The sequence below is a fragment of the Schistocerca serialis genome, chromosome 1, assembly GCF_023864345.2.
Source record: "Schistocerca serialis cubense isolate TAMUIC-IGC-003099 chromosome 1, iqSchSeri2.2, whole genome shotgun sequence".
NCBI lineage: Eukaryota > Metazoa > Arthropoda > Insecta > Orthoptera > Acrididae > Schistocerca > Schistocerca serialis.
The window spans coordinates 1,034,964,813-1,035,036,901 of NC_064638.1; positions in this window are offsets into that span (position 1 = coordinate 1,034,964,813).

The following is a 72,089-nucleotide window of genomic DNA, read 5'->3' on the forward strand; positions in this document are numbered from 1 at the left end:
AACTACAAGTGAGTACTAACTTAATAAACTGGAAATAACTCCACTTTATAAACGTGAGGTCAGTGATGGTACCTTATCTACTCATACAAGAGAAGTGGGTAGGAAATGCTGGTGAGGTATAATCTCTCCAGAAATTGGATTCACCAACGTCAATCAAAATTAAGCTTAAAACATTATTGCGCAAGTGCGTGCGACGCCGTCAATACCGGCCATCAGTAGGCGAAGCCGCCGCCTACAGAGAGCACCGCCAAAACATAACGTACTTGCGTCCGTGCGCCACGTGACAGGGTAATAGTTTCCACAGTATTCCACCGCAGGCAATTATATAGAGGGGCGTTTGAAAAGTTCGTGCAAAGTCCGAAAGATGGCACCACCAGCGCGTATCGAGGTCATGTTTAGTTAGTAGCATATTTGGAAAGAACGCACACCAAGTTCCAGCCATATTGGTCTATTTCTTTGTGTTTGGCATTCGAGAGAATCAAGGAACGAGTGATTGTCAGAAAATGGACGAAAAAGAATTTCGTGTGGTGATTAAACATTACTTTACGAAAGGCAAAACGCTTCAGGAGACTAAGGAAAAGCTTGATAAACATTACGGTGACTCTGCACCTTCGATTAGAACAATTTATAAGCGGCTTCAAAATTTTCGGAGTGGCCATACGGGCACAAGTGATGCTGAACGTTCTGGACGCCCTGTGGAGGTTTCGACTCCAGAAATCATTGATAAAATCCATGATATGGTGATGGAAGACAGAAGAGTTCAGGTGCATGAGATTGCTAGTGCTGTGGGCATCTCAAATGAACGGGTACATAATATTTTGCATACACATTTAGACATGAGAAAGCTATCTGCAAGATGAGTTTCGCAATTGCTCACGCTTGACCAAAAACGGAATCGTGTGAAGTGTTGCAAGGATGGTTTACAGCTGTTCAGGAAGAATCCGCAGGACTTTAGGTGTCGTTTCGTCACTGTGGATGAAACATGGATACCTTAATATACTCCTGAGACGAAACACCGTTACCAAGGGAGAATCAGCACCAAAAAAGGCGAAGACCATTCCTTCGGCCGGAAAGGTTATGGCGACTGTCTCTTGGGATTCGCAAGGGATAAACCTCATCGACTATCTGGAAAAGGGTAAAACTATTACAGGTGCATATTATTCATCGTTATTGGACCGTTTGAAAACCGAGTTGTTAGAAAAACGCCGGCGATTGAAGCGCAAAAAAGTCCTTTTCCATTACTACAATGCAGCAGCACACACGTCAGCAGTTGTGGTCGCAAAATTATTGGAAATAGGATTCCAACTCGTTTCACATCCCCCCTATTCTCCAGACTTGGCTCTCTCGGACTACTATTTGTGTCCCAATTGGAGCAAATGGCTGGCGGAACAAAGATTTTATTCAAAAGAGGAGGTGATTGCAGTAGCTAATAGCTATTTTGCAGACTTGGACAATTCCTATTATTCGGAAGGGATCAACAAATTGGAACAGCGTTGGACGAAGTGTACAAGTCTAAAAGGAAAATATGTCGAAAAATAAAAAAGGTTTACCCGAAACACGGAAGTAGTTTTTATTTTTGCGCGGACTTTTCAAACGCTCGTAAGTCGGCGACAGGACAGCACGAAGCTGTCACGGTTTGAAAGCCTTCCTTGGTCCAAGCAACGGGTGCTGCTCACCCCCATCAAAAAGGATTGCTATCGAAGTCCATCGTTAAGGACAACCCCAGCTGCCAGAAGTCATCGTCGGTTTTTCTCCCGGTCTCTCATGCCGGCTGATATTCAGAAACATTAGCTTCTTCAGCAGCACAGTGTGGTCATCATTAGTAATGTTAATCTGAATACGACGTTACGGCTTTTCCAGGCCAAGCTATAAGTGCTACCTTATTGAACCTAAACACGGACAGTTGTCTCGGAATCAGACTTACTGGCCACGAACGTATCCGACCACCGAGCTAGGTGGCGCTGTGGTTATCATACTGGACTCGCACTCGGGGGGATGACGGTTCAAATCCGCGTCTGGCCACGCTGATGAGGTTTTCCGTGATTTCCCTAAATCGCTTCAGGCAAATGCCGGAATGGTTCCTTCAAAAGGGTAAGGACGACTGCCTTCCTCGTGTTTCCCTAAACTGATGGGGCCGATCATCTCACTGTTTGGTACCCTCCCCCAAATCAGTCAACCAACCAAGCATCCAGCTTGGTGACCATTGCCGAAGTTACCGTCCAGCAAGTGTTCACTCTCGACTTGGCTTCAGGCAGTATTTCTCCCCGTGAACTTAGGTTCCGGCCAGTGCCCTCTCTTCTCAGTGCCACTCTGGCCTTACCTACTGCGTTACGCCTGTTACTGTGTTCTTGGCTTCTCATTCCCTACCGTCGTGGCAGACGGTTTTTGTTTTCAATAAACTTTTTATATCTCGGACAGCGTTTTTCTTGAGTGGCGAAGCACGACGCTGCACATTGGAGGATCCAAAGTGCGAGGAGCTTTCAATAAGTAATGCAACAAATATTTATCCTCGGATAATTTCAGATGTAAAAATATGGAATTTGTTGTAGGACAGTATTCAGAGAGGCGTCTGTAACGGAAGTGAGTTCCAAGCAGAGAGTTTCTTTTGCCCGAAAAGCAGAGCATCGTAGATACTCACAGGCGCATGAAGAATGTCTACGGAGACCTGACAATGAACAAAAGTACACTGAGTCGTTGGGGGAGGCGTCTGTCATCATCGCAACAAGGTTGCCAAAACTGTGCGATCTCCCACTCGCCGGCCGGCCGCAAACAGCTGTGACTCCTGCGGTGTTGAAACGTGCGGACAGTCTCATTCGAGGTGACAGACGGACCACAATCAAACACCTCGCTGCAGTACTGGACATCTCTGTCGACAGTGCTGACACACTCGTCCTCAAGTTGGGGTACTCAAAGGCGTGTGTGTGTCTGCTGTGCTCCTCGCCACCAAACGGATGACCATGAAGAGCAACGAAGGACCATCTGTGAGGAATGTCTTGTGCGGTGTGAGCGTGATCGAGACAATCTTTTGTCGAATATCGTCACAGGCGATGAAACATGGCTTCATCACTTCGAGCCGGAAGCATAATGGCAATCCACGGAGTGGCACAATTCTATATCTGCTCCGAAGAAAAAGTTCAAAGCCTCACCCTCTGCCGGTAAAGTCACGGCGACGGTCTTCTGATAATCTGAAGAGATTGTTCTGTTTAATGTCCTCCACCAGTGTGCATCGAATCGATCAACTCTGAAGTGTATTATGCTACAATCAAGGATCTGAAGAAACGACTTCAGCGGTTTCGCCTACCACAAAAATTCAAACGAACTTCTCCTTCTCCATGACAACGCAAGGTCTCGCACAAATCTGCACACACGAGAGGAATTCACAAAGCTTCATTGGACTGCTCTTCATAATGCATCCTACACCACTGATTTCACACCTTTCGACCTTCATCTGTTTGGCCCATTGAAGGATGCAATGTCTAGTAACACTATCACAGCTACAGCGCAGACAAATATACACCACTGGCCATTAAAATTGCTACAACACGAAGATGACGTGCTACAGACGCGAAATGTAACCGAAAGGAAGAAGATGCTGTGATATGCAAATGATTAGCTTTCAGAGCATTCACACAAGGTTGGTGCCGGTGACGACACCTACAACGTGCTGACATAAGAAAAGTTTCCAACCGACTTATCATACACAAACAGCAGTTGACCGGCATTGCCTGGTGGAACGTTGTTGTGATGCCTCGTGTAAGGAGGAGAAATGCGTGCCATCACGTTTCCGACTTTGATAAAGGTCGGATTGTAGCCTATCGCGACTACGGTTTATCGTATCACGACGCTGCTGCTCGCGTTGGTCGAGATCCAATGACTGTTAGCAGAATATGGAATCGATGGGTTCAGGAGGGTAATACAGAACGCCGTGCTGGATCCCAACGACCTCGTATCACTAGCAGCCGAGATGACAGGCATCTTATCCGCATGGCTGTAACGGATCGTGCAGCCACGTCTCGACCCCCGATTCAACAGATGGGGACGTTTGCAAGACAACAACCATCTACACGAACAGTTCGACGACGTTTGCAGCAGTATGGACTATCAGCTCGGAGACCATGGCTGCCATTACCCCTGACGCTGCATCACAGACAGCGCCTGCAATGGTGTACTCAACGACGAACTTGGGTGCACGAATGCAAAACGCCATTTTGTCGGATCAATCCAGGTTCTGTTTACAGCATCATGATGGTCGCATCCGTGTTTGGCGAGATTGCGGTGAACGCGCATTGGAAGCATGTATTCGTCATCGCCATACTGGCGTATCACCCGGCGTGAGGATACGGGGTGCCATTGGTTACACGTCCCGGTCACCTCTTGTTCGCATTGACGGCACTTTGAACAGTGGACGTTACATTTCAAATGTGTTAGGACCCGTGGCTCTACCTTTCATTCGATCCCTGCGAAACCCTACATTTCAACAGGATAATGCACGACCGCATGTTGCAGGTCCTGTACGGGACGTTCTGGATACAGAAAATGTTCGACTGCTGCCGTGGCCAGCACATTCTCCAGATGTCTCACCAATTGAAAATATTTGGTCATTGGCGGCCGAGCAACTGGCTCGTCACAATACGCCAGTCACTACTCTTGATGAAGTGTGGTATCGTGTTGAAGCTGCATTGGCAGCTGTACCTGTACACGCCATCCAAGCTCTGTTTAACTCAATGCCCAGGCGTATCAAGGCCGTTATTACGGCCTGAGGTGGTTGTTCTCCGTACTGATTTCTCAGGATCTATGCACCCAGACTGCGTGAAAATGTAATCACATGTCAGTTCTAGTATAATATGTTTGTCCAATGGATACCCGTTTATTATCTGCATTTATTCTTGGTTTAGCAATTTTAATGGCTAGTAGTGTACTAAAACGGCTAACAGAAAAAGATGCAGTCCAAATTTCGTTTTGAAAAAGCACCAAAGATGTCCCTCGTTACCGGAAGCCATGGATCGTAAATTAGAAATAGGTGACAGCTTTAAATATTCTGGGGATATCATAAAACTAATGAAAGCTATACGCAGAACACATGCTTTAAATATGAGAAAAAACAATTTCAAGGAGAGATAACTAAAACACCATATCACTGTCATTAAAATCGGGAGACTGTATGGTAGTGAATGTCAGAGAATAATTAATCGAGTCAGTTAGAAAAAAGAAGAATAAAATTTTGCGGACATTTGTTTAGAACGGTGAAGAACTAGCAAACAAAACAAAGTTTTAACATTCTTGGAAGCACACGTAATGTTTTCCTTGAAAGTTTCAAGTAGATGAGAAAGGATATAGAACAGGCTGGAATAAACCAAGGAGACTCGTCAGGCCAGACGAGTTGCAGGTCAGTGACAGGCAGGCCTTCCTGATAAAATACACTGCCGGAAAGAGAAATTAGGACGCCTGGAAAGAGGATGTCGATTTGACCCAACGACAGCATAATCCAACCTTGGGGGATAGTAGATGTGCTGATAATGCTTTCAAAGTCGTCCACAATCATATCAAGGGCTTATTTCAATAGTGGTACAAGTCCATTTTTGTTCATTTTGAGATACAGAGTCCTTAAGTTAAGTGAGCGCTGAAAAATCTGCAGTTGAGATACCAGAAATATTCAAGCATATGGCTTTTTGCTAGAGATGAACCTTTCTGCCTGTTTGTTTGGATCATTAATTTCAGAAGCATTATAGGCAGAAAAGTGGAGGTAATGGACTTTTACCACTATTGAAATAAGCCCTTAATATAGCGCAGTGGCGTAGCTACCAGAGCGCTATCTGTGTCTACCCTTTAATAGGACAGCCAGAAGGCCCAGTGTGGTGCAGATGTGCGAAGCAAGAAGGTAACCATGCCACGGTGACACACTCGTGCTTCCTACAGACAACTGAGCGAGTTTGAAAGGAGTCAAACTGTGGCCATTCGAATAGCAAGATGGGCCTTTAGGAGAACTGCCACAGAATTTGGACGTGCTGCTTCAGGTGTGCAACGATGCTGGTGTCAGAGGTCACGGGGACATTCCCACACCTGTAGACGAGGTTCTGGACGTCGACGCTGCACGGACCGGCCAGGATCGTCATATTGTAATGGCACGAGGTCTACGAGAAAGACAGGCCGCGGCGTGTACGTCACGAAGGTAGTCCTGAACTCGCTCGCCCGCTCAGCTCAGCAGACAAAATGCATTTCTAAGCCTGTTGACTCGCAGCTGGGTGTGTAAATACTAACGAGAATTGCATCTTCCAGTGGAATCTGCTCTTATGAAGTCTTACTGATTAACAGTACTACAGCGAAATTTAATTTAAGATCAGTACTCGATATAAATGGTATAAAGGCTTGTTTATAGCAATTAGTCTCTTCTGCTTAACAGTATTCATTACACGCTGGAAGTGGTGCCTTATGCAACTGATAGTCATTTTAGCATGATTTTATTTTACTTTACGCCAGTACAGCCGTAGCAAGTTATAAGTAGGCCTATGGACTTCCCATCATTATAGGACTAATAACAGTAAGATTCCATAATAGCTGATTCCAGTAGACGATTCAGTTTTAGTTTGTTCGGACATCCCTAGTCCGAGTTAACAGGTGTAGAAACGTAGTTTGTCTGCTGATTTGAACGAGCGAGTGAGCGCAGGACTACCTTCGCGACATACGCGCCGCGGCCTATCTTTCTCGTAGGCCTCGGTAATGGCAGCAGTGGCAAATCGTATAGGTACCACAGCACAGATAACAGGGCTTGTGAGCCCAGACGTGTCAACGCGAAGTGTGCGAACCGGCTGTTAGCAGCGAGACTACGGGCACAGACACCTCTGGCCCGTCTTCCACTCACTCTACAGCATCGACTTGCACGGCTCGACTGGTGCCATCTGAGGATCACTTGGAATGGCGCGCCGTGGTCTTCAGAGATGAAAGCAGATTCTGCCTGCACGCAAGTGACGGTCGTTTGCTCGTTCGACGTAGACCTGGTGAGCACTGTCTCGTACAGTGCATTCGTCCAAGGCAGCCTGTTCCAACACCAGGCCTTACGGTCTGGGGTGCGTTAAGCTACCACTCTGATTTACCGTTGGTGTTAATGGAGGGGACGCTAACCAGCACTCGGTATATGCATAATGTTGTTATACCCGTTCTTTTGCCTTTCTTGCAACAGGAAGGTGATGAGTTATTCCAACAGGATAATGCGCGTCCACACACTTCCCGTGATACTCAACGTGCTCTGCAGGACGTGCAGCAATTTCCTTGGGCAGCACGATCTCCGGACTTGTGTCCAGTGGAGCATGTGTGGGATGTAATCGGACGAGACGTGACTCGCGCCACTCGTCAACCAACGAATCTTACAGAGCTACGAGAACAGATCAAGCAGACGTGGGATTACGTGTCCCAGGACAGTATTCGCCATATATACGATCGACTGGATGCCAGAGTCAGCGCCTGTATTGCTGCAAGTGGAGGCTATATTACGTACTAATACGGGTACTTCTGCACGGGTGGACACCTGGTATCTCAGAACCACTTGTGCTATTGTGTGTAAATGTAATCATCTCATGTACTCTACAACTACATCTACGTGAGGAAATACGAGTAATAAAAGGGGTGGAAAAGTCCACAATGATGAGAATTTTTAAACTCCTAAAACAACTTAGTTCAGGTACGTACCCACTTAGAATCATTGCAAGCCTTGGGGAGAGACAAATCAGTTAGCTGATATATTTTGCAAATTTTCATTCGATAATGTCATACAGAATAACGTGTTTGGGTAACTCAACATTAAGAAAGAGAGTCTTAATTCCTTAAAAACGTGCTGGTGCTCACCCGCGATCATCTTGTAGACGTCTGTTTAAGGAGTTCGGCATTCCGCCTACTGCTTTACAATATATTTGTCCCCTCATGGAGTTTGTTGTAAGTAATCCATTACAGTTCAAAAGGAACAATGATGCACATAATTACAATACCAGAAGGAAAAATGACGTTCATTACATCTACATCTATGTGATTACTCTGCTATTCACAATAAAGTGCCTGGCAGGGGGTTCAATGAACCACCTTCATACTGTCTCTCTACCGTTCCACTCTCGAACGGCAGACGGGGAAAAACGAGCACTTAAATTCTTCTGTGCGAGCCCTGATTTCTCTTATTTTATCGTGATGAGCATTTCTCCCTATGTAGGTGGGTGCCAACAGAATGTTTTCGCAATCGGAGGAGAAAACTGGTGATTGAAATTTCATGAGAAGATCCCGTCGCAACAAAAAACGCCTTTGTTTTAATGATTGCCACTCCAATTCACGTATCATGTCTGTGACACAATCTCCTCTATTTGGCGATAATACAAAACGAGCTGCCCTTCTTTGTACTTTTTCGATGTCATCCGTCAGTCCCACCTGATGCGGATCCCACACTGCACAGCAACACTCCAGAATAGGGCGGACGTGCGTGGTGTAAGTAGTCTCTTTAGTAGACCTGTTGCACCTTCTAAGTGTTCTGCCAATGAGTCGCAGTCTTTGGTTTGCTCTACCTACAATATTATCTATGTGATCGTTCCAATCTAGGTTATTTGTAATTGTAATCCCTAAGTATTTAGTTGAATTTACAGCCCTCATACTTGTGTGACTTATCGCGTAATCAAAATTTAGCTGAGTTCTTTTAGTACTCATGTGAATAACTTCACACTTCTCTTTATTCAGGATCAACTGATACTTTTCGCACCATACAGATATCTTATCTAAATCATTTTGAAATTCGTTTTGGTCATCTGATGACTTTACAAGGCGGTAAATGACAGCATCATCTGCAAACAATCTAAGACCGCTATTCAGATTGTCTCCTATGTCGTTAATATAGATCAGGAACAATAGAGGACCTATAACACTTCCTTGGGGAACGCCGGATATTACTTCTGTTTTACTCGATGACCTTCCGTCTATTACTACGAAACTGTGACCTTTCTGACAGGAAATCACGATTTCAGCCGCACAACTGAGGCGATACTCCGTAGGCACGCAGTTTGGTTAGAAGACGCTTGTGAGGAACGGTGTCGAGAGCTTCTGTAAATCTAAAAATATGGAATCAATTTGACATCCCCTGTCGACAGCACTTATTACTTCATGAGTATAAAGAGCTAGTTGTGTTTCACAAGAACGATATTTTCTGAATCCAAGCTGACTATACGTCAATAAATCGTTTTCTTCGAGGTACTTCATAATGTTCGAATGCAGTATATGTTCTAAAACCCTGCTCCATATGCAGTGTTGCAACGCTGAGTGAACTAGAAACCTCTAAAAGAGTCTACTAATTTTTTTTCCCCAGCAATATGGAAACTGAGCAAGGAAGGGGAAGACGGAAAACAGGAAGGCTGCCAGAAAAAGAATACAAAGGTTTTTAGTTGCGAATAAAGCTTCCGATGATGTGTCATTGTCATCTAACGTTGTCTTTAACCATCGTTATCAAGTAAAAAAAATGCAGATGCAATAATGTATGAGGAATTGCAGTGATATCGCAATGTGTTATTGATTTTCTCATTAAATTATTGTCAAACGGGAGTAATGGCATCTATATACAGGGTTCTTCAAAACGATCTAGACACGTACAAGTGATGGTAAAAAATGTTTCTATTGACTAAACCACTGGCTCGATTTCAGCCAGACTTCGAACACATAGCACTTACTGTATGGAAAGCGGCACTGTGGGAGTAATAACCATCTACCTCCCACAGAGGTGAGGATGGCGATGAGAAAGGGGTGACAGAAGCATAAATCAGGAACTTCTACTGGAATGTCAACAGAATTTTATATGTACCTAATTCATTATTTGTATGTTTTGCATAATTACGAGGTCGTACTGAAACGTAACGTCTCGTAATATTTATGTGAAAACTTTCACAGCTTTTCGATATAAAACAACGTTATTAACATTATACATCTTTATTCTTCATGTCTGCATATCTGCAGCTTGCAGAGAGATCCGAATTGTAGCTTGTAACATAGCGGCATGCAAAGTAATTATACCGATGCGTGAGAAACAGCATGCTGTAATCGAGTTTTGAATTCCAAGAGTTCGTCCACAAATGGACCACTCTCCTACAGCATGACGATGCTAGACCACACATGAGCGCTGCGCCACTGGCAATAATCGGACGGCTTTGGTTCATTGTCATTGACCATTCTCCGTGCAATCCCGACTTGACCCCATTCGATTCTCGTCTGTTTCCACAACTTAAAGAACACCTTGGAGGATTTAACTTTGATAGTGATGAAGCGGTACAAGTAGAGAACGTTCGACATTTGTTTTATTTTAAAAGCTTCAAGAATATCCACATAGAAAATATGGAGGCATTACTTTTCAGCACACTCTCGTGTTTGTACAAAAATACTAGTTTGCCTGGGAGTGCGAAGCTGTGATATGTAAAACTGTTACACTACTGGCCATTAAAATTGCTACACCACGAAGATGACGTGCTACATACGCGAAATTTAACCGACGAGAAGAAGATGCTGTGATATGGAAATGATTAGCTTTTCAGAACATTCACACAAAGTTGGCGCCGGTGGCGACACCTATAACGTGCTGACATGAGGAAAGTATCCAACCGATTTCTCATACACAAAGAGCAGTTGACCGGCTTTGCCTGGTGAAACGTTGTTGTGATACCTTGTGTAATGAGGAGAAATGCGTACCATCACGTTTCCGACTTTGATAAAGGTAGGATTGTACCCTATCGCGATTGCGGTGTATCGTATCGCGACATTGCTGCTCGCGTTGGTCGAGATCCAATAACTGTCAACAGAATATGGAATCGGTGGGTTCAGAAAGGTAATACGGAACGCCGTGCTGGATCCCAACGGCCTCGTATCACTAGCAGTCGAGATGACAGGCATCTTATCCGCATGGCTGTAACGGATCGTGCAGCCACGTCTCGATCCCTGAGTCAACAGATGGGGACGTTTGCAAGACAACAACCATGTGCACGAACAGTTCGACGACGTTTGCAGCAGCGTGGACTATCAGCTCGGAGACCATGGCTGCGGTTACCCTTGACGCTGCATCACAGACAGGAGCAACTGCGATGGTGTATCAACGACAAACCTGGGTGCACGAATGGCAAAATGTTATTTTTTCGGATGAATCCAGGTTCTGTTTACAGCATCATGATGGTCACATCCGTGTTTGGCGACATCGCGGTGAACGCACATTGGAATCGTGTATTCGTCATCACCATACTGGCGTATCACCCAGCGTGATGGTATGGGGGGCCATTGGTTACCCATCCCGGTCACCTCTTGTTCGCATTGATGGCACTTTGAACAGTGGACGTTACATTTCAGATGTGTTACGACCCGTGCCTCTACCCTTCATTCGATTCCTGCGAAACCCTACATTTCAGCAGAATAATGCACTACCGCATGTTGCAGGTCCTGTACGGGCCTTTCTGGATACAGAAAATGTTTGACTGCTGCCGTGGCCAGCACATTCTCCAGATCTCTCACCAACTGCAAACGTCTGGTCAATGGTGGCTGAGCAACTGGCTCGTCAAAATACGCCAGCCACTACTGTTAACGATCTGTGGTATCGTGTTGAAGCTGCATGGGCAGTTGTATCTGTACACGCCATCCAAGCTCTGTTTGACTCAATGCCCAGGCGTATCAAGGCCGTTATTACAGCCAGAGGTGGTTGTTCTGGATACTGATTTCTCAGGATCTATGCACCCAAATTGCTTGAAAATGTAATCAGATGTCAGTTCTAGTATAATATTTTGTCCAATGAATACACGTTTATCATCTGCATTTCTTCTTGGTTTAGCAATTTTAATGGCCAGTAGTGTAGTTAACTACCGACGTCAGTTCGGTTCGGGACAGCGAAGCTCTTTGGTGACAGTTCCGATTTTGTTTCTTGCTTAGGTATGATGCGTGAGAGTGGACAGGGAGTGACATGTCAGTTATGTAACGCCAGAAGCCACGTCTACCAAACTTGGCACGGGGGAAATAACACTGTTACAGGAAGACGTCTTTAGGATTCGTATGGCTGAGGATGGGGGTGAGAAGAGATGACATAAAACACAATATTAAAATTTGACATATACATGACTTATAATTTGAAGAAAAATATTGTAATACGATAGTCATACTACGCCGGTGGTGGTGCTGGTGCGAAGGAGCGTCATGTAAAAATGTTCGGAAATAACCTGTTGGTGTCCTTATGTATGTGACTTGGAAAGTAAGATGCGCCGTCTGTGTCCTGTACGTGTTGTTCAGTGCCCTACCCAGGATTAACATGGCAGGAACCCAATAATTTTGTCAGCGTGGTTTGGGGCCAAAGATCTTGCCACACTGACGAATACATAGACACATTTAGCGCTCTCTCTGGAGTCGTGTGGCGTAAAACAACTGAGAATATGATAGTTTCCAGCTAAAGTCCTTTTTACCGAAACGACAATCAGTTACTGTTGTCAATATGTTTGAAATCAAACTGAAGTCTAATGCTCATATTCATCAGAAAGGAAAAAATGCGGAACTATTGTGAAGAAATGAAACAGATGATCAACGACACCATCGACTTCAGGCTATGTGGGAACCACAGTTTGTTAAATATAAGTGAAAGATATGTTTGTGAAATATATATAACATATGTGTAAGTCCTTCAAGATTTGGATACAAAGACGTTACTAACATACACTGATGAGCCAAAACATGACTACCTGCTTAATAGCTTGTTTGTCCGTCACCGGAACGAAATACTTCACTGATTCCACGTATCAGGATCCGATAATTTTTGGTAGGTTTCTAGAGGTATGCGGCATTAGGTGTCTACATACAGACCATGTAATTTGCGTTTATAACGAGCTGCTGATTTGCGGTACGCAGTGATGGTGCCCGAGCTGGCCAGGGTGTCCAAGCGGTTGAAGGCGCTACAGTCTGGAACCGCGCGATCGCTACGGTCGCAGGTTCGAATCCTGCCTCGGGCATGGATGCGTGTGATGTCCTTAGGTTAGTTAGGTTTAAGTGGTTCTACGTTCTAGGGGACTGATGACCTTAGAAGTTAAGTCCCATAGTGCTCAGAGCCGTTTGAACCATTTTTTTGATGGTGCCCGAAGGCGACACAGACGGGTTCCATAGGATTTACATCAAGCGAATTTGGTCGCCGGGACATCAACGTGATTTCACTATAATGCTCCCCAAACCACTGTAGCGCAGTTCTGGCTCCGAGACACGGACAATTTTACTGCTTAAAGATGACACCTCTGTCGGAGAAGACATCAAGCATGAAGGAATGCAAGTGGTTCGCAACTGTCACCGTATCTTCTATTACTACTGCAGGTCCCATGCGAGAGCAGGAGAATGTCTGTCTTAGCATAACAGTGATCCCACCAGCTTGTGTCTGTGGCGGGCTGACGTTTCCAATCGCCGTTCACCTCGATGACGACGTCTGTGGAGACAATCATCGACCTAATGTAGTCAAAATGTGATTCACCCGAAGAGCCGACACGTTTACATTGATTGGCGCTCGAATCCCGATGGTCCCGTACCTACTGCGATCGTAACTAACAATGTAGTTTGGTCAACATGTGAACACGTAGGGATGGTCTGTCGCGGAGCTATATGTTCAAAAACGTACGATCAGCGGTGTGCTCCTAAACACTTGCGCATGCACCAGCATTGTGCTCTTTCGGCAGGGACGCCACGGATCATCATTTATTCTACTTTAAACAGCAGACAAACCTTCGAACTCCACGTTCTGTGAAGAGTCGTGGATGTCCAACAATTTAGCGCCTATTGGTAGTTTCACGCTTAGTGGTAGTTGCACAGTCCTTCTACCTCTTTTTGTAGATGCTCACTACAGTGGCACGTGAACATTCGACCATCTACTCCGTTTTCGAGATACTCGTTCAAAAGCTCTGCAAAATAATATTTTGGACTTTGTCAATGTCACTTATACTCAGTGGATTTTCCCATTTGCAGCTCATATCTTCGGTAGGGTGGTACCCCGTCCATGTCTGCTCCACTTACATACTTTGGGTACCGCGCCACGTGCCCACAACGTCACCAGGTGGCATCCAACGTCGCGATGGGTAGTGGTCATAATGTTTTGGCTGATCAATGGAAATGCAAGACAGCAGCACAGAAGAAATAAAATATGGAGAAGTTGAACGATCTCGTTCAGCGAGTGGATAATGCGATTCGAGAAAATCACCTACGAAGGGCAACTGAGAACAAGCGAAGGGGACTGTTGTCATCAGGCATTGTCCTACTTCATGATAATCTACATCTACATTTATACCCTACGGTGTATGGCGGAGGGCACTTTACGTGCCACTGTCATTACCTCTCTTTCCTGTTCCATTCGCGCATGGTTCGCGGGAAGAATGCATGGGGGCTTAATTATTATGCAATAATTTTAGTAGCTGTGTGTCCGGTTACGAAGTCTCGTAACCGGATGGCCCTGACTAGTATTAGTACGCAATATGACTGCATAAAATAACAATAAAGAATGAAAGGAAATTTCCGTTAACACAATTGATTAAGTCCCCTGCAACTGTAAAGGCTACGAAACAACAAAGCACAAGTGTAACTGTTCTGTGTGTGGAAGTGTGATTCAACGTACATGTATCTGGCACGATTCTTCCTCAATACGACAAGATATTTTAAACACCATTTACAATGAACTAATTGAAAAACCAGAAATACTATAATTGACATAGAAACCAGAATTACAAGTCTAATACATGAACACGAGCCAGATGCTTTGTTGACTGAACCTGCGACCACGAGGCATTGTCATTAAGGAAATGTGAAATAAATTTTTTTTACCTCCATATGTATTGACGAAAAATAAACTGTGATCATTGCAACATCTTCCATCTATACATTACACCAACGAACAGCATCTACTGTCTCGCCCAACAGAACAACTGCACACGACATGCTCTCACTAGTACTGCTCTCGACATCCTCCCAGCAAGCACTGCCCACGGCAACCTCTGAACTACTACTGCCCCAGTGGAGGCAGCGGAATAATAATCTTTTGCGCAATCTCTGGCGCTATGACGCAGTGTAGCCACCTTTCATATGCCCCTCCTCCACAGGCTAGAATTTGATGGTATTTTTGCCAGCATTGGTGGTGAAAATACCACCAAATTCGTCCAAAAAATACAGACAAAAATAAAAGACGATATTAATAAGTAAATATCACATAACTAAATAAATTTTGGCTTTGCACTGACCCTTCAATAACCTAATATATAAAATACAGTAAGGAATACAAATGCTTGCGTACATGTGATTTTACATAATAGTTTACACAAGTATCATTTGTCAGAGTGGTTAAACAATTCAATCAATGGCACCAACAATGACGAATAGGTGCAGGTAAGAGTCTCACAACATTTCATAAACAGTAAATACACAAAAAACTCAGTTTATACAGATATTCACATAAAATCTTTTCAATAGGTCAATAAACAAGTAGCACTCCTCAGAGTAGTTGACAGTTCCAACAGTAGCACCCAGCAATGGTCAACAGGTGCAAATAGCAGTCCCATAACATTTCATCAGCAGAATTTAAACAGCTCCAACAGTGGCACCCACCAATGGCGAGCAGGCGCAGACACCAACAAGTGACATTATCTCAGTAGCAGCAGTTCCATCAGTGGCACCTAGTAATATTGAACAGGTGCAGACTGCAACAAGTGACATCATTTCAGTAGAAGCAGTTCCATCAGTGGCACCCAGCAATGTTGACATGTGCAGACAGCAACAAGTGACATAATTTGAGTAGAAGCAGTTCCATCAGTGGCGCCCAGCAATGTTGAACAAGTGCAGGTAACAGTCCATAATATTCACTATCAATAATTAAACAGTTCATCAGAGTTCATCAGCAGAAATTAAACATTTCCAAGTGGCACCCATCAATGATTATAGGTGCAAGAACGAACAACAGTTTTAATGTACACACAATTTCTTTTACAAAATTACTATCAATGCTCTTACACTAAACATACTAATTATAATAAACACACAAATGACATCAGATAATTGTCATATTAACTATTACAAATACTCAAATATCAGTAAACCTATAATATTTATGGGTGTCAGTGCAAACCACGACAAACAAGTAAAATAATATTTAGGAGGTAGGCCGGTACCAATTATTTGGGATTAGAAAAGGAAAACACAAAACACACTCACACTTCTTTGCAATTGAATAGTGTTAACTGTGTAAATGCAATTCTGTCAACATTTGATGTTCAACATGTGTATCAAGTAGTAGTGGCAACAGTGTATAACAGTCAATAATAGTTAGTCAACGTCATAGTCACCACGTCAAGACCAATGTTTGCCAAGCCAAATCAAAATGTACGGTTGGTGAACAACTGTCAGTATGCCAAGATATGCAAATACTTCCTCTCTCCAAAAATAAGTATATACTGCTCATTGATTTAACAAAGTGTGTGTGTGTGTGTGTGTGTGTGTGTGTGTGTGTGTGTGTGTAGACAATCTTCCTTCCATTTGAGTGTTCTAGTCTGCCATCTTCATACTCCTTGTTCCATATAAACCAACAAAACAAATATGCTTCTCACTTACTTTACCTCTTATCCACCAAAACTCCAATAATCATCAGCATCACATATTCTTAATACTTCAATAATACCTCTCACGTCGATACATATAAACCTTATCATCAATATCATTTACCTTACCTCTTGTCCACCAAAACTCCAATAATCATCAACTTCACACAATCTCAACACCTCAGTAATACCTCTTCAATACGTTGATACATATAAACCTTATCACCAATATCATTTCACTTCCATAACAACTCTTTCCTTTAGTCAGTCTCCTCGAACAAGTACAGATAAAATCCTAGTGCAAACTTCAATTCATCATCCCATACAATCCGAAGACACAATGTCCACACACAACCTCTGTGTAATCCACCTGACCCAAATCTTCTGCCGGCCGCTGGTGGCCGAGCGGTTCTGGCGCTACTGTCTGGAACCGCGCGACCGCTACGGTCGCAGGTTCGAATCCTGCCTCGGGCATGGATGTGTGTGTTGTCCTTAGGTTAGTTAGGTTTAAGTAGTTCTAAGTTCTAGGGGACTTACGACCTCAGCAGTTGAGTCCCATTGTGCTCAGAGCCATTTGAACCAAATCTTCTACTCATTATGAATTATAAAATACATTGTGGCTACCTTGTACATCATTAAGTAAAAGAAGTGCATACATGACTTCTAACAGCCTTTAGTTTGAATAACTTTCAGTAAGTAAGTATGAGTACAGAGTATGAATGATTACATAAGACTTTGAATGAATAAATCGCAATATTTCACAGTATATACACCACTTCAAGAATCATGGCAAAACAGAAGCAAACATGTGGAGTATTTTTTTTGTTTGTGTGACAAGTGTCACTTGCTATTTCAATTGCTCACGAAGAATGCAGTGCAATAACTGTCAATGGTCTAAACCTAGTGTTGGTATTTCATGTCGTTAGCTTCCTTTCTATTAGCATAAATTTATACAGATTCCATAAAACCTCCAGCTCATGTGACTTCAATGAAGTTTCTTGTACCAATGTCGTTTGTAGAATTATAGCAGTTCATTTTCTTATCTTAAAATATAAAGCACTGAGCGTAAGCAAAACATGCAATAGCGAGTAAATATACAAGTAGAGAACAATGTCAACAAGTGGATGTAGCACAATCCCTACAACGAGGCTCTGCCAAGCGAACAATCTATAATTAGTACCATAGTGTGACCTAAATTCCATGTTCGTACACAGTATATCAGCATTTCTATATGCAAAATTAAAGAGTAGTGATGACAACAAAACAGAAATGTGTAAATATGCAATCCATACGCAAAGCAGCAAGTATATGTCTTACATAATAGACAGGTCATTAGCATCATATCTGCATAAGCAAATAAATGTTCATATGTAATCTTAATAAGTAAACTTGAAGGCGCAAGCAGATAAATCACAAAGTATAACTTACATACATAACCATATCAGCACAACTAATCAGGTGACAATTATAATTTAAATAAAAAATATGACATCAGTGAAAAAGCAGAGCAGCCAAGCGATGCATAATGTGCATAAGTAACAACCCTGTTCATTAATCAATCATTGTCAAAATCGGTTAACACAAAGTATAAATCACGTAATCGCGAGCAGCAAATTACGTATAAAGTACATACCTATGTAGAAATATGTTACCTGAAAAATAAACTCAATTAATAGTTATCTTTTTAGTTTATTACTTTCTTCTTCGAAATTACATTCTTCATGAAATTTTCTCGATAGCAAGTCCTCTTAACGTCGGACACACACAGAATTTACCTGAAGTTCTTAAATATTTTATACAACTGTATCCTGAAAAAAACTGAACGTTAATAACATAATTTATCAAATCACTATAGCTTTATACTGAATTTAATCGGAGTACTGTGTATTTGTTTACGGCTGTCAGTGCATTCGCACTGAGCGCTCGATCCGCTGTAGGTACGCGTGACGTAGGAAGTAATTGTTTGCGGTCAACGACTGCCTTGTGCGGCGCCAGACTTGACTGTTGCTTTGAGTATGTGCCGTCGCAAGAACACGGCGCGGTATCCTTGTATTCTCTGCGTGTTTACGTGTAACTGTTAATTTCTCAAAAGTATGTCATTCCACAAAAATTTTAACGTTCGATATATGATGTATTCCCTTAGAGCGCCACTTCGACAGTGTTATCATGAATAATTTTGCGAACTCTATATGGACCGTTATAAAGCAGAAAAAATTTGCGACACAAGCCTTTTCCTTTGTGAGGCAAACGATGAGACTTGATTAACACCTTTTGACCAACTGACAAGGTTTTTAAACGACCAGGACGTTTAGCTGATTTCTCTCTTCTAGCAGCTGCAGATGGAATATTTTGTAGAGCCAGGTTGACAACTTCAGAATGCCGCAGTTTCCGTGTAGGCTGAAAAGGAACGATTTCAGAAATGCGATTGGTCGGTGCTTTATTTTTTAATATCAATATAGGCGGTAAAGAAGTTGAATCATTAGTTAGTTCATTCAGAATGTTTTGAAAAATATGAAGATACTGATCCCACGTTCTGTGATTCTGATGACAATAAAGACGACACAATTTATTGGTTTCCTTTATCCATCTCTCTGAAGCGATAGATTGAGGGTGAAAAAGTGAAATGAAAATTGGTTTAATCTTACGACGCCATAGAGTACGAAGCCAAATTTTAGAGCGAAACTGTGATCCATTATCTGATATAACTTTATCAACATGACCCACTTCTTTAAGAAAATGTTTGATGAAAGCCTTAGATACTGAACGAGCTGTTGCTTTGCGTAAAGGTGTAAAACACACATATTTTGATGTCAATTCCACTGCTACCAAAATGTACGCAAAACCATTAGTAGAACGAACCACTGGACCGAACAAATCGACTGCAGCGATCTCCTTTAAATTCGCTGGAATGATAGGAAACAACGGTTGGCGGCTTAGCCTTTTGACATAATTTGCATTTGGCAAGAACAAATCGAATACGTTTTTCCATGTTACTGAAGTAGCAATTTTCTCGTAATTTATGAAATCATTTTCTGGGACCAAAGTGTGCATAACTGAAATGTGTATACCAAATCAATTTATTAACCCACTCATCAGGAATGCAAACTAACCAAACACAGTTGTCAACCGACTTTCGTTTAAAAAAAATATCATTGCAAACTAAATAATACTGTCTAATCGCTACGCTTTCCTTTATACTCCACTTCTTAATGTCCTTCCAGATTGGATCCTTGTTTTGCTCCTTAGCAATGTCCTGGAGCGAAGACGAAATAAAATTTTCAAACGCAACACCTTGAATATACATCAAACAATAATTGTGTTCTTTGCAGCCCTCCTCAGCACTTTGTTTCAAACCCATAGGTGCACGTGATAAAGCATCAGCAATAATATTTGAAGAATCCTGTATGTAAACAATACTAAAATCGAATTCCTGTAGATACAGCTCCTATCGTGACAATCTTCTATGTGTTAATTTTGTTGACATAAGAAATTCCAGAGCTCCATGATCGGTGTAAACCTTAGTATGTCTGCCATACAAAAAGATGCGAAATTTTGTGAAAGCCCAAACAACAGCCAAAGCATCAAGTTCCGTAATCGAATAATTCTTTTCTGATTTAGAAAGAACACGACTTCCAAATGCAATAGTTTTCTGTACTACAACGCCGTTTTCCTCTATCTCTTGAAATAAGTGTGCACCTAGGCCTTTGTATGATGAGTCCGTCGCCAAACAAAAATCTTTAGATAAATCCGGATGTGAAAGAAGTGGAGCAGCAACTAAAGCATCACAAAGTTGTTCAAATTCTGATTGAGCTTCCTCATACCAACACCAATTAGAATTCTTTCCAGATAGTTCACATAAGCGAGGTGTGGGCAAATTCTCCAATCTAACAAAGCGTCTAAGAAAATTACAGACTCCAAGGAAACTACGAACATCACGTTTTGTGGTAGGAACAGCATAATTACGAATAGCGTCTAGTTTCTCTGGATCAGGTAGAATACCTTCTGTAGAAATAATATGACCAAGAAATTTCACCTGAGAACGACCAAATTCAGATTTTTCCAAGTTCACTGTAATGCCAACTCTTGCAAAAATACGTAATAATGAATCCAAAATTTTTTTATGCTCACTCCAAGAACGTTTAGCAGTAAGCATATCGTCAACATATGAAGTAATATTGTTACGAAGATAAACAGGTAAAATTTCGTTTAAACCACGAAAGCATGCTGCTGAAGATACAGTAAGTCCAACCGGTAATTTCCGAAATTACTTTTGGGTAAAATAGTCATATCCGGTCATTCTTTACTGACTCCTTTTCTAGATAGATTGATAGTTGAAGAGTTGTTTTGATAGATACAAAGAATAGTAAAAGAGTAGGCAGCAGTGCAGAAAACTAAAAGGGAAATATCACCACTACAGCTCGGGGCCCTGTGCACGCTACGGCACATATTCACTTAGTGTAGTGAATCCCCTGAGGACCTAAATAGCCACACATAAATTCCAGTTTGTGACTTAGTGGCCAATTTGGTGGAAGTGCGTACATAAATTGATCTAACGTTGAACATGGATGTATGTCATTATTAGAATCGCGAAAGATCTTAAATTTCCGAACAGTTAAAAAGTGTTTATAGTCAAAGTTTTCGCCTCGTGGCGACAAAGACCTACCGTGTTTGTCCCAGTCCGAATGTCGATTATCGTCAAGTTCGCGCGCCTGGCGCTCTCTTGTTGCATCTCGTAAATGAAATAAATTATTTTCTTCAAAACCTGCTGCTATCGGTGATTCCAAATTTCTTCTACTGTCTTTTCCAACGATTTCGCTTTCAATTTGTTTAACTTGCTTTCATAACGCCTCAAATTCCCTTTTAACGCGTTCATTAAATTTTTCCTGATTTTCAACATGTTTATTTATATTCTGGTATTCTTCTGTTTCTGCAAATGGCAAAGGAGCTGTATCATCTGAATCTCTGTCCTCATTTAAACTAAGATTTGTCAATTTATCTGAAATCACCTCTACTCTTTCCGATAAGTCACCTATTTGTTCTTTCTGTTTATTTGCGTCTTCCGTAAGTGTCGCGACTCGGGTTTCAGTATTGACACTTTTAGTAGTTAACTGTTCATGTTGTTGTGTTAGGTTATTTATTCTGTCATTTGGTATGGATTCCTCGATTCTTTCAAATATTTCTTCTTTATCGTGTGCACGTTGAAGATTTAACTCTGAAAATTTTTGTGTTATCACGCGATCTCTTTCTTCCTGTTCTCTATCCTGTTCCTTTTGTCTGATTTCTATTGAAATTAATCTATTATTGTGAACATTCAAAATCGGTTGTACTTCTTCTCTAATTTCTTTCTTTAATTCATCTTTCATGTTTTTAAAATATGTCCCTATTCGTGAGCCTAGCCGTGTTTCCATCTCTTTTTTAATTGAGATCTTCACTGTGATCCCAAATTTAATATTGCACTCATCAACGGCTCCATATTAACTGGTTCGAAATTCTTTTCGCCCCTAACATTTCCCGTAAAACTAACTTCCTTCGTCGTAGCTGTAAAGCTATCTGTGTTCGATAGTATTCCAGAATCTTCTGTCGTTAATCTCGTATTTTGTGAATTTTTTGATTGTGAAAAATTTTGAACTGGTTCCGGACTATTTTCCCGACTTATTAAATTGTTTTCTACTTCATTATTCATCATACTGTTCTCCTGTGTTGGCGAGTTCACCATATGAACAATTTCGTTATTCTGACTATCTATCATTTTTGCCTTTTTCATCGATCGCGTAATCATTTACAAAACATACAAAACTCGTCACTATACGAAAATTACACACAATATAACACTTCATCCCCAACAACACCATTCACACGAAATGTTTCCCGACAAACACGATTAACAAACAATTAAAATCTTCATAATTGCACAAAATTGTCAAACCCATATACGAGACATCAAAAATTAAATTCTGCAACAATACCATTAGAAGAATGACAAGACAACTACAAATGTTCATTTACCAAATCCACACATGAAATATAGACTACAATTACTAAACGTCAAATTACTACAACAATAATACGGTCTGCTGTTTTTACTGTCAAAAGAATTCCAAGGGATGATCCGAAGCAGCGGTCGCTACACGCATGGGGGCTTAATTAAAATACAATAATTTTTAGTAGCTGTGTGTCCAGTTATGAAGTCTCGTATCCGGCTGTCCCTGACTAGTATTAGTACGTAATCTGACAACATGAAATAACAATAAAGAATGAAAGGAAATTTCCGTTAACATAATTGATTAATTAAGTCCCCTGCGACTATAAAGGCTACGAAACAACAAAGCACAAGTGTAACTGTTCTGTGTGCGGAAGTGTGATTCAACGTACATGTATCTGGCACGGTTCTTTCTTAATACGACAAGATATTTTAAACACTATTTACAATGAACTAATTGAAAAACCAGAAATACCATAATTGCACATAGAAACCAGAATTACAAGTCTAATACATCAACACGAGCCAGATGCTTTGTTGACTGAACCTGTGACCACGAGGCATTGTCATTAAGGAAATGTGAAATAATTTTTTTTTACCTGCATATATATTGACGAAAAATAAACTGTGATCATTGCAACATCTTCCATCTATACATTAAACCAATGAACAGCATTTACTGTCTCGCCCAACAGAACAACAACTGCACACGACATGCTCTCACTAGTACTGCTCTCGACATCCTCTCAACAAACACTGCCCACGGCAACCTCTGAACTACTACTGCCCCAGTGGAGGCGGCGGAATAATAATCTTTGGCGCAATCTCTGGCGCTGTGACTCAGTGTAGCCACCTTTCAAGAACGACAGCCAGAAAGCCTCCGTGCGCGCTCGAATCTCTCCAATTTTACATTTGTGATCTGCTCGGGAGGTATAAGTAGTGGGAAGCAATATATTCGATACCTCATCCAGAAACGCACCCTCTCGAAACCTGGCCAGCAAGCTACACCGCGATGCTGAACGCCTCTATTGCAGTGTGTGCCACTTGAGTTTGCTAAACATTTCCGTAACGCTATCACGCTTACCAAATAACCCTATGACGAAACGCGCCGCTCTTCTTTGGATCTTCTCTATCTCCTCCGTCAACCCGACCTGGTACGGATCCAACACTCACGAGCAATACTCAAGTATAGATCGAACGGGTGTTTTGTAAGCCACCTCCTTTGATGATGGACTACATTTCCTAAGGACTCTCCCAATGAATCTCAACCTGGCACCCGCCTTACCAACAATTAATTTTATATGATCATTCCACTTCAAATGGTTCCGCACGCATACTCCCAGATATTTTAGAGAAGTAACTGCTACCAGTGTTTGTTCCGCTATCATATAATCATACAATAAAGGAACCTTTTTTCTATGTATTCGCAATACATTACATATGTCTATGTTAAGCGTCAGTTGCCACTCCCTGCACCAAGTGCCTATCCGCTGCAGATCTTCCTGCATTTCGCTACAATTTTCTAATGCTGCAACTTCTCTGTATACTACAGCATCAACCGCGAAAAGCCGCATGGATCTTCCGACACTATCTACTAGGTCATTTATATATATTGTGAAAAGCAATGGTCCCATAACACTCCCCTGTGGCACGCCAGAGGTTACTTTAACGTCTGTAGACGTCTCCCCATTGATAACAACATGCTGTGTTCTGTTTGCTAAAAACTCTTCAATCCAGCCACACAGCTGGTCTGATATTCCGTAGGCTCTTACTTTGTTTATCAGGCGACAGTGCGGAACTGTATCGAACGCCTTCCGAAAGTCAAGGAAAATGGCATTTACCTGGGACCCTGCATCTAATATTTTCTGGGTCTCATGAACAAATAAAGCGAGGTGGGTCTCACACGATCGCTGTTTCCGGAATCCATGTTGATTCCTACAGAGTAGATTCTGGGTTTCCAGAAATGACATGATACGATACCAAAAAAGATGTTCTAAAATTCTACAACAGATCGATGTCAGAGATATAGGCCTATAGTTTTGTGCATCTGCTCGACGACCCTTCTTGAAAACTGGGATTACCTGTGCTCTTTCCAATCATTTGGAACCTTCCGTTCCTCTAGAGACTTACGGTACATGGCTGTTAGGAGGGGGGTAAGTTCTTTGGCGTACTATGTGTAGAATCGAATTGGTATCCCGTCAGGTCCTGTGGACTTTCCTCTGTTGAGTGATTTTAGTTGCTTTTTTATTCCTTAGACACTTATTTCGATGTCAGCCATTTTTTCGTTCGTGTGAGGATTTAGAGAAGGAACTGTAGCGCGGTCTTCCTCTGTGAAACAGCTTGGAAAAAGGTGTTTAGTATTTCGACTTTACGCTTGTCATCCTCTGTTTCAATGCCATCATCATCCCAGAGTGTCTGGATATGCTGTTTCGATCCACTTACTGATTTAACGTAAGACCAGAACTTCCTAGGATTTTCTGTCTAGTCGGTACATAGAATTTCACTTTCGAATTCACTGAACGCTTCCCGCATAGCCCTCCTTACGCTAACTTTGACATCGTTTAGCTTCTGTTTGTCTGAGAGGTTTTGGCTGTGTTTGATGCCCGCACACTGCAACTGGAATGAAGACACTCCTGCAGCGTTTTCCATGGGAAGTGTTTGACCACCCACCATACAGCCTGGACTTGGCACCCTCAGATTTTAATGTATTTGCCCACATGAACCACTGGGTATGAGGACAGAATTTTGAAACAATCAGCTGCAGGACAGCCTAGAAAATTGAAGGAAAGGTCAGTTGGCTGCCTTCTATGACGAGGGTATTGGGAAGTTGGTCAACGCTGTGACAAATGTCTGAGTCATAGACTATGTAGAGGAGTAGATGGAAGGTGTAGATAAATGTTGCAAATAAAACATTTTTGATTTTCACTGTGGTTTCCATTTTGCGACCGACCGAAACTTCAAAAAGTAGCCTTATTAATGGGGATGAGGAAAGCTGGGATCTACATCTACATGGTTACTGTGCAACTCACACTTATGAAACGTCCCCTTTCAACAATTATACATGACTGTGCTTAGACTGACACACAATATTTTGTTAGCGCAACGCAATCTGACTTTCAAATTTCCCTACAAAAGAATGGCCCTGACTAACATTAAACTATACCTTTCACAAATCACTTACCTCACAAAAATCTTCGCTGCTCAAGCTACTGCAATACAGCGAGCGCCACTACTGCCAGCTAAATAAAAGATTCAAACTATGGAAGGCACTAACTACTGATAGGGATAGTTAGCAAATGAAAGATATTAATAGAGAACAAACAATGTATTTACCTTGATATCATCATATATAAATATAGCAGTTCATGACAAATTACAAAACTCCGCCATCTCTCTCCCCACATCCACCACTGCTGGCGGCTCACCTCCAACTGCGCAACGCTACGCGCTGTTCACATCCAGCTGCCGCTGCCCAACACTACAATGGCAGACAACAATGCAAAGCAGCCACAGACTGCACACAGCACAACCAGTGATTTTCATACATAGGTGGCGTTACCAATAAAAAAAGCTAAACAGCCTACTTACATAGCCCCCATGCTCCCCACAAAAAATTTTACAAATTGATTTGGGCAGTGGCCGATACAGATTTGAAAAATTTTTTCATAATTACAGTAAGAAAGATATCAAATGCACACACTTCTTGATACAATGTTGGTCAAAAGCTAAAATTTTCTCACAGTCCATAAAGACAGTCCTGATCATTCATCACAGTAACATTGCAGTGTTTTTCTCAAAGTCTGAGCAGTAAAAGAAAATGCACACGGAAGTAGTGGATTTCCATGCAGTCTTGAAGAAGTAGTGTTGTCCTTCCAATGGAAAGCCAGTGCTGACTCTTGACATGCAGACAGGTAATGGGCCACAACAGAGCAAACCCACAGCAGAGTCAGTCGAAATTTTGAAGAGTATTGGTAGGTAGATCATCACAGAGTAGACCCACTGTAGTCCTAGTAGAGAGTATGGTATTGGTGGGCCACCAGAGGTGCAGACCCACTGTAGTCCTTGTAGAAATAATGGTACTGGTGAGTCAGCAAAGGTGTAGACTCACTGTAGTCCTTGTAGAAATAATAGTATTGGTGGGCCATCAAAGATGCAGCCCCAATGTAGTCCTTGTAGAGATGGCCAGCAGCCATCTGTTGCAAATGTGCAGGTGCACAATCACCATCGAAGAGTCTTGTGGACAATATAGCAAGTCCATGAACCACCACTTGTGCATTCACAAAATTTTTTTTGAAACGTCCTTAGAACCAGCAATGCTGTTATTCTGTCCCTTGCTGAATTATTAACACACGTGCAAACACTATCAGTCCCTGCTTCTCACATATTGTCCATATACTATGACCAACAGAAACATGTGCAGTGAAATGTAACTTACAAGTTAATAATATGATGAACTGGTGTCAATTACAATTATAAATTTACAACATGAAAATACAATTACAAAGGTACAAATACATCATTAAAGAACATAATAGTACAAATAACATTTGTAGTAATATGGGCTTTACAAAACAATCGAAATAACGTGTACATCAATGTTACAGGAATTATGACATAAGTACATACATAAAAGATCAGAATAATTATTGAAACATCGACTTCACACATGAGCATTAAACAGAACAGAATTAATAATATCTAACATCTTTACAAAGTAAATAACATATCATTAATGCCAATTATATTCGAGGATAACAGTATTCCTCATCATAGTGAATGTAGCTTAATATTAAAAGAAGAAAAAATTCTATGAAATTACACAGAGACAGGAAGAAAACAAATACACATGGGTACACAAACACATAGTGGGATAACACCAATAGGAAAGGACAGGGTTCGTTTTCAGTGTAACATGTGGTACTGCAGTCCAACCCAAAACTTCATATATCTTTCCTCTTATTTCATCCTTTGTTTCCACCAAAAAAAATTCTATCTAAGCATGCTTTCTGTATTTATATGTTCACACATTTCTTACCTCAACATTTATTTCCAAGAAAATCCTACCTAAACCTGTTTTCTGTACCTTTTTTCGTATAACTTCTCAATGCATTTCTTCCAATTCATCGCAACTCATTCTCTTAGAGGCTACCCCCTCTTAAGCTAACTTAAATCTACTGAGCTCAGATGCTAAACTAAGGGACGAGGCAATGCAGCAGCACAAAATAAGTAACACAAACAACAATGACCAAAAAAATGGAAAATTGCAAAGCAAGCTACAGTAAATCTAAATTACCAAGCAATGCAACATTACAACTAATATGAGCCAATGTGCAGCAACAAGAAAAATAAATGAGTAGTAAAATTGGCTTAGCAGAGTAACACAAAGTCAAATTCAGTAACACTACGCCTGGCAAACAGCAGTAACTTATACCTAAACATGACACAGCTCAAGCAGAAAAAATATTACAGTAAAAACAACAATGCAGATAAGGGAAATGTATATTCACATCTTAATATCTATGTAATTAAAGTGGTGCACCACAACAACTGATTGTAAAAAGAAATATTACCATGTACTTGAAAAGAAAATTATGTGTCCAGTTACTGTTACTAGTCCCTTCTTATTGTTCTTTCCTTTCTAAGTGCTCCTTTTTTTAAGAATGTGGATTACAAAATTATCATTTAACAGATCTGTTGACAGAAAGTGTTCACATTAGCAAATGCATCTAAGTTTATTTTATAAAACTAATGCTGTAACACAGCTGGAAAACAGGTATCAAATGAAATAAGCAATTACGCAAACCAAAGCATAAAAATATCATTCAATAGTCATGTGACATTTCATAAGTTAGTAGAAATTCTCTCAACTCTCGTAGAAAGACGCTTGTCGTAATCAGGTGTGCAGATGTAAAAATATTTCTTGTCATTTTATTAGGCATTTCAGTAAATATCATTTATTACGAGCTCCACAGTATGCTTTCAACAAGGAAATGTCAGTAGCACGGACAATGGCTTCCCCTTTTTTTTTTTACCTGTGCCGCTGAAAGGCTAATGGCTTTTTTTTTTTTTTTCGGGCGGCTGTCGCCCAGGTGGGTGCCCGCGACGCATTACGTGCAGGTGGTCACTTAACTTTCTTACGGAAATATTTACGACAGCAGTTTCCGCTACAATGACAGTTTGATACGAATAAAATTTCACAGGTCGAAATATTTGCGTTATAAATCTGTAGAAACAAAATCTTATAAATATAACAGTGTCCAAAAGATTTTCGCCGGCATTGTGATACATTCACGCATTTACACACATTTCATAACTCTTAAAGTACGATTCTTGGTTTCCAACATCCTTTTTCACAAATCAAGAGTCCCTACCCACTATTCATTATTCCTTACCTTATTACACATATACATATTCGTATTCATCAACACATAATAACTACATAGCATAATCAGATTCCTCATATAACATCAGCTTATTGATCATAAACATACCTCAACAGCATAATACACATCGTCGTCGTAAAAATAACATCATAACACCTCAGTCAAATCTCAAAATCGTCGTAGCTTCCTCCAATAATTAAAAAAATTCTCTGCTCATGTCAAAAGTGTCATCTGCCTCAAACGTACTTTAAAAATCATGAATCCATACCAAATACATCATTCAAAGCTCTCATAGTATCACAATGGTTCCGAAAAAATATGAAGAGTTCATACAGTACAGACAAAATACAACTTCGTAAGTGTGAAGTTATCCAACGGTGTAATTACGTAAACATGTGTCACTGACGTAGTAAAAAACATGTTTATCTCTCAGTTAAATGATCAGATAGTTGTGTAATTTACATGTTAGAGAAATATGGTACCGATGTGTAAAGTTGTATAAGCAAATACCATATTAGCTAGGGTTCCTTGTGGTTGCCACACACATGGTACACAAAGTAAGCGTGTACCCCCCTGAGGATAAATGTAATTATACTCCCAGGTGTTACAAATTACAGCAATGGAATGAAATGTATCACAGAAAACTTTCTTTGTAATTAAAAAAATCTTTAAAAATAAGTGTTTTAAGTATAAGATTAATCACTCAAATGCGTGTACTGTAGCGCTAAACTGTGCATCTTGTCGCAACATAATCTCTGTGGAAGTGTCGTAGTTATCGTCCTCCGAAAGCTAAGTTCTGCAGAAGTCAATGTACTTACCACATGATAAACAAAAGTGAAATGCTTTGCGTATAGATATCGTAGTTATTATGCTTATTGGCGTGATGAAGAAAGTACTGTACAGTAACGTATTGTTATGCCACGAAAAAGGCTGTCTCATTGTTGCTATACCACAAAAGTTACTACTAAAACATGTTTTTCTTCCTAGAAGAATTCAGAAAACTGTGCAGATATAAAACAGATACACTGCAAAAGCAACATTGTAAATTGTCACTCATTAGTAGCGTCGTGATAACATCGTGTAGCTGTCACATAAACTAACCACTGTGTCCTCTGGTATCTCACAGAAAGTACTTTAAACCCAGAATGTATTTTCAAGTAAACCAAAATGTTGCATTAAAATCTCATTAGCAGTACCAGTATGTGTCCTAAGTATGTAAGCCTGGTAGTCGTTACGTAATCGTGCAACTAACAAGCAAGAATGTACAAATACAACACTGTGTCGTCTGTTCACTATAACAATGCATTCGTAATTTCTGTTTAAAAATGTTCCCTAGGTTCTAGACTGGATATTTAACTTCAAACATTGTTGCATGTTAACAGTTTCTTAAGTCTGACAAAGCATACTAGAAATGTGAAGTGAAAAGTTTTATGGCAAAGACAAAGTTAAAAAGCAGATTATCTTTCAATAAACGGTTTTACATGTGAAACGTGGTGTAAACCTTTACTTTTCCTAGTACACAGAGTTTCAACTTCAACGCAATTATCATGTGGTATACGTCGGATTCTGTAAGGTCCATTGTAAACTAGAAAGAATTTGTGACTCAAGTGTTTCTTCTTATGTGACAATGAATGAGCTTTAATGAGAACCTTCTGACCAATATACAATTTCTTTGCATTTGCTTTACCGTGTAGTTTTCTCCTTTTGTCTGCTGCAGATTTTATATTTTTAAGAGCCAAATCAATTATGTCTTTGTGTCGAAATTTACGTGTATTTGGGAAAGGTACAAGCTCTCTGATTCTGTTGGGTGGTTCTTCATTCTTTAGTACAAGAGTAGGTGGTAAAGCAGTGGAATCATGAGGCATTTCATTCAGCACATTTTGAAATAAGTGGAAATATCTGTCCCAATGCTGATGCTTTCTGTGACAATAAAGTCTGCAAAGCTTATTAATTTCTTCCATAATCCGTTCAGACGGGTTACAATGTGGTGAGTACAATGAAATAAAAACAGGTTTGATTTTATGGTTGCGAAGCATGCGTGACCAAACAGCAGATCTGAATTGCGGTCCGTTATCTGAAATGACTTTACTAATGTGTCCAACTTCACGTAAGAAATTTTTAACAAAGGCGTTGGATACAGACCGTCCAGTGGCTTTACGTAACGGTGTGAAAGAAACAAATTTTGAAGTAAGTTCAACAGCGACTAGAACGTACGAAAATCCATTAGATGTTCTGACAAGCGGTCCCAAGAGATCAACAGCAGCAAATTCTTTTAATTTAGTAGGAATGATAGGAAACAACGGAGTACGATGTGAGACAGTAGATGGTTTACCCTTTTGACAAAGTTTACAAATAGACAAGACTCTTCGAATTCTTTTTTCCATATTGCTAAAATAACAAGTCGTTCGAAGAATATGATAACATTTTCGTGGACCAAAATGTGCGTAGCTGAAATGAATGTACCAAATGAGCTTATTAACAAAATCGTCTGGAATGCAAAGTACCCATAGCTTGTCATCAACAGTGCAGCGTTTGAAGAGTATGTTGTTTCTAACCAGGTAATAATGCCGAATCTGAGTGTGTGTCTTTTCATGCCATTTACTTTTGATGTCTTTCCAAATCGGATCTTTATCTTGTTCATGAGCAATGTCTTTTAAAGATGTGGTGATGAAGTTTTCAAAGGCGACTTTCTGAATGTAAAGAATACTGAAATTTTTCGCGAGGTTGCCTTCTTTGTTACTTTTCTCAAGCCCAGCCGGTGCGCGTGACAGTGCGTCCGCAACAATGTTCTCCTTGCCGGGAATGTAGACTATTGTGAAGCGGAATTCTTGCAGAAACAATGCCCAACTTTTTAACCTGTCATGATTTAATTTTGAAGACATAAGAAATTGTAATGCACGATGATCACTGTATACTTTTACGTGCTTACCAGAAAGAAAGAAACGGAATTTGTTAAATGCCCAAACGATAGCTAAAGCTTCTAATTCAGTAGCGGAATAATTTTTTTCAGATTTTGTTAGCACTCGACTAGCAAAAGCAATGGTTTTCTGAACGGTAGTGTCATTTTCTATGGCTTCTTGAAATAAGTGGGCACCAAGACCGACTTTAGAAGAATCTGTGCTAAGGCAGAATTCTTGTGACAGATCTGGATGAGCTAGTATTGGCGCGTTAAGTAGCGATTCTTTCAAAGAATTGAATTCCAGCTGTGCTTGTTCGTCCCAGTTCCAAATAGTATTTTTTCCAGTGAGAGAACAAAGTTTTGGTGTAACAAGAATTTGCATATTCAGAAAACGACGGTAAAAATTTACGAGACCTAGAAAACTGCGGACTTGTCTTTTTGTAGATGGAACTGGAATGGCTCTGATTGCTTCTAACTTTTCAGGATCCGGCTGAATGCCTTCAGAAGAAATAATATGTCCCAAAAACCTCACCTTTGACCTACCGAATTCAGACTTTTCCAAGTTAACTGTAATTCCAGATTCTGCAAAAATATGTAACACGCTGTTGAGGATGCGATTGTGTTGTTCCCATGAGGCTTCTGCTATCAGAATATCGTCTACATATAAGGTGATGTGCCGTTTTAAGAATTCAGGTAAAATGGAATTTAGCCCGCGAATGAATGCTGCTGAAGAAATGTTCAAACCAAAAGGAAGTTTCCGAAACTGATAACAAACGCCGAAACAAAGGAAAGCTGTGTATTTTCTACATTCTGGATGAAGTTCGATCTGATAAAAGCTGGATCTGAGATCAATGGAAGACAACACTTTTACACCATTAAAATTTTGAAGAAGTTCTTCCATCGTCTGCGGCCTGTCTGTTTCAGGAATAATGATAGTATTGATTTGTCTCGAATCTAAGACAAGCCTGATCGATCCATTTTTCTTCTCAACAACGTGTAACGGATTGTTGTATGAGCTTACTGCAGGCTCAATAATGCCCTCGTCAAGCATAGATTGTATTTCTGTTCTAACACGGTCCCTATAATGCGCCGGAATTACGTATGGTCTAACACAAAATTTAGTATGCTCACGAACACGAAATTGGTATTGAAATCCCTTGATTGTTCCTGTTTTGTGAGTAAAAACTGTGGAATGTGCTTGTAAAATCTCAAAAAGGTCTTGCCTATCATTGTCATTACAATTCTCAATTGTTTGAATTTTATTCTGAATTAACTCATTAGTATCAAATGCGCCGTCGATATCACCCCTGTCAGTACTTGCAGAGTGATTGTTAGTGTCAAGTTCCGTCGAAAATTCCGAACTGTTGTCTAACAGGAGGTAAAGCCGATTAATTTCTTCGTCATGGTTTGAGAGCCAATCTTCAAATTTCGAAGCTACTGACTTACCTTCTATTTCTAAAGTTATTTCACCATCGTGAAAGTTTAAGATTGCTTTGTATTCATTCAAAAAGTCTACTCCCAGTATAATTTCCGTCGACAATAATGGAACAATAAGAAAGTTCATAGAGAAGCTGTGGCTTTGACAAAAGAATTCTAAGTTGGTTTGTTGGCGTACATCTACACTTTTTCCAAAGATTGCACCTTGTAATTTAATCTTACGTAACGGAAGTGTGGGGCAATCGTTCGATTTGTTGCATTTGCTAAAGGCTGTTTCACTGATTACTGAAATGGGACTGCCAGAGTCAAGTACTGCCGTAAATTTTACGTCATTTACTGTAATGTGAATCACAGGATATGCAATGTTGTTATGTTTTACGTCGTGTTCTTGGAGCAAGATGTCCCTAATGTCTTCCATTTTTACGTAATTACTAGCTACGGCAGCTGCGTCGTTAGTTTCATACGTGCGTTTTGTGGCTGCCTGCGGTATGAGTCATTGCCTATTGTCTCTTTGTTGGCGCGCGTCGTTATTGGGATTTGGAGACCTAACTTCTACAAATTCACCGTGACGAGAGGGCCCTGCCCTGTTTAAATCCCGCCAGTTCTGATTCAATTCAGGTCTGTCGTTACGATCACATCGTCTGTCGTCATGTTGGTAGTTCCTGTAGTTTCTTTCTTGTCGGTTAAGTGGTGGAGAATTTCTGCCTGAATCATAACTGCGCGCTGGACCGTTGGATCTAAAGTTATTCTGTCTCCCGTAATAATAATTATTTTGGTTCCCATATTGTCTGTTTCTCTGATTGTCTCTGTAATAGTCATTACCGCGGAGAGGTGATCTTTCCCTGTAATTATTACTACTCTGCCAACGGTTGTCATATGGGTGGTGTCTCTTTTGGTCACGATTTACGTTATAAGAATAGCCTTGTCGTGTATTATTTCTGTCATCGCGGAATTGTGACAGATGTGACCTGTAATTGTTGTGCTCCTGTTCCCGCGTTCCCCGATTGTCAGTGTCAATTTCCAGTTCTTGTAACAGTGCCTGAAAAGCCTCAATGTCTTCTTTGCAACGTCCTGCTAAAATAATATGTCGTAAATGTTCAGGTAATTTGATTAAGCAAATGCGGATGAGTTCTGAGGGGCTGTATGGGTTTGACAGGTACTGATTCTTGTGCAACATGTCTTCAAAATATTGCACAAGACTGGAGAATTCAGATTGTTCGAAATGTTTCATCATTATGATGCCATGTTTTACTCGGTCGTGTGTGGCTTGAGACCAATATGCTGAGAGGAAGGCATGGTAAAATTCTCCTTCACTGTGGCAATCGTGAATGACTGATCGCATTCTTACAGCTGGTTCATTCTCTAAATAGCCACACATGAATTCTAATCTGTGTTCTAACGACCAGTTGGGAGGAAAACAATGAGAGAATTGATGGAGCCATGCTTGTGGATGAATGTCGTTGCCAGAATTCTTAAATGTTTTGAATTTACGTGTAGTAATGAACAGCTTATAGTCAAAATCATCATGTCGGCAAGTCGCATGTCGGTCATTGTTACGTCGTTTCGGCGGTTCCATCTCAAAATTCGGCGTACCTTGCCAACTTCTTTCACAATTTCCGAAGTGCCCTGTGTTGTTATTTTGTGTCTGTTCCGTATTTCTATGTCCCTCTTCCCATATTGGGGCGCGAGTGTCCTCTGAAACACGTAATTCTTGTACTACTTGTGCCAACTGATCTTGCACTTCCTGGATTTCTCTTTTGTACTGTGTATTGATTTGATTTTGATTTTGTTTGAATTTTCTAATTTGTTCATACTCTTCAGTGTCCGTGAGGGCTACAGGTGTTGTGTCATTCAGATCATCATCTACCTTTGTAGATAAATTAGTGAACTGATCCGAAAGTTCGGCTACTTTCTCCGATAGTGTACTTATTTCCTCAGTGTGTTTTTCTGAACCAAGTTTCAGAGTATCTACTGTGTCCTTTAAGTTTTCCTGAGTTTTTGCAAGTTGTGTAACTGAATCGATAGATGCAACTGAGTCAAATTTTGCTTGCAAGGTCTCATGATTTTCATGAACAATAGTTTGCAGTTTTTTTATGGCTGCTTCGTGATTCTGTAATGCATTTTCATGCCGCGAAAAAATAGGTTGAAAATGCTCACAAATTTGTGTTTTTACGTCATTACAGACTTTTTGACATTTCGATTCAATGTTATGTAACTCAGTAGTTAAATCTTCACGTGTTTGTTCAAGAGTTTGTTCCAATGAGTCTAACTTTTTAAGACTTTGTTCCATTGTGTCTAACTTTTGAAGCTTTTGCTGTGTTTGTCCCATTTGTTGTATTAATTGTAATAACAATGCATTGGTGTCTGAAACATGTTCCTCAGTGCTTTTCGGCAGTGAATTTGCCCCGGAAACATTCACATTTTGACAAGCAGAAAATGTGTCTTGACTTATTTGAGAAAACGGTGAGGATCCAAAACCTGAATCTACAGTATTTGCGAGATCGTGTCGTGTCATTTCGGCTTCCTGAGGCGAGCTATTCCCGACCGATCGATCGATAATGCTTCCCTCTTCACTAATTGTTTCACTGTCCACGCCATTGTTTGACGCCCGCTCCATTTCCCTGTGCACAGTTACCAAATTACTACTTTGAACATTAGTAAATTCATTACTCGGCGGCGCTGATAAGCTACGCTCGTCGTCACTATTATTTCTCAGTTTAGTTTGGAGCCTAGTGTTACGTTTTTCACACGCCATAATTGTCACAATATTTCACACGATAACACAGAAAAACACAATTTGAAGAGCAAAAATAGGGGAACACATTAACATAGCACTGAAAATAATATCTAGTTAATTGCAAGCGTAGCTGCGAAATACTTGGTGCAAATCCATATGCATGCCACAACTGTTTTACTGTACAACAATGAAAGGCTACAACTACAAAGGAGATTCTCTCTACAATTACGCGCTAGCAATAAACAAAAGCTACACTAAATACACAAACTACAAGAAAAATCAGAAGATTCCAGTGAGGTATCCTGGCAGGGTCGCCATATGAAACGTCACCTTTCAACAATTATACATGACTGTGCTTAAACTGACACACAATATTTTGTTAGCGCAACACAATCTGACTTTCAAATTTCCCTACAAAAGAATGGCCCTGACTAACATTAAACTATACCTTTCACAAATCACTTACCTCACAAAAATCTTCGCTGCTCAAGCTACTGCAATACAGCGAGCTCCACTACTGCCAGCTAAATAAAAGATTCAAACTATGGAAGGCACTAACTACTGATAGGGATAGTTAGCAAATGAAAGATATTAATAGAGAACAAACAATGTATTTACCTTGATATCATCATATATAAATATAGCAGTTCATGACAAATTACAAAACTCCGCCATCTCTCTCCCCACATCCACCACTGCTGGCGGCTCACCTCCAACTGCGCAACGCTACGCGCTGTTCACATCCAGCTGCCGCTGCCCAACACTACAATGGCAGACAACAATGCAAAGCAGCCACAGACTGCACACAGCACAACCAGTGATTTTCATATATAGGTGGCGTTACCAATAAAAAAAGCTAAACAGCCCACTTACACACTTAAGTGTCTGGCAGAGGGTTCATCGAACCATTTTCATACTACTTCTCTACCATTACACTCTCGAATGGCGCGTGGGAAAAAGGAACACCTAAATCTTTCCGTTCGAGCTCTGATTTCTCTTATTTTATTATGATGATCATTTCTCCCTGCGTAGGTGGGTGTCAACAAAATATTTTCACATTCGGAAGAGAAAGTTGGCGATTGAAATTTCGTAAATAGATCTCGCCGCAAAGAAAACTGCCTTTGTTTCAGTGAGTGCCACCCCAACTCGCGTATCATATCAGTGACACTCTCACCTCTATTGCACGATAACATGCACTTTTTCGATATCTTCCGTCAATCCTACCTGGTAAGGATCCCATACCGCACGGCAATATTCCAGCAGAGAACGGACAAGTGTAATGTAGGCTGTCTCTTTAGTGGGTTTGTCACATCATCTAAGTGTTCTGCCAACAAAGCGCAGTCTTTGTTTCGCCTTCCCAGGCCCCCACAACCGCACGAGTGGTCGACTGTGAAGAGCGGACAAACTGAATAGCTGGGTAGCGGCCATTAGAGTGGTTAACTGATGCGCGGAGTTCGAATGTTTATACATCGCTTTTGGTTATAAAATGCCTTCCCTTGAGTTAGGTCGCAAACATAATGACTCATTGAAATACGTTACTACAATATACTATTTAATTTATGAACAAACAGCAACTAGTCCCTGTTTATGAATTTTATCTTACGTACTACATGGAATCTGCCGTAGCTAAAAGTTATGTACTGGACCCCTAGCATTTTTCGTAATTCGTTTACGATAGATGTACGCAAAATGCATTAAAATACTCAAAGATTTGCCCACTATATTAATAGATTTTTCTGACTCTACCTTGCTTTAGATTTTATGACGAGAAGTGCGTTATATATGGCATAGTGCTTTGGCAACTCACGACCAAATTATCAAGTTTCAACCTAACCTAGACCATGAAAACACTACCGATCAGCCAACTTTCTTCAAAATGATCATAACATATAAAATGGTATTCTGTCGGTCGGAAATCTTGCCTCCTGACAGCGTGTAACCATTTTTGTAACAGCTGTGGTTTTGAGAAAGGAAACCTGCAAATAGATGCACAGACATTATGCTAATACAGTGTTACAAAAATATTTATTAAGCAAGTGCACTGACATACAAAACAACTTAAAATATGCACATACCTGTGAAATGTAATATTCGTTCCTTTTTCGAATTTATTTGTACAATCAATCGCTGCATAACTCTTCACCATTGTACTTCTTTTGATTGGATCGTACAGACAGTAGAATTACGAGTAACAAATACTGTATGTACGCCCCAAAAAATATACAACGTTGAATCAGGGTCTTCATAAACAACAATACTACACAACACATCAGACTACAACCATTATAATGGCGTCCAATCGAAGGTTCAAATTATCCCGCGACTGCAGCGCCATCAGTGAGTCTAGTTATTTTTTACAAGGTCTTTGCACCTTCCCCACAATATTATCTATGTGGTCTTCCCAATTTAAGTTGCTCGTAATTGTAATTCCTAGGTATTTAGTAATTGACAGCCCATAGATTTGTGCGATTTATCGTATTTCACTCGTTAACGGTGTGACAGAACTATTGGTTCGCAGTTGAATCGATGGAAGACAGCTGAGATATGCAAGGAGGGAAGCCACGCCAATGATAACATAGAATGTTTGAACCTCCTATAGAATGCAGCGTGTTCTCAGTTAGTTATTTCCAGGTTCCAAGGATCGATCTGCAGGATAAATCGTAATTATTACACACATGAGAATGATAGAAATACTTCTACTGGATAGAAGAAGTTGTCAACGAGAAAATTTTTCAGTTTGACTTGAAATTTTAATTTTCTATCACTGGGTAAGTAATCAAATATTTTAGTTGTAGCATTGTGCACCTCTTTTGTGCTAAAGACAGCCTTAATGTGGAGTAATGAATGTCATTTTTCCTGCTGGTATTGTAATTATGTACATCGTTGTTCCTTTTGAACTGTAATGGATTGTTTACAACAAACTTCAAAAAATGGTTTAAATGGCTCTGAGCACTATGGGACTTAAAATCTATGGTCATCAATCCCCTAGAACTTAGAACTACTTAAACCTAACTAACCTAAGGACAGCACACAACACCCAGTCATCATGAGGCAGAGAAAATCCCTGACCCCGCTGGGAATCGAACCCGGGAACCCGGGCGCGGGAAGCGAGAACGCTACCGCACGACCACGAGCTGCGGACCAACAAACTTCATGAGGGAATGAATGTATTGTAAAGCAGTAGGCAGAATGCCGAATTCCTTAAACAGACGTCTACAAGATGATCGTGGGTGAGCATCAGCACGTTTTTGAGGAATTAAGACGCGCTTTCTTAATGTTGAGTTACCCAAGAACGTTATCCTGTATGACATTATCGAATGAAAATTTGCAGAATGTATCAGCTAAATGATTTGTCTCTCCCCAAGACTTGCAATGATTCTAAGTGCAAACGTGGCTGAATTAAGTTGTGTTAGGAGTTCAAAAAAACCTAAGAATTTTGACTTTTTCTCCCCTTTTATTATTTCCTCACCATGTGTTGCACGTATCATTGATGTAGTACTCCTAGTGGTACAGAACTGAATATGTTGTGTCTTTTTAAAGTTGATGGGGAGACCATTCGCAGAAAATCAGTCGAACTTACTTTTAAAGACAATATTTTTCATTTCTTCTGTTTCTGTTTGTGTACATGGATAGATCTGCAAAAAGATTTAATTCTACCTGTTGTGCATTAGAAGGAAGATCATTTACATATATGAGAAACCTCATACGTGATTTCCTCCCAGTTACAATTATGTCCTCGGACTATACTGGCTGAATTACTAAGTACAACTATCTGCACTCTTACGGTTAGATATGACATAATGCATTGGTTCGCTACACCAACAGTCCCATAAAACTTCCATTCATCTAGGAGAATATTGCCATTCTCACAGTCAAATGCCTTAGATATGACGCAGGAAACACCAAGGTGCGCTACTTTAGTATTTAATGCTTGTAAATTTCGGTGAGTGAATATGTAAATGGCATTCTCAGTAGAGCAATCCTCCTGAAACCCAAATTGTGCTTTTCTGAGAATATGATTGTTGCTAAGGTGAGATACTATTCTAGAATACATCACCTTCTGGTTCCAATGCAGGTTACTAATTTGTTCCAGTAACCACTAATCGCGTCTTCGCAACTTCACTGCAGGTCGGTCTTCCTTCTAACAACACAGGGTGCACGGGGCAGCCTAAGCGCCAGGCGGAGATAACCCGCCAGCAACTCGAGCTTCCTACAATAGAGGTCATACAACACTGGCCACATGCATAAAACTAACTAAGTTATACGTCAGCAGTCACGTGGGACAAGTGGTGCACAATTTCATATCACTGTGCAAACCAGGAAACAAATACGTTCCGCGGCTTAACTTACAGTTCCAGGTCCACTGAGCCTGCAGTTCCATCAAACTCACCTGCCGAAGTAATCGCCACACACACCGACAACGAGTCCAACGGGAAATCAGCAGCCCGGCGACAACGCACCATATCGCCACGGAGCAGTGCCCACGTGGGGTGAAGGTAGACGTATTCAGCAATGTGGATTTAGTCTCTGAATGGGGTACTGGTGCGGGCTAGGACTATAAGTCCAACGATCACATGAACGTTGAGAATTTGTGGTATTGAATAAGTCAGTGTTGTCGACATAGACACTTGTAGTTATTTCAGAAATTTTAATTGTTATGTGTATATGTGCCTGATAATATTTGTTGGAAGTATTACCATTGTTCACACAGCTCTATTAGCAGGATCTGGTTGGCTGTTGTCAATGTACAAAAGACATAGTAGTCACAATGATTCGCGACGAAATGAAATTACAACAAATAACTAAATTGGAGAAGTAGATAGAGGAAGATTCACTGTAGGCATAGATACATTCAAAATGTAGCACGAATCAGATCTGGTATTGCAGTCGTGGAATGACGACAGGCATTCGATTGGTGAGGAGTAGTATGGAGGACTGCAATGATTAAGAAATTGATGAACGAAACAGTGTATGAAAATTACGTCGCATCCATGATGAGCACAGGAAGGACTGACGAGATCAACAATCGAAAATCACAAAAAAATGCTACACAAGATTTCATGACTATTTCGTCTAAGCTTTCTTTATCTGTGACGTATCGAACTACATCACAAAAGCAAAGATTCGATAAGACTAAAAACAGGTTTAGTTTTTGTTTTATTTTTTGTGGAAATATTTTCTTAACTTTTTGAACTACATGCTCTGACGGTTTTTTCTCAGTTTAGATGCACATCTGAATTTCTACCGAGATCTTTTATTGGCAGGGTATGTGGATAGCATCAAGTAGTATTGGAGGAATTGTTTCACGAAAATATTCATTAAAACTTCCCGTCTGTTATGAAAATAAGCTATGAATTGTTAGGGTTTAGTTTAAGATCCAGGTTTTGTTCACATGGTAATATCACCATTCATACACTACTGGTCATTAAAATTGCTACACCACGAAGATGACGTGCTACAGACGCGAAATTTAACCGACAGGAAGAAGATGCTGTGATATGCAATTGATTAGCTTTTCAGAGCATTCACACAAGGTTGGCGCCGGTGGCGACACCTACAACGTGCTGACATGAGGAAAGTTTCCAACCGATTTCTCATACACAAACAGCAGTTGACCGGTGTTGCCTGGTGAAACGTTGTTGTGATGCCTCGTGTAAGGAGGAGAAATGCTTACCATCACCTTTCCGACTTTGATATAGGTCGGATTGTAGGCTATCGCTATTGCGGTTAATCGAATCGCGATATTGCTGCTCGCGTTGGTCGAGATCCAATGACTGTTAGCAGAATATGGAATCGGTGGGTTCAGGAGGGTAATACGGAACGCCGTGCTGGATCCCAACGGCCTCGTATCACTAGCAGTCGAGATGACAGGCATCTTATCCACATGGCTGTAACAGATCGTGCAGCCACGTCTCAATCCCCGAGTCAACAGATGGGGACGTTTGCAAGACAACAACCATCTGCACGAACAGTTTGACGACGTTTGCAGCAGCATGGACTATCAGCTCGGAGACATGGCTGCGGTTACCCTTGATGCTGCATCACAGACAGGAGCGCCTGCGATGGTGTACCCAACTACTCACCTGGCTGCACGAATGGCAAAACGTCATATTTTCGGATGAATCCAGGCTCTTTACAGCATCATGATGGTCACATCCGTGTTTGGCGACACCGCGGTGAACGCGCATTGAAAGCGTATATTCGTTCAAATGGCTCTGAGCACTATGGGACTCAACATCTTAGGTCATAAGTTCCCTAGAACTTAGAACTACTTAAACCTAACTAACCTAAGGACATCACCCACACCCAAAGCTTCACCCTCCATTGCCGGTGGTGAACTGGAGCCGAGCTCGCGGCCGCAGACTATATGTACCTGGCGCGCCAACGTCCGAGGGCTTCTCCGCGGTCATTTCCGTGCGGTTCTCCTCTTGCTACCTGCGGCGGTCGTTCGCTGCGGTACGGGCAGCCAGGATCCGTTTACCTTAAGGCTTTCCTCTTTCTTGTTGAAACTGTTCGCGTGTTTTTGGATTTCTAAAGCTTCTCCGAACAAGCGCGTGTGATAGTGCTTCTCTACAGCCAGAACTTCCGTGTCGGCGAATTTTATTACGTGGTCGGTCTCATTCAGTGCATGCTCTGCCACGGCCGATTTCTCCACCTGCCCCAACCTGCAATGTCGCTTATGCTCTTTGATCCTGGTGTTAATTGATCGTCCAGTCATTCCGACATAAACTTTTCCGCATGTGCATGGTATACGGTATATTCCCGACATTGCAAGTGGGTCTCTTTTCTCCTTCGCCGATCTAAGACACTCTTTGACCTTCCTTGTCGGTTTGAAAATCGTCTTTACGCCGTGTTTGCGCAATATACGGCCGATTCTGTCCGTCACTCTGGGAATGTATGGCAGAAAGGCCGTACCCGACATTTCTTTTTCCGGTTCCTTATTTCGCCGAGTGTTTGGCTCTGTTACACTTCTAATGTAATTTGTGGAGTACCCATTGCTCCGCAGAACAGTTTCCAGGTGTTGCATTTCTCGTTTGAGGTGTTGAGGCTCACCTAATCGTCTTGCTCTCGTTACGAGCGTACTAATCATGCCTCTTTTCTGGCTCGGGTGGTGGTTTGACAGATTGTGCAGGTATCGGTCCATGTGTGTCGGTTTCCGATACACGCTGTGTCCCAGGTTTTGGCCGTCCCTTGTGACCAGCACATCTAGAAATGGCAGTTTCTTGTCCTTTTCTACTTCCATGGTAAATGTTATGTTGGCATGGAGGCTGTTCAAGTGTCTCAGGAATTCACCGAGCTGTTCTTCACCATGGCTCCACACCACGAAAGTATCATCGGGCACCATGTCAGCTACTTAGCGATACAGATTCTTAGCATTGTATAACTTTTTAAAAACAGAGAGTTCGTGAAATATGGTGTCATATGGTTCCGAGTTAACCAATAAAACTAGTGACAAGGAAGTAAAGGCAATAACGTTATCATCCACGGTCAGTGCATACCGCTTTGTACCGTTACAGTTCTTGGGGATTCAGCCACTTGACATAACAACTGACGATAAGGGGGCAGCTTATCGAATCCAGAGTTTAACTATGCTTTAGAAATAAATTAAAAGATCTAGGATTTGGAGCCAAAAAACCATCAAACTGATCCAGTGATTCTGGGAAGGAAAGCAAATGGTATTAAGGTGAACTGCCTGGATTTTGTAACCGATTTTGAGAATACTTTCAGAAAATCTGCCAGAAGCAGTTACTCAAATAAATCTTCAGGAAAGAAATGGTCTCAAAATTTCAGCTTAAGGAAAGAAATTCATGATACAAACAGATAAAATAGAGTGAGTCAGTAAATTTTTGTAGAGCAGAAAAGACTAGAAAAATTAGCAGTAGATGTAAGAGTTACTAAAATTGAAAGAGCATAAGGTTTGACAAAAAATATCTTGAGTGAAAAATGCACATCTATAAGTACAAACTTAAAATACTATAATGCGTTGGTGTGACCAGAATGTTTCTATGCATGAGCATGCTTCACGATGAATTATAAGCTGGAAAGAATGTACTTGAAACACAGGTAGCTGGAAAAATTACGTGTGAAGTACGAACTACAGAGAACTGGGAAATGAGAAAAGATGAGGAGATCTGTCAAAATATATACCAAATACTAGAAGTAATGGCACAGCTAATGTTAAACTTCTTTGGACATCTCTACCGAACGTATGAGAACAGGCTAACGAAACAAATATTCCTGTATTTCAGGAAAAAGAAATTAGCAAAAGCCTGGATTGCACAAACAAGAAAAGAACTAAAGAGAAACAACGTCAAAGAATCTTAAATAACAGAATAAAACAGTAAATTTAGAAGGCTGATGAAATAAGAAACCGAGGACAACATGGACACAAGAAAGTAAAATGTAAAAAGAGGAGAAGATGAGGACGTACTGGAAAAAAGAGGACACAGCAAAGAAAGAAAAGGAACTGAAGGTGTTAGGTGATCCTACTTCATCAGTACTAAGACAGAAAAAGGGAAGATGAGCGTGAATTTACGAAAAGCACTTCAATATCATTGTTACTACAGTCAAATGCTTATGTCATCACTTGATAAGCAGTAATATAAATGTATCTCTGTAATACTTCCAGCCTGGCATCAGCTTTGAAGATCATGTTCAGTAACGAGTGTTTTGCTTTTATTTATATTTCTATACTTAGGCCATACTGTATGATAATCTTAACGTGCCGTCAAGTGTAAATATGATTATATGTATAATACTGTAATAATGTAATATGTAATTATGCAGACATAGTTATCGATATGTTGATATATTATTTGACTGAATTTGCATGACTTAAATTGTAATGGCTGAAGAGCGTGTTCACTAGAGGTAAAATAAATGAATATAATTACAAGAAAAGAAATGCAAACGAGAGATATCAGATGAAACCGTTGTGGATTTATGGGTCGTACTGAGGATCAGTTCTGATGTCACGTGTCACCAGATATTCCTTGCGTCGTGATGGTGTTCTTGATTTCCCAGAAGAGAAAATGAAAACGGCAGCAATGGAGGAGTTCGCTCTAAGGTTGAGCCTTTTCAGCCGATTGGTCAAAATTGATGAAAGCGGACCAGGCCTTTATGGCTTACATTCAAAGGAAATGCTCAAGCAGTGGAAAATCACTTTCTTTCCGCCCTCTACAAGACGAGGCTGCGAAAGCTTACCGCCGGATGGTACTTCCCGCTTTATAGGTGTGCCCCAGAGTAGCGTCATATAACCTCTAACGATCTCAGAATATGTAAACAATTTACCATATAAGTTGAGCAGTATTGTAAGATTGTGCGCTCTCGATGCTGTTCTATAGAGGAGAGTATCGCCGTCTATTAATCGAAAGGAAATGCAGAAAGACTTTGATGGTATTTCCGCTTGGTGGAACGAATGGTTCAAATGGCTCTGAGCACTATGGGACTTAACATCTATGGTCATCAGTCCCCTAGAACTTAGAACTACTTAAACCTAACTAACCTAAGGACATCACACAACACCCAACCATCACGAGGCAGAGAAAATCCCTGACCCCGCCGGGAATCGAACCCGGGAACCCGGGCGTGGGAAGCGAGAACGCTACCGCACGACCATGAGATGCGGGCCAGGGTGGAACGAATGACAACTCTTTTTACAAGTGGATCAATGTAAGATAGTGACTATAACAAAGAGAAACAGTCCGGTAGCATCGTTTTACAAGATTAGTGGTGAATATTTTGGGTATGTCACTTTGTCAAGTATTTGGGGAAATACTGAGTGAATCGACCAAGTAAATACAAATTGAAGGGTTGGAAGGCTTCTGGAAAAGTTCAGTGCATCTGTAAAGAAAATCGTTTAGGAGAAACTAGTGTGACCAGTTATAAAGTATTGTTCCAGTCGTTGGGAACCTTAGCAAGTAGGCATGACAATAGAATAAAACTTCGTGTTCTGCCTTACGGCAGGTCTTGTTATGGGCGGAGACCTCGTAAGAGAGGTCCACCACATGAGATTCTAGGGAAGTGTTCAGTGGTGGTTTACCGTTGCCTTCCACTGAAGATAATGAAATAATAATGAGGACAACACAACACTCAGTCCCTGAGCGGAGAAAATCTCCGACCCAGCCAGAAATCGAACCCGGGCCCCTTGGCGTGGCAGACCGCCGCGCTGAGCACTCAGCTATCGGGGCGGACCATGACAATAGACACGGAACGAATTTAGAGGCATACCGATGTGACCATATAAGGAAACACCAGCAAGTCGACTTCATCTTTTAAGGAGAAAAGGCTGAAAGTGCAGCTTTCAGATTTTCTCGCGCACCGGCTATCTGTCACTAGCTCCACCCCAATGCAATGCCCTAATACCGGGGCGCGAAGCACTGTACAGTGGAGTGACAACCAGAGACCTATTATTCGCCGGTTGTCGAAGGCGACGGAACAGGAAGCAGGTGGTGGACACTTGTGCCGAACTTGTTTTGAAATCTTGTTCGAGGACACGTTAGCCTATGCGCAAAATAGTAAGTAATATGTGACGCAATATATCAGTCTCACGTACAAATACGTTCAATATTATTTTAACAATATTCTCGTAAAGATATTCTGCAGCTATATGTACGCGAAACTAAGCCACTGAAGAATTATTATGAAATGAAGTTAATGATTTCCGATTTACAATTTAATAATTCCAAACACGCTGAAAAATTACGCTTCACCGTTAAACTCACTTTAACAATGCTAACATTAAAATCCAAAGAAAATAACTCAGAACAGCGATGTTAACAATTAAAAATCGCTACACTACTTCTGTAATGACACACCAGTTCGTTTCATTCATTTACACTGTATCCCTGAAACGCAACTTAAAAAAGGTTCAAAACAAATGTGTGGCGCCAGCTACAGGCCAGAAATGGGACATTTTGACAGAATGAACGAAGCAGGTTAACAATATGAAAACAATAATTTAAAAACTTCTTACTCCACCTTATAGTAGAGGGTGACGCGAATGTCCGTTAACATTTGAATATTCAGTCACAGAAAAATGTAGGCAGAGATATAAAATTGACACATACGCTTGAAATGACATAGGGTTTTATTGTAACCAAATAATGCTCAAAATGACCAACAAATGGCGATTTATATGATACGAAAGTAATGATTAGGATTACAATTGATGTTCAGCAAAGACGATATTCTCTATAACAAATGCTCAGCATGTCGGCCGTCATTCATCAACAATATCTGTAACCGAGAGATGTTGCGAACAGCCCTGTACACCATACCAATAGATATGCTGAGAAATTGCTATCGGTCATTGTGTTTTAGCATCCCTAATGATATCTAACGCAGTAGACTTGCGACTTCAGGTAACCCCACAACCACTAATCACACGGATTGAGATCTATGGACCTGGGAGGCGTGGCGGATCAGCACGCGATTGTTTCCAAATGAAGTGCGTAAGAGATCTTTTACACGTGTAGCAATATTGAGTGGAGCGCCATCGTGCATGAAAGTCGTACCTTCCAGCAGACTATGGACGATGCGATTCTGAAACACACTGAAGCGACAAAGGAACTGGTATAGGCATGCATATTCAAATACAGAGATATGTAAACAGACAGAATACGGAGCTGCGGTCGGCAACGTCTATATAACACAACCGTCTGGAACAGTTGCTAGATTGGTTACTGCTGGTACGATGGCAGGTTATCAAGATTTAGGTGAGTTTGAACGTGGTATTATAGTCGGCGCACAAACGATGGGACACGGCATCTCCGAGGTAGCGATGAAGTGAGGACCATTTCACATGTATACCGTGAATATCACATTTTTGTCCATTCACTGCCTGTAGAAGGGCGATTGCGCGTTGCGTTACAGACTTTCATGGTTAATGGGGAAGGGTAGTTGTATCAGTGTGGGATAAAAGATACTGGTCAGGAAAAGACCAAGTCGAAAGTTATAAGCGGAAGACGTTTTCATACCTCCAACAGTAGAGTGCATGTACCAGTACTGTTGTTGCTGAGACTGTACAGTAGATAAGTTTCAGAGGTTGTTTTATGGACCAAACCAAGGATAGTCCAATACACACGGGCTCTGAAGGGCATACCGTAACGATCACGTTCTTCATTTTCGAAACTGAAAAATATTTTTTCCACTGCAAGCTCTTTGGTTTTCGTATTTTTTGGAGGATGTAGCATGGATTCAAACAAGGAAAAAAGTACTCTAAATATGGGCTCTAAAATGTATGCTATAAGAGCTACGTGTACCTGTTTAGTAGAAGAGATGTATTTCACAGTAGCGAAGATTTACACGTGCACGTAGCTCGTACGCACGTTGGAGCTTCTATTTACTGGACTTCTTTTTTCTCGTTTTGGTCCCATATCAGCACCTCTGAATGTTGGCTACCCTAAAATCTTAACAACAACAGTACCGGTAAATGCATTCCACTGTCAAAGGTATCAGGACTATTTTCACTTATAACTTTCTGCCCGGCCATTTCCGGCCCATAATCCCTTATCTCAAATTGACACATTTACCGTTCTCCATCATTTCTGGAAAAGTTTGCAGCATGATCATCGAATCACCCTGTATAAGTAACACAGTATAGTGAGAGAAACTCTGTCAGATTCACCATTCAAGATTCTTCTGTAGAATCACTGTTCAAACGCTTCTATTCTCTTCTTGCGTGAACTACTCATTGTCCACGTTTCACTTCCGTACAAGGCTCCACTCCATACGTATACATTCAGAAAAGTCTTTCGAACACTTAAATTTATACTCGACATTAACAAATTTCGTCTCTAGTTCACGGTGTCCTGTGTTCAATTCCTGGCCTTGTCGGAGATTTCCTTCACTCGGGGACTGCGTGTTTGTGTTATCCTCATCATTTCATCTCGTCTTCGCCACAAAGAAGAGCAAGTCGAGGAAGGAGCTGTCAAATAGAAGATTTGCATCAGGCGCGTATCAACCACTGACGAGGTCACCCGACCATTAAAGACACAAGATCATTTCATTGCGTTTTAGATTATACATGCAACTTCTTAAATGTGACCAATGTTCACAAAATGAGGTAAATTACTTCCTAGTAACAGCATACCCAGGATGAATGAGCGCTTAGGATTGTTCCTAATATGAGGTGGTATCGAAGAAATTTGTTAGAAAATACTTGCGTTGAAGGAGGAGTCAATAAAGAATTTAGAGCAGAAATAGGATGTATAATTGAATCTACAAGGAGCAGTAAAAGCAAAGAGTTTACATCTGCATCTAAATCTACATTTACATACATACTCTGCAAGCCACCGTACGGTGCGTGGCGGAGGGTACCATCACCATCACTAGCCGTTTCTTTCCTGGTCGCAGATAGAGCGAGAGAAAAGTGACTGTCTATAAGCCTCCGCATGAGCCCTAATTTCTCGTAACTCATTTTCGTGGTCCCTACACGAAATGTATGTTGGGTAGGATCGTTTGGCAGTCAGCTCCAAACGCCGGTTCTCTGAGACTTTTCAGTAGTGTTATTCCTCCAGGGATTCCCCCACCTCAGCTCTCGAAGCATACGCTTAAACACTTGCATCCTTATCGAACCTACCGGTAACAAATCTAGGAGCTCGCCTCTAAATTGATTCGATGTCTTCTTTCAATCCGACCTGGCACGGATCCCAAAAACTCGAGTAGTACTCAAGAGCGGGTCGCACTAGCGTCCTACTTGCGGTCTGCTTTACAGGTTTCCTAAGATTCTCCCAATAAACGGAAGTCGACCATTTTCCTTCCCTACCACAATCCTCAGATGCTCGTTCCATTTCATATCGTTTCGCAACGTAACGCCCGAATATTTAAACAACGTGACTGTCAAGGACACTAATAACGCTGCAACAGAACGTAGCGGGTTCGTTTTTCCTACTCCTCCGGATTAACTCACATTTTTCTATATGGCGTGTCAGCATCCATTCGTCACACTAACCAGAAATTTTCTTTAGATCATATTGTATCAATCTACAGCTACTTATCTTCCACACCTTCCTATACACCATCGCATCGTCAGGGAACACCCGCAGATGGCTGCCCACCCTGTCCGCCAGATCATTTATGCATACAGAAAATAGCTACGGTTCTATCACACCTCCCTGTTGCACTACTGATGTTACCCTTGTCTCCGATGAAGACGAAAAGGAATGCTATCAAGGAAAACACAGGAAAATAAAGAAAATACAATCGTTGTCAATTACGTCAAAACAAGTCATAGAAATGCACTAGAAAGGCAGGTGACACAAATACATTTCACGAAACCGAGATGACTCGTTGCGCAATGTTCGTTTTTTATTTTTTTGACTTGCTGTACTTGAGAAGTTAGCATTATCACAGCAGATGCTTAGATACTGTAATCAGGATGTGTAGCTGACCCAGTATTATTTGAAACAAAGTCATTTGTATTCAGGCCATTACAACAGGAGTAGCTCTAGCAATGCACTCGAAGAATACAAGTGCTATCATCGTTCGACACAACAGCTGTGGTGCACGTTGCTTTTATTACCAGAGTTGCAGATTAAACAGATACCAATTATGGAAGTTGTTATTCGTGCTGTGATGATACAATCTGCAAACAGGACACTGTATTACGGCAGTGCATTAACAACAGTACAGATGCCATTTTTGTTTAGGAATGTTTGGAACACAATGCAATATGTAAATTAGAAGCACCACTTTTCAAAACTCATTAGGGCCTCATTTCGAAATAATTCGTTTGATGTGGCTATGAATAATTTTTAACTGGCATTCGATAAATCGCTCTTTTCGGTCAATGGATGTCAACAACGACCTAACGTTAATAAATAGCGTAAGCACCTTTTCTGTGTCAGACCTGGCGACAGTTTCTGGCAACGTCTGCATGACTCACTCCTGAAATGTCTTATTTATTCGCCCTTTTTCCTCCTCTTACCTGTTTTGTGGTTACGAGATACAGTTCTAGATTCCTACTCATTTCAGTGTCTGCGGGAAGTCTGTGCGAGGGACCGGCGAAGTGATGCTATGATTAAGACAATGATTTCGATTCCTAAAGAAGCACGGCGTAGAAATCCTTGTCGGGCAAAGATGATGAACGAAGAAAGAGGGTGGATATGTAGGCCTTCCTGTGTAGCTCGTTCAGTAAGTGGGTTGCCCGCAGGAGACAAGGTCCTGGGTTCGAATCTACATCTACATCTACATGGATACTCTGCAAATCACATTTAAGTGCCTGGCAGAAGGTTCATCGAACCATTTTCACAATTCTCTATTATTCCAATCTCGTAAAGCGCGCGAAAAGAATGAACACCTATATCTTTCCGTAACAGCTGTGATTTCCCTTATTTTATCGTGGTGACTGGCCCCACAGTTTTAATCTACCAGGACGTTTCAGAGATACTGTTAGCTGTTTTTCGATTAGAGACGGAGCATTTCCTCTGTTGGGAATATATGGAGAAGTTGTCGTTCATGATATATTGAAAAGAAGTGATCAAAGGAACAACAGAGGGCCCAAAGCATGATGTAGCACAAAAGGTAATACGAAGCGAGGGCAGGGTGTTAGAAAGGGTCGTTGACACTTTCAAATTTTTATTAAAACTAAACGTTCACCAGTCATTACAAATTAAATTAGGAGATTTTACAAGGAAGGACCAATTTTTAAATCTTTAATCACTATCTTGGTTTTTAGGTTACACCTTCTGTGGATTATAAATCCCAATGAATGTTTAGCAAATAACTTTCAACCAAATAATTCACGGAAACTCTCAACTAAATGGAACTACTTTCTTTCAAAGTTTTAATTCATTTGAAATTGGTTAACCAAAAAATCATAAATGCGTAATGACCATTTACACAGTTAAAATTTACTTGAAACTGCTTGATCGGAGAAACCGTAAAAACATAATAATTATTTACAGAACTCAGTATAACGAGCATAATTTTCTACTAACCAGGAAATGGTAATTAAAGACTTTTTTACGATTTATTTCCTCGCTTCGCACACCAGGAAAGAAAGCATCTCACGTACTGTCACAGTGAGGAAGCATTAGCAACTTAAAGTTTAAATCAAATTACCGACAGTCAACGAGAATGAGTAAATTCTTTTTGACAGTAGCTTGGTTGACAACCCAGGCGCTCTAGTAGCTTCAGAGCCTGTACGTAGACAACCGCCGCGCAACATATAGCGGAAAGTGGTAAGTTGTGCTGGACTAGTAGAATTGACGATATTCATTGCAGATCCACGACTGTTACACTATATCAGACATTTCATCAGGTGTTCTGAAAATAACCATAATTAGTTCATCACTAAGGACAAATATGCACAGAATTTTACCAACTTACGCGAAAATTACAGTAACACACTGAAAGACGAGTCTCATCAATGTACTTTTTAAAAACAATAACACAGTGGTCACACGTTGTATTTAGTCAGTCATATAGAACTAGAGCTTTACACAATTCTGAGACAGCCCTATACACAAAATTAGCTAGAACATCGTATGCTAACAGCATGAGCAAAACGACCAACGCCCTTTTTTCTGAAATAGAAGGTTACTGCTTCAGCGTACTAAAATACCAGTTTCTATATGCATCTGTATTTGAATGTTTGTCACTGTAATGCGAACCTTTAAAATCAATCTGCTTTTATAACACAGAATTAGCTCACTCCACTCCACTCCGTCTGCCCGGGCTTGCCGTATGATATACATATAATCAAAAAGGTTATGGCGAAGAGAGGAACGGTTCGGTCTAAACATACGAATTCCAGCTACTCCTAATAGAGACAATTGTGCGATGTAATCACAAATATTAGCGGCAAAATGTTAACAGAATACTGATTTGTCACCACTAGCACAGAAGAAATAGAGGCGTACCGGCTTAATCCTTTGCTGACCATAGGTCACCCAACGTACTACTATCGTACAAAATCCAACAGTCTCCACATCAGGCCACAGTTGCACGACATCTTTATATGCATATCCGACAGTGAAATGTGGATAAACACTGATGTCTTCAAAGGTCCACTGAGTGCCTTTAGCCACACAAATTCGCACGCAATCCGTACTGAGTATGCTCTTCGTGCCAGCTCACAATGACTGGCACTTTGCGCCTCTACCTCCAGTTTCCAGCGCAGGATGGCACCATCACTAATCGTCAAACACGCTGACCATCATAAATGTGCCACTGCACGACACATTGATGGCCGGATGAGTGTTCGAACAACTTGCGAGGTGCCGGGGCAAGCAGTGTATTTAACACTACATTCTTCTAGAATCTACATATGTAAATGATGCTCTAAGCCTCCCCTATTCTAACTCCGACTTTTGCTGTTGCACATGGATTAAAAAATATACGCGAACTGACTGTAATCAACCCTACAAGTGGAGTAGAAAAGAGTTTGGCACCTGCAATAATTTAATTTGATAAATAAGTTAAATAAAGGAAGGTTTCATTAACGTAGTGAGAAATGATGGGTTGCTCTACCGATTAACAGAATGAAAGTTCTGTCCAAAATAACAATATGATTTATTAAGACTAAACACAAAATAATAAACAAAAACACATGAAACATTTATAATACATCAAATTGGCTCAAATTGGATACTCAAACAAACGCTGTGAAGGTGAAGTTGTCTCTAAACTAGATTGTGAGGTTTCTGACGAAGTGGTATGTGGAGCCAATTCCTTGCCACTCAAATCTTAAGAGAGACACACAGCTAACCCCACATTAATTGCTGCTAGCCAAGACAGAACAAAATTAGAAAAAGACGAACAGGCGCGCTCTGCTGAGCTCTGATTATCACCTAGGAAAATCCCTATCTGCCGGTGCTGCAGACGTACATTACGAAACTGTCTTCTTAACTGCCAGAACACGATCTGGCGTACCGGAGGCGATGGCTGGTTGCTTCGACGTCCTCGACCGAAAAGCGAGAGCCGACTCCTCTAGAGTACCCGTACATGCCGAACACCGAACATTCCCGCCCCCACGACAGTGGCCGTGGTTAAACGTTCCAATCAGCAACTCGAAAACCGGCGGAAAATTCCACTCCATTGTCGGAGCACTACCATTCCACCAATGGAGATTCTTGGCGCCAATTTCTGCGCTGATTTTGCTACGTCACGGAGCTATGCCCTGAGCAAGCCAATCACAGTTACTATTTTGCAGAAAGCGCGGGAATTTTCCCGCCACAACTGTCTGGGTACACAAGTCATTCCCACGCCTCGCTGGTAGCCCGCCAGAAAGTGTTTTCGCTAAGTTTCTGCGAAGTGACGGAACCTCTAGCCCAGCCGCTACTTCAGGCCCCTCCGGACGTGTTTTTTGACAATGTCGGCGTCTGGAAAGCATTCACTCGACTCCCTCACACCCTTTCAAAATCAGCAGAGCCCGCCTGTCACCGGACCACCCGGGTGACGAGAGACGCTGCGTGGGACGTCCGCCTGTGAAGGAATAGCAACTTTCCACCGCATGCAATTAGAGAGGAGAATCGTAAGATAGAAGTATGAGAGGGGGCTCATTCCACCTCTCAACCTTTCTTACTGAACATGGATGCCTTAACAATTGCGCCATCTCAATTCCTTCCCTTGCATATTTGCTCGGTTTTCGAGAAACCTGTTGCAATAAATGCGAAATGTTTTCTTTAACAGCGAAATGGTCTTCTTTTCTACCGTTGTCGTACCTCTAATGTCCTGAATGTCGACATTTCGAAGCCACATTCATAGTTATAGTAGATTTTGAGGAGAATATAGAGGGTGTATTAATGATTAAAACGAAGCACGGCAGAGGAAGATCGGGGTTTAACGTCACTAAGGGATAAAAATTCTGTAGAAATGCCTGACATAAAGACGCAGACGAACGAAAAATTTTGCTGTAGAAATTATGCGAAAGCGTATAAAGAACACAGAGGGTTCTAGAAAAATGTAGGCACTCTTTGATAGTTAATATCTCTGGAACAAAATGACATATCGCTGTAATTTTGCGCTGTAGCGTAGTCCATTGTTTTCTCGACAGATCTGGCGCGCATTTTCCAGCAGATGAATGTGCAGCAATGAATGAAATAAGAGTGTCATTTCAGCAACGCAAGGCCATGTGGAAATGGTACTGGAAGTACGAAAACATGATGGGGATACAATGAAGTAATGCGTACCGAACTCAGCCACCAACACTTACAACAATTTATCACATTCGGAATAAATTTGAAGTCACCGGTAATGTTCACGGTGTGCATAAGTAAGGGTCTGGCCAACCAAAAACATCAACAAGTCCAGCTTCCATCGCTGTTGTCTTACTACATTTTACTATACCACTTTCAACGTCTGTGAAGCAGGGTGTACGAGAAAGCGGGTTAAACCCATCAAGCGTACGACGAATTCTGAAGGCTGGAAAGTGGAAAGTGTACATTCCAAGATCGCTGCACGCTACAAACGAGACGAGTACTGCGTGTAATTTGAAGGCATGCTTCGCGAGGATGAACGGTTTACAGGGACAGCTATCTGGTCTGACGAGGCGCGGTTCAAACCGAACGGAACTGTAAACCGCCACAATTGCATGTATGGGCTCCTGAAAATCCTCGCCTTCACGTGGACAAACACGTTAATCTACCGGATGTTAATGTGTGGTGTGGTCTGTCATCGCACGGTAATTGGCCCAATCCTATTTGAAAGTGCCGTAACTGGTGAGATGTATCTTCATATGCTGCAAACATCGATTTTACCTCCCGTCCGAAGGGTGCTTGGAAATGAAAGATTTTAGATAGAACAAGATGGTGCCCCTTCTCATTACCACAGAGATAGAGCCTATTTGGATGAAAATCTACCTGGACGGCGGATAGGTCGAAGACAAGCTGTTGAGTACCCACCACGGTCTCTAGACCTTACACTTCCTGACTTCTACCTGTGGTGTGCGCACTGCAAGACCTTCGGTACACACACCGTCAGATTATTAGACTTGTCACTCTAGCGAAGTAGGTGAGTGTCAGCAATATGTCTCGTGGTCTTATCGTGGCGTGTTTATCTTCTGCCGTTAGGCCAGACGATAGAAATGCCACTTGCATGCTTAGAGTAGCAGATTGACGGTGACCAACTTTAAACAGAACCTGATTAATTTTCACACACATTTATTAAAATAATAAAAATCATAGATATTACGTAACTTGATTCTGGATGCTGTTTACAATTGACAATCGGAAGTTCCTTTGGTCTTGGTACGTTAATCTTATTCTCACATATCTCTGATACTGGACAAAGTGCCTATTCATTTATCTTCATGGCTATGTACAGGAATATGATAATCTGAAACTTGACTACAGACTAATGCAGACTGGTACAGACTGGTGCAGACAAATTCAGACTAACTAATCGGAGGTCTGTACACTTGGGGGACCTTGCAAAATAAAATTTATCAATAGAAGCCAGCTACAGTGTACGAGTAACGAGAATCCATCGAGGCGTCCTGTGTGGCTATCACACCGGCAACGCTGAAAGCTGTAGTTCGGTCAACAGTTCATCGGCATTGAAGTAGTTTGGCTGCTAACGGGGTCACTTTGACAACATAGAATAACCTAACCCATTCAAGAATTGTAACGGTATGTCATTTTATTCCATTAATATTGACTATCAAAGAGTGTCTGCATTTTTATGGACCTCTCTGTACAACATGACGGGCATCCAATATAAAAGTGAATTTTATGGTTGGAGAGTAGAAATAAAAGGACAGACACAGGAGGATGGTTCAATCAAATTAAGCGAAAGGTAATAAAGAGATAGATATCTATAGAAAATATCTCCCAGCAAGAATGGTAAACCTGTAGAATGAGATTATGGACCCACAATGCAACTATTAATTGCACAGGTAGAAGCGTATGCGACGGTGATGGACGTCACGGTCGGTTCGAATAGACATCTGGTGCCTTCATCTAGAAAGAGACGTAGACCTGTCTGGGGCCTGGTCTGCGGAGGAACAAAAGCAGAGCACCCATTTTCCGTTCCTTCCATTCCCTGCAGACAGACTGACGCTAGGGCGTTGTGGGTTGGGCTGGGGAACGGAGGGGGGGGGGGGAGGGGGTGGTGGGGAGGGGGGTGTTCATCGCCGCCGCCGTGGCTCCATCACGCGACCTCGCAAACAGGGCCGTCTCGATAAATCCGATCGATTATTTGGCGGACGCCGGCCGTATATAACGGACGCACGACGCGAACGGAATGCGACGCCCCACAAATGGGAAGCTTTGTCGTGAAAACAAAACTTAACAGCACGATAAATCACTCGCCCCTGACACGAAATTGAACAAACGGCTTTATCTCGAGAAGGGTGAAATGCAAAACTAAGTTGACATGTGTTTATCTGCAAGTATCAATCTATGAATTCTCGAAAATCTTTTGCTGCGGTCATACTGTTTTAGATGTCCTGCATGCTGCACTGTATTTTTTCTTTTACGGTCCCTGAACATAGTTGGCGGAAGCGGAGCTCTTAATGGATCACTTTGTTGTCCGTCTTTCTGTCTGGCATACTGCTGTAAACCCTTTTTCTCAGGAACAGGTAGACGTATCAGTTGGTGGTGTAATAAGTGTAAGCTTCTAAGTCAGTGAAACCAAAAGATACGACCATTTACGTCATATACGAGGGTTATTCGGAAAGTAAGGAACGATCGGTCGCGAAGTGGAAACCACAGTGAAAATCCGATGAAGTTTTGCACAGGTGTGTTGGGCAGTGTCTCTAGTATGCTCGTCGACCGCATTACGTTGTTCTTTTTAGTTATGAGCACACAGGGAACACATAAAGATACCTAAAACAAAAGTGTCTCCCACCAAGTACGAGGGCCTGGAGAGAAATTTCGCCTGAAGCTATGCAGCCAACATTACATAACTGTCGTGTGCAATCTTCTTCAAGACAATTCTCAGCCGCATTCTGCAGGGGCAATGAAGATGCTCCAGCATCGTTTTCAATTGGAAATGTTTGATTACCGACAATACAGTCCATAATTGTCTTCCTCTGAGTTTCATCTCCGCTCACATGAAACGCTGGCTATGAAGACAACATTTTGGCAGAGACAACGAGCTGTAGGCCAGCTAAGAGAATTGGCGGAAAGCACTGGCGGCTGCCTTCAATATTGGAAATTTGGTACAACGGTACGACAAACATCTATGTCGGGTCGGCGACTATGAAGATAAGTAGCTGGAAGTTGTAGCTGGAAGTTGTAGCTGGAAGTTGTACCTAACTGTTGCAAATAAAACAGTTTTGATTTTCACAGTGGTTTTCATTTCGCGACCTGTCGTTCCTTACTTTCCGAATAGCCTTCGTTTTTTGACACTCGCAAACTCACTCATCAAACCTGCAGAGTGTTTCCTGTTGGTCTAGAATCATGAAATTTGCGAAGCAACAGGGTTTCACAGTACAATCAAAGGAAGAAAAATTCGAAAATTGTTAATTTGTAATTATATCGCACAAAACTTTTCTATTCGTCCTTTTGTTAAGAGCCCTTTTTCTTAGGAATGGGTAGACATATCGAATTGAAATTTATGTTACATACAGAGGGCTACAGTCCTTTGACGATGTAAAAAGTTAAGCTTCTAAGTCAATGTAATCAAAAGAGATGGCCATTTATGTTACATACTTTGATACTTGCAAACTCACTCATGAAAATCTTTAGGGCACTTCTCCTTGAAATTTGGCAGGAAGAAAGGTTTCACAAGTAAAGGAAAAAAAATCAGAAAGGTGTTAATTTGTAATTATGTCTTAAGAAAAAAATATTTTTTGTCATTTACTATTCAACTTCAGACTTTAAATTAAAACAATCTCAAAAGCATCTGTGATGTCAGTTCCATTGTACACGTCCGAAAGAATACGATTTTGGTTCATCAGCTAGTCTGTATGAAGTAAGACACTAGCTGTGAGTCGACAGTGATAGTAATCAATGAGGAAAGCTGAAAATTTGTGCCAGATTGGGATTCGAACCCGGGCCTCCTGCTTAAATGACAGAGGCGCAGTGGTCAACGCAGTTGCCTAGTAAGCAGCAGACCCTGGTTCGAATACCGGTCCAGCACAAATTATGAACTTTCTCCACTGATTTCCATCAACGCCCACTCGCAGCTAACGTCTGCAATACCATCGTGTCTTAATTCCCTAAAGTCTTGAAACATTGGGACTGATATCTTGCCAGTATCTCGACAACAGGCAAAAATTGTCGAGATGGTCGTTTCTCGGAAAAGCTTGTACGGAACTCTCGAAACAATTACACGCTCGTTTAGGCAAGTGGTCGTCAAATTTTCTTGCTCAAGAGTCAATACTGACGTTGTAGGGCGGCACCTCAAGCCACGTATGTACAGAGCTTATTATACAGATCATATTATTAATAGGTGTCTGCCCTGATAGCTGAATGGTCAGCGTGACGGACTGCCGTCCTAAGGGGTCCGGGTTCGATTCCCGGATGGGTCGCGGATTTTCTCCGCTCAGGGGCTGGGTGTTGTGTTGTCTTCATCATCGTTTCATCTCCATCCGGCGCGCAGGTCGCCCAATGTGGCGTCGAACGTAATAAGACCTGCACCAAGGCGGCCGGACCTGCCGTCTCATTTCCATTTCCATTATTAATAGGTAACGTACACAAATGTTATGAGCTCCCAAAAGACGAGCTATAATAAAAGCGCGAAAAGATGGTAGCCGACCTCGAAGTACTGATCGTTAAAACTGGGCGCCTTTCGGAAAAAAGTAAAGAAAGGTCGTATGGCATGAATTACTGACAGACCCTGAAGGGCAGGTTCAGCCACCTAATTGGACAGATTTTTTAGTATCATCCGCTCCCTCAGGCACCTTTCCTTCACGAAGTATGAGCGCTGTATGTGGGAGTGTATCTGTTAAGTGTAGATGACAGTAATGCTGGGCGACTTGCGTTGTTCTCCTGTTGGAGGTGATGGAAGAAGGGAGACGGTTAAACATGGTACCGGCACTGGCGAACAGCGTACTTCTCCCGAACAGCACAAAGAGAGCCGCCAAGCTTAACGCTCCCATCCGACGGACGGATCATCGCTTCAGGAGGGACTGCGGAGACGTTTGAAATTTAACCCAGGACTTTGGCACAAAGACTGGTGATCATGGACTTTACGCCACTGCCCCTTCTGTTCCCTCCGCCGTAAAGTCGAAGGGGATATCGTCAACGACACGCTGCGAACCGGATGGTCACACATTCTAATACTGGCCGCGCCAGACGGTGCTGATCTTGGGAGATCCGACGGTCGTTGTCAGTGTTATACACTGAACTTATGCACCTGTCAATATCGTATAGGCCCCCCCCCCCCCCCCCCGAGCACTCAAAAGTGCCGCAGCAGGACGTGAAATGGTTCAAATCGCTCTGAGAACTATGGGACTTAACGTCTGAGGTCATCAGTCCCCTAGAACTTATAACTACTTAAACCTAACTAACCTAAGGACATCACACACATCCATGCCCGAGGCAGAATTCGAACCTGCGACCGTAATGGTCGCGCGGTTCCAGACTGTAGCGCCTAGAACCGCTCGGCCACCCCAGCCGGCGACGTGACATGGACTCTAATTATGTCTAGAGTAGTCCTGGAGGGATTTGACACCAAGAATCCTGCAGGGCTGTCCATAAATCCGTAAGGGCACGGCGCGGGTGAAGATCTCTTCTGAACAGCACGTTGCATGCTCAGTAATGTTCATATCTGGGAAGTTTAGTGACGAGTGGAAGTGTTTAAACTCAGAGAGAGTTTCTGAAGCTACTCTGTAGCAATTCTGGACGTGTGGGGTGTCGCATTGTCTTGCTGGTGTCGCCCACGTCCGTCGGAATACACGATGGACATGAATGGATGCAGGTGATCAGACAGGATACTTGTCACCTGTCAGAGTCGTATCTAGACGTATCAGGGATCGCACATCACTCCAACTGCACACGCCGCACACCATTACAGACCCTCCACCATCTTGAACAATTCCCTGCTGACATGCTGCATGAGGTTGTCTCCATACCCGTACACATCCATCCGCTCGATACAATTTGAGGAGAGACTCGTCCGAACATGTTTCCAGAAATGTCGGTGTTGACAGGCCCAGGAGAGGAGTAAAGCTTTGTGTCATGCATTCATCAAGCGTACAAGAGTGAGCATTCAGCTCCGAAATCCCATATCGATGATGTTTCGTTGAATGGTTCGCACGCTGACACTTGTTGATGGCCCGGCAATGAAATTTGCAGCAGTTTTCGGAATGGTTGCACTTCTGTCACGATGAACGATTCCCTTCAGTCGTCGTTGATCGCGTTCGTGGAGAACCTTTTTCCGGCCGCAGCGATGTCGGAGATTTGATGTTTTACTGTATTCCTGATATTCACGCTACACATGTGAAATGGTCGTACGGGAATATCGCCACTTCATCGCTAACTCGGATACGCTGTGTCCATCGCTCGTGCGCCCGCTATAACAATATGTTCAAACTCACTTAAATCTTGATAACCTACCATTGTAACAGCAGTAACCGATCTAACAACTGCACCGGACACTTATTGTCTTGCATAGGTGTTGCCGACTGTAGCACCGTATTCTGCCTGTTTTACATATCGCTGTATTTGAATACACGTGCCTGTACTAGTTTGGTTGTTGTTTTTGGGGAAGGAGACCAGACAGCGAGGTCATCGGTCTCATCGGATTAGGGAAGGACGGGGAAGGAAGTCGGCCGTGCCCTTTGAAAGGAACCATCCCGGCATTTGCCTGGAGCGATTTAGGGAAATAACGGAAATCCTAAATCAGGATGGCCGGACGCGGGATTGAACCGTCATCCTCCCGAATGAGAGTCCAACGCCTAACCACTGCGCCACCTCGCTCGGTCTGTACTAGTTTCTTTGGCGCTTCAATGTAGATTACTGTCTCTATGGCTGTCACCGTCGGTCACCCTAGACTTGTAACAATGTAATTGCCTTACCAAGTGTTTCTGTGTTGTTTGTGTGGGTGGATGATTAATTGATTAATAACAGTTTTGTACTTATAATTAAATGGATTATACTTATGAGATAAGATCACAAATGATTACTAACTAATTGTGTTAATGACTTTTTTCTACTCGTGGTATTGTATTACAACAGCTTTAACTTAATTTCAATCCATTTTTACAAACATGTACCGCATTTGTCTGTAAACCGCATTCACGAATCCATCTTACTTGCGGGTCAGCTGATCGGCACGAGTCTCGCACGCCGATGAGTTGTCAGTGCTGGAAGGCAGTCAATAAAGTATTGTCCTTCTCACATCCTCGAACCCCACAGTGGTTGCGCTACTTAGTCGTCTGCGTCTGAGGTAAGCAGATCTCAGTTGAAATCACCAACGTCAATTAAAATTAAGCATATCTTAAAATATTATTTTCTCTGTAAGTATTTCTCTTTGTTACTGAGCAGAAATATTGTAGTATTAAGCATCTCTTCACGTCAGTTGACTTTTTGGATTCGACTGTTAGTTGCTGGATGCATGTTATTATAAAATGCGGCTGAGAACCGCGGGCCACACGAATTCTTGAATCGGCGCTGCAATCTGACGACCACTGGTTTAGACCAAAGTTTATAACCTCCCTTCCCGTACATTTTATAGTTTAATTTTGCGACTGTCGGACATGGATATGGGAGGGAGCACACTTCGTTTATAAGACAATTTAACTGTGCTGCCTAATTGAAAACGTCTCTCTTTACTTATTAAAGTTCAATTTTAAACCGAAAAATTGTGCTTTGAACAGATAACCGTACAGACAATTTTACTTTATTTACTAACTTTATGTAAGTAATACACTTCCTAAAAACGCTTAAACCCTACCACCCTCGTATTCACAATTACATGTAATCGATTTCATACTGAAGATTGTAATGCTGTATTGCTTTTCCGAATTAATGTTTCAGGCTATAGTCTGTAACACTTATTTCGATTAGGAGTAGGTTTATATTATGTAAATGTGTATCTGCAATTTATGAATTGTGTATTCTGTGTTGTTTAAAATCCTTGATCTATGGCAAGAAAATTAGAGTTTTGAAATGTATATATGAAAAAAGAAAATAATATATTGAAATGGTAAATTATTATAATATGAATATGTTTATAAAAAGCTGCTTCATGCTTAGGACACTTGTATTTGTAACATGTAAACGCTGTAGGAAGTCCCTCCGCAACGGAAGTGGCGTGGCGCAATGTAAAAGGTGGGTTTGGGGGTCGAACTGAGCGACTCCTTTGTGTGAACGGCAGGCAGTATGTGGCTAGCCTTAGAACGGTACACTTCGACGGTGCTAAGAGAGGCAATTGGAAGATGCATTATAAGGGATTTGCCTCGGATGTGGATCTGGCTATTATTTGGTATTCAATGCATAATGGAATGGCTTTAATATGTTGAAAATCCGACGCCAAGAAGAGATTGTGTAGAGCATTCGTACATCAAGAGCCGTGAGTACAGTTAGCCGCCATGTCGACTGCCGCCAATCTTCGCCACTGCTTCACAATCTTCATACATTCAATCAAGTAATGTACACTCCTGGAAATTGAAATAAGAACACCGTGAATTCAATGTCCCAGGAAGGGGAAACTTTATTGACACATTCCTGGGATCAGATACATCACATGATCACACTGACAGAACCACAGGCACATAGACACAGGCAACAGAGCATGAACAATGTCGGCACTAGTACAGTGTATATCCACCTTTCGCAGCAATGCAGGCTGCTATTCTCCCATGGAGACGATCGTAGAGATGCTGGATGTAGTCCTGTGGAACGGCTTGCCATGCCATTTCCACCTGGCGCCTCAGTTGGACCAGCGTTCGTGCTGGACGTGCAGACCGCGTGAGACGACGCTTCATCCAGTCCCAAACATGCTCAATGGGGGACAGATCCGGAGATCTTGCTGGCCAGGGTAGTTGACTTACACCTTCTAGAGCACGTTGGGTGGCACAGGATACATGCGGACGTGCATTGTCCTGTTGGAACAGCAAGTTCCCTTGCCGGTCTAGGAATGGTAGAACGATGGGTTCGATGACGGTTTGGATGTACCGTGCACTATTCAGTGTCCCCTCGACGATCACCAGTGGTGTACGGCCAGTGTAGGAGATCGCTCCCCACACCATGATGCCGGGTGTTGGCCCTGTGTGCCTCGGTCGTATGCAGTCCTGATTGTGGCGCTCACCTGCACGGCGCCAAACACGCATACGACCATCATTGGCACCAAGGCAGAAGCTACTCTCATCGCTGAAGACGACACGTCTCCATTCGTCCCTCCATTCACGCCTGTCGCGACACCACTGGAGGCGGGCTGCACGATGTTGGGGCGTGAGCGGAAGACGGCCTAACGGTGTGCGGGACCGTAGCCCAGCTTCATGGAGACGGTTGCGAATGGTCCTCGCCGATACCCCAGGAGCAACAGTGTCCCTAATTTGCTGGGAAGTGGTGGTGCGGTCCCTTACGGCACTGCGTAGGATCCTACGGTCTTGGCGTGCATCCGTGCGTCGCTGCGGTCCGGTCCCAGGTCGACGGGCACGTGCACCTTCGCCGAACACTGGCGACAACATCGATGTACTGTGGAGACCTCACGCCCCACGTGTTGAGCAATTCGGCGGTACGTCCACCCGGCCTCCCGCATGCCCACTATACGCCCTCGCTCAAAGTCCGTCAACTGCACATACGGTTCACGTCCACGCTGTCGCGGCATGCTACCAGTGTTAAAGACTGCGATGGAGCTCCGTATGCCACGGCAAACTGGCTGACACTGACGGCGGCGGTGCACAAATGCTGCGCAGCTAGCGCCATTCGACGGCCAACACCGCGGTTCCTGGTGTGTCCGCTGTGCCGTGCGTGTGATCATTGCTTGTACAGCCCTCTCGCAGTGTCCGGAGCAAGTATGGTGGGTCTGACACACCGGTGTCAATGTGTTCTTTTTTCCATTTCCAGGAGTGTATATGGGCGTGAACCAGTTAATTTGTGGGTTGTTTCAATAATAATTATATAAAACATAAATTCGTGTGAGGAACCATATTTTCAATCCTGATAACGAACCTACGCAGGGTTCTCATCGAAGTGCTACTTAAACCGGGTACCCTGATTTAAATGATCTGTTCTTGCATTCACGCATTTAAAAGTGATTTTTTGTCAAAAGTAAAAGGAGTAGTAAAAGTTAAAGCCAAAATCACAAAAGTGAAGTTGGATAGGCTTTTGCTAAAGTATCCTCAGTTATTGTGAAGTATAGTTTTGTAGGATTACATAGCAAGATTGTGTAAATATTATTGCAAAGAGTAGCTCTGACACAGGCAATTAAAGTTCAAGTACATATAAATCTTCAATGAACAAATTTACGATAGTATTGTTAGAAGAAAAATAATGTATAAATTTAAAGAAGGTGTAGTTTTGGTACCCATAAGGAAAGGTTCCTTTTTTGAAGCTAATTAAACCCAGTGTTGTATTATATTGTCTTGCAAAGTTATTTATGAACTACTCCATGTGAAGTTAATGATTAGCTTTTAGTGTTAGTCTTTACTACTGTAATAGTCAAAGAGCTTTGACTAGTGAAATTATACTAGTTAATGGGTCCCCCTCATATTCTAGACGTATTAGAAAAAAATTGAACTATTATTGTTACTAAGGAAAATTACTATATGTAGAGGAACTTAAACAGTGTATTTATGATGTTATTCATCTTTATTTGTGTTTTTCATGTCAGTCAAGATAGAAGCCCCTCATGTCCAAATTTAGTTCTGCACTTCATGCAGTGACATTCCAGTGTTTGATTAATTAATGCTCTTGAGTGCGGCTGTCATTAGCATCAACTTAGTGCAAATTTTCTCCTCATAATTTACTGATGTGTATGTTATTGTAATTGCTGCTACACACAGTACATAGTGTCCTGTTAGCTTTACAAAGGGAAATATCAACAAAATTAACTTCAATAACCAATATTCAGTTTTCTCAAATATATATTTCCAAATTAATGTGCCTAATTGGGAGGGCGAATGTTCATTTTCTTTCATTCATTTATGATTTTACCACTTTTGTTAACTCCCAAGGTTAAAACCCATTTGGTTTTTCTGTTAATTTCATCAAATTCTAAATTATAGTCCGATACCCTTGTCCATTAGACACGTAAGCGGTCAAACTTCGAAATCCTCTCAGAGGGTAACATTAGCGTATTTTACGGCACATTAGAGCGTTATACGTGCCTTTCCCGTGGCAGGCCTAAACGTTGAGTTATTAGGGAATAGCGTCAGTGTTACAAGTTGTCCTCGGTAGCCTTTCTTTTTCAACTATTCAATTATTAATATGTTTCGCCAACGGAAGTTTCTGACTGTACTGCATATAAAAAACGTCGCGATGTTGACAATTCGGTATGGCGCGAAGAGAGGAGAGCGTAGTTAAAGAAAGGACAGTACCGAACAGAGGTACTTTTATCATGTTCACAGTTACAACATAAGTGCACCGACCCCCATGGAAGAAACTACATTTACATGGATATACTGCAATCACACTTACGTGGTTGGCAGATGGTGCGTGAAACCATCTCCACAATAATTCTCTACTACTCCACCCTCGAACAGTGCGCGGAAAAAAACGAACACTTGTATCTTTCCTTTCGAGCTCTGATTTACCTTATTTTATTGAGATGATCGTTTCTCCCTATGTGGGTCGGCGTCAACAAAATATTTTCGAATTCGGAGGAAAAGTTAGTGATTGAAAATACGTGAGAACGTCCCGCCGCTTTGAGAATCGCCTTCGTTTTAATGATGTCCACATCCGTGACACTCTCTCTCATATTTGCCGATAACACAAAACGTGCTCCCGTTCTTTGAACTGCTGAGAATTCCACACCGCGCAGCAGTACTCCGAAAGAGGACAGGCGGGCTCAGTGTTGGTAATCTCTTTAGTAGATCTGCTGCATCTTCTAAGTGTTCCGCCAATAAATCGTAGTCTTTGGTTCACATTCCCCACAACATTTTTTATGGGGCATTTCGAAATTAAGTTGTCGGTAATTATAATTAGAAAGCATCGCTCCTGCGAAACGCAACTCGCCTTTTTTCACATGATATCTTGCGAACCATGGATGAAGGGTATCAGACGGATGCCACATTTCTTGACTTCCGGAAAGAGTTTAACTCGGTGCCCCACTGCAGACTCCTCACTAAGGTACGAGCATATGGGATTGGTTCCCTAACATGTGAGTGGCTCGAACACTTCTTAAGTAATAGAACCCAGTACTCGATAGCGAGTGTTCATCGGAGGTGAGGGTATCATCTGGAGTGCCCTAGGGAAGTGTGGTAGGTCCACTGTTGTTTTCTATCTACATAAATGATCTTTTGGTAAGGGTGGATAGCAATGTGCGGCTGTTTGCTGATGATGCTGTGGTGTGCAGGAACATGTTGTCGTTGAGTGACTGTAGGAGGATACAAGATGACTTGGATAGGATTTGTGATTGGTGTAAAGAATGGCAGCTAACTCTAAATAAGTAAATTAATGCAGATGAATAGGAAAAAGAATCCCGTAATGTTTGAATACTCCATTAGTAGGGTTGACACAGTCACGTCGATTAAATATTTGGTCGTAACACTGCAGAGCGATATGAAGTGGGACAAGCATGTAATGGCAGTTGTGGGGAAGGCGGATAGTCGTCTTCGGTTCATTGGTAGAATTTTGGGAAGATGTGGTTCATCTGTAAAGGAGACCGCTTACAAAACACTAATACGACCTATTCTTGAGTACTGCTTTTGGGATCCCTAGCAGGTCGGATTGAGGGAGGACATAGAAGCAATTCAGAGGCGGGCTGCTATATTTGTTACTGGTAGGTTTGATCATCATGCGAGTCTTACGGAAATACTTCAGGAACTCGGGTGGGAGTCTCTAGAGGAAAGGAGACGTTCTTTTCGTGAATCGCTACTGAGGAAATTTAGAGAACCAGCATTTGAGGCTGACTGAAATACAGTTTTACTGCCGCCAACTTATATTTCGCGGAAAGACCACAAAGATAAGATAAGAGAGATTAGGGCTCGTACAGAGGCATAAAGGCAGTCATTTTCCCTGCCTTTGAGAGAAGATGCTAGTTGTGGTACGAGGTACCCTCCGCAACGCACCGTATGGTGGATTGCGGAGTATGTATGTAGATGTAGATAATTACTAGCTGTTTAGTTGAATTTAAGGTCTTTATATTTGAATGATTTATCGACTAACCGAGGTTTAACAGATTCGACTTGGCACACATGTGGATGACGTCACACTTTTCATTATCATTTGCCAATTTTCGCACCATACAGATATATTTTCTAAATCGTTTTGCAATTTGTTTTGATCTTCTAATAACTTTACTAGACGATAAACGACAGCATCATCTGCGAACAACCTAAGACGGCTGCTCCGATTTTCGTCTAAATCGTTTATATATATATAAGGAGTGGCAGAGGGCCTATAGCAATACCTTGGGGAACGCCAGAAATCACTTCTGTTTTACTCGATAACTTTCCGGTAATTATTACGAACTGTGACATCTCTGACAGAAACTCGCGAATCCAGTCGCATAACTGAGATAATGTTCCATAAGCACGCGATTTGATTACAAGCCGATTTTGAGCTAGTGCCAAGGTCTTCTGGAGATGTAGAAACACGGAATTAATTTGGAAACCCTTGTCACAGCACCCAACACTTCGTGTAAGCTAAGAGCTAGTTGTGTTTCACAAAAACGACGTTTCCTAAATCCCTGTTGGCTGTGTGTCAATAGACTGTTATCGTCGACGTAATTGATAATGTTCGAGCACAATATACACTCCTGGAAATGGAAAAAAGAACACATTGACCCCGGTGTGTCAGGCCCACCATACTTGCTCCGGACACTGCGAGAGGGCTGTACAAGCAATGATCACACGCACGGCACAGCGGACACACCAGGAACCGCGGTGTTGGCCGTCGAATGGCGCTAGCTGCGCAGCATTTGTGCACCGCCGCCGTCAGTGTCAGCCAGTTTGCCGTGGCATACGGAGCTCCATCGCAGTCTTTAACACTGGTAGCATGCCGCGACAGCGTGGACGTGAACCGTATGTGCTGTTGACGGACTATGAGCGAGGGCGTATAGTGGGCATGCGGGAGGCCGGGTGGACGTACCGCCGAATTGCTCAACACGTGGGGTGTGAGGTCTCCACAGTACATCGATGTTGTCGCCAGTGGTCGGCGGAAGGTGTACGTGCCCGTCGACCTGGGACCGGACCGCAGCGACGCACGGATGCACGCCAAGACCGTAGGATCCTACGCAGTGCCGTAGGGGACCGCACCGCCACTTCCCAGCAAATTAGGGACACTGTTGCTCCTGGGGTATCGGCGAGGACCATTCGCAACCGTCTCCATGAAGCTGGGCTACGGTCCCGCACACCGTTAGGCCGTCTTCCGCTCACGCCCCAACATCGTGCAGCCCGCCTCCAATGGTGTCGCGACAGGCGTGAATGGAGGGACGAATGGAGACGTGTCGTCTTCAGCGATGAGAGTCGCTTCTGCCTTGGTGCCAATGTTGGTCGTATGCGTGTTTGGCGCCGTGCAGGTGAGCGCCACAATCAGGACTGCATACGACCGAGGCACACAGGGCCAACACCCGGCATCATGGTGTGGGGAGCGATCTCCTACACTGGCCGTACACCACTGGTGATCGTCGAGGGGACACTGAATAGTGCACGGTACATCCAAACCGTTATCGAACCCATCGTTCTACCATTCCTAGACCGGCAAGGGAACTTGCTGTTCCAACAGGACAATGCACGTCCGCATGTATCCCGTGCCACCCAACGTGCTCTGGAAGGTGTACGTCAACTACCCTGGCCAGCAAGATCTCCGGATCTGTCCCCCATTGAGCATGTTTGGGACTGGATGAAGTGTCGTCTCACGCGGTCTGCACGTCCAGCACGAACGCTGGTCCAACTGAGGCGCCAGGTGGAAATGGCATGGCAAGCCGTTCCACAGGACTACATCCAGCATCTCTACGAATACAGCCTGCATTGCTGCGAAAGGTGGATATACACTGTACTAGTGCCGACATTGTGCATGCTCTGTTGCCTGTGTCTATGTGCCTGTGGTTCTGTCAGTGTGATCATGTGATGTATCTGACCCCAGGAATGTGTCAATAAAGTTTCCCCTTCCTGGGACAATGAATTCACGGTGTTCTTATTTCAATTTCCAGGAGTGTATGTTCTAAAATCCTGCTGCATATGGACTCAATGATATCGGTCTGTAATTTAGTGGATTACTCCTATTGCCCTTCTTGAATATTCGTGTGACCTGTACAACTTTCCTATCTTTGGGTACAGGTCTTCGTCGAGCGGTTGTACGTGATTAAGTTGGTGCTATTGTATCAGCATACCGTGAAAGGAACCTAAGTGGTATGTAATCTCGATCGGAAGACTTGTTTTATTAAGTGATTTAGGCTGCTTCACTACTCCGAGGATATCTACTTCTAAGTCACTCATGGAAGCTGTTCTTGATTCTAATACTGGAATATTTACTTCATCTTCTTGGGCGAAGGAATTTCGGAACGCTGTGTTTAGTAACTCTGCTTTGGCAGCACTGTTACCGATGGTATTTCTAGTGTTATCCTCGGACCGGTAACTGTTTAACGTGGCCTACTACTACTAATGGATAAATAGTTCCCACCCTTCCTTAACTGGAAGTTATGGCAGAGTTGGCATACCGTATTAAAGAAAGAAATAAAATTAATCTTTGCCTTCACTACAAGTGTAAGTGCAATACCTGCAGCGGATAGTCCTCTTTTAAATGAAATACTTTAAACGTCTATATGGTTTTCATTCAGTTTTTATAGAATTAGAATATATTGCTATCCTCAGAAACTTTTTGAACGACCGCGTAAATTAAACAGTATTCCTTATATGAAAATCTCATTTAGTGTTATGTTCGGACTTCGTCTTTTAATTCTACAGGTTCAATGTTTAAAATGGTAGTGAATAAACTGGAGGCAAATGGCAATCACATTAGCACACGAAACGAATCTATTCCGTCCTAAAAGAAGCCACGTTTGAAATTTCCTGATTATTTCTCTCATTAATTTTTATGAAAGATAATTTTGAGCAAGTGTTCCGACGTAGTTAATCTTGAAGTGGATTATTATTCACTCAGGAGAACAGTCATATAACTCACTTTTAATCTGAGCGACGACCAACGTAACAATAAGATACGATAAAACAGACAACCTTTTACCTATCCAAAAAGACAAAGATATTCCTTTCATTGTTACTGAGTATGAAATTGTTGTTCTTAGACTTTTCTGGGTCTTTTATTGTCTCTGCTTATGCTTTTAATCGTAGCACGGCAAAAAATGAAACTATCTCGTGTTCCATATTTGGGGGTTTTATTAAAAAGTAATAACAAATTAATGTTATAACTGATACTGGAACAGATTGAAATGACCGTCTCTTCAGTCTGTTCTAGCATGATACAAGAAATCCTGATTACGCTATCACCTCTGGCTGATAAGAATGATGATTCTGATGACTATAGTTAATTTTTGGTATTTTGTGGGGAAAAAGATCTACAATGAAATGTTTCTACGTGACCAAAGCCCCGCCATGGCATCTGAGGAAAATGTCAGTAACCATGAAACAAGTACAAAGTGGTTCAACTGGCTCTGAGCACTATGGGACTTAACATCTTTGGTCATCAGTCCCCTAGAACTTAGAACTACTTAAACCTAACTAACCTAAGGACGTCACACAACACCCAGTCATCACGAGGCAGAGAAAATCCCTGACCCCGCCGGGAATCGAACCCGGGAACCCGAAACAAGTACAGGTCGCTCTGTAATACAATCAAAGCCATCCGCTTCATTTGTCAAGTCACAAGCTCATGAATCGAAACCTCTCTTAAGGGAAAAAAAAACTATTCTCTAGCACGTGACATTAAAAAAAAGATCAATCTATTTGGACAACATGTTACTCGAAAACACCTTCAGTGCGAAAGAGATGAGAAATATTCCTTCGAAGTAATTTTTCTGACATGTACTAAACAACTTAATAATTGGAGAAAATGATTCTCCGAACGAAAATCGTGGGGGGCGTCTTGAAGCACTCGAAGCTCAAGGT